A 72,089-nucleotide genomic window follows, 5' to 3' on the forward strand; every position below is an offset into this window, starting at 1 on the left:
CCGCTGGTGGTAACCGTTCAGCTCGCAAACCGGAGGGTCCGAAGGACACTAGTCGACAATGGAAGTTCTATAAATCTACTTTTTAGGACCACCCTTGAAAAAATAGGGTTATCCATAACTGAATTGAAGGCGACCTCGATGACTCTGTACTGGTTTTTGGGAGAAGGGTCAGCAGCCATCGTGATGATCGGATTGGTGGTGACATTGGGAGAAGAGTCGTAAACTGTTTACAAGTTACTCGAGTTCGTGGTAATTGATTGTCCGGCTGCATACAATGTGATTTTGGGCCGACCTACGTCGATGGCATTTGAAGCCATAAATTCTATTCGCCACCTAGTAATGAAATTCCCCTCAACTGCGGCAATATGCACCGTCAGAGGTGATCAGCTCACTGCCAATGAATGCTATAGCATTTATATGAATGGAAAATCACAACCCGGGCAGCAAGCGATGGTCATAAATGATGGAGGTGAGGAGTCCCAAAAAGTAGAAGTTACTTATGGGACGAAAGAACCTCTGCAGGAATAGGATAGTGAGGTCGCCCAACATGACAACATTGACCTGCGAGTAGGCGAAGGTAAGTCAGAGCTCAAATCCATAGAAGAGCTCGAGGAAGTGAATATCGACCCTAAAGAAGCTTCAAAAGTTGTAAAAATTGGATATGGTGAAGTTGTAAAAACTGGACGTATTCGCTTGGTCACATGAGGATATGGTGGAAATCAGTCCAAATATAATAATGCACACCTTAAATTTGGACAAGAGCGTGCCTGCAAAATCTCAGAAATAGAGACGATTGGGAACTACCCGAGCTGAAGCACTTGATGAAGAAGTAGCTCGATTACTAAAATGCAGGTTCATTCGAGAGGCAAAATACCCGATCTGGGTTGTTAATCCCATGCTAGTCCCAAAACCAAACGGGAAGTGGAGAACCTGTATCGACTTCTCCGATCTGAACAAACCTTGTCCCAATGACTGTTTCCCACTACCAAGAATTAATCAGTTGGTAGATGCCACGGCAGGCCACGAGCTCATGTTTTTAATGGACGAGTATTCTGGATATACCCAGATCGCAATTAACCCTGCAGACCAGGAGAATACTAGTTTCATGACCGAACATAACGTATATTGTTACAAAGTTATGCCATTCAGGTTAAAAAAAAGCTGGGGCTACGTACCAACGCTTGGTCAACAAAATGTTCGCTAACCAGATTGGGAGAAATATGGAGGTGTATGTCGATGACATGCTTGTCAAGGCAAAGACTGTCAATAACCATGTACCCAATCTGGAAGAGTATTTTGGAATATTAAGGAAATATGAGATGAAGCTGAATCTTAAGAAATGCACATTTGGGGTGGCATCTGGAAAGTTCCTTGGCTTCATAGTCAACACGAGGGGAATAGAGGCAAATCCTGAAAAAATCAGATCGTTATTAGAAATGCCTTCGCCCAGGTCATTATAAGTAACTGACAAGTATCTCCCATTCTACTACTTGCTCAGAGGAAACAAGAAATTTAAGTGGATCGAGGAGTGCGAACATGCGTTCCATGATCTAAAAACACATCTGGCCAAGCCCTCGGTGCTATCTAAACCAGTGTCTGGAGAGTCTATGTTCTTTATCTGGCCGTAACAAAGAATGCAATCAGTGCCGTGTTGGTTCGAGAAGAAGATCGAGCTCAGAAACTAGTATATTATATGTGCAAGAGGCTTCTCGGATGTAACGCCCTACTTCCTTATAAGGTTATTAATCATAAGACATGGAAGCATATTAATCATAATATTTTTGAAACACATGCATGTAAACTTACCTTGTAAACATGTGGTGCACCATGAATTTGTATGTTGCTAGAAGTTCTCTGACTAGGAAAGAAATACATTTTAAGTATAGAGCCTTTCCCCAAAACCGAACCGTTATGCGTCTTTACAATTTCCTCCATAACTGCATCACCATTTTGGGACTCATATGGTGCTCTCAGTTCCTCCTAAATTAAAAAACAAATGAGGGTTCAGATATCCATGCCAATAAGAGGACAAATTGTATGTTAAGAAAAACTGTAAGTCTCAAGTTTCCTAGTCTAAGAAAGAAGGATATAAAAAAGCCTCCAATCTTACAAGAACTGTAAAAAATCTTCCAGGCCTTAATCTTATGCTCCATTTCATTGCTTGAACCTCTGATCTAGATTAAGAGGCCACCCAAGGCCAAATGAATTAGTTAACTTACTTTCCGTGGGCAGTTTCTCCAGAAAGCATGACCGCATCAGTACCTTCCTATACTGCAATTGCAATGTCAGAGACTTCTACCCTTATTGGCATAGGATGATTAATCATGCTCTCCAGCATGTTTGTTGCTAAATTAACTGGTTTCTGCATTCTCTGACACCTTCTAATTATGTCCTCCTGTACATAACAAGGAAATTTTGATTCATGTAATGACCCACTAATCTAGACTATTTGGACCATTAACGAAACTATACATAAAACTTACATTTTTACGAAAATACCATAATTTTATTGAGTAACTTGTAAAATAAGAGTTACTTACAAATAAATAGAATACTAAGAAGGATATGGGATCCCATTGTCTTTAAAAACAAAACATGATTTAAAATAAAAGACATTACATAGATGGTGCGGAAAATACATGTAAAAAGACATAAAACAGAAACTACATCCTCGAATCGAAATAATGCTCGGCCCCTTGACTCCATTCACCATCAATACACATCCTCTAAGCGTCACGAATCTTACCGCCTCTAAAGCTTATTTTCCTGCACATAAAACAAAAAGGAATGAGCCTAATGCTCAGCAAGGAAAATCTAACACATAGTCATAAACATAACTTCATAAGAAACATAAAGACTTAACATAATACATATAACATACACTTATTATAATGGCCATTATTACTTGGGGTCCCATAGACTAAACAAGCATATGCCCATGGGATTAGTGGGGTCCTACTAGCTAAGTAGGTCATATGCCCATAACCCATTTGGGGTCTTGTTAGTCATATGGGTCATATGCCCAAGCCTACAAACATACATGCATACATATCATAACACATTTAACAACATAAAACATAAGATAACATAAGCATATAACATATTGATTCTAGCCTATTTTCCTTACCAAAGTTACCGGGATATGTGGACTGAGTTGGGACTTTTGGAACACTCCTAATAACCATAATGAACAAGAGTGAGTTGAAAGAAGAAAAGAGATGAAAAGGAAAATGGGAAGACTAACCCATTTGAGAATCATGCTTACCGAAACTTATGTGCTCAAGAACTTAGATTCCCTAACCAAAATGAAGATTAAGGTTAGAGATTGAGTAGAAGACTATGAGAAAGAAAATAACATAATACAGAAATGAACTAGAGTTTTGGTTACCTCAAAGACTTGAAAGACCAATTTACACCTCAACCGAAATACTATAGAACCTCACTTCCCAAAGTGTTTGATAAGCTTATGATGTTTAAGCTTATGTTTTTCCCAAACCAGGTGTTTATACTCTCACACTCACTTAACACTAGCAGCTTCTGAACTTAGAGCAAAAGGTGAATAATGGCTGGGTACTAGGTCCTATTTATAGAGTTTGGGAATGAAAGTATCTTGATTTTACTTGAATAAAAATAATGGCTTTTTAGGTGAAAATCATTTGAATAATCGTTCAGCAGAGGCTGAAGACTCGTTCAAAAGATGCTGGACTGTTGAAGAAGTTTGAATGGCTGAAAGGAAAAGAATTCAAAAACGTTTGAACATATGCTGGAGGAGGCGATATATCGCCTGGGCCAGTATGCCCGAGGCGACCGTGCATCGTCTCGTGTTTTCCGTATCTACGTGCTGCGATATATCGCCCCCTATAGCTGTGATATATCGGCACACGCTGAATATTTAAACACGAAATTACACATTTTTAGCTAAGTTTGAATGGAGTAAACAGCCTTGACTAAGCCTTCAACGTATTCAAAGCTGCTGACTGACCCTATATCATTCAAACTTTACCCTTATTTAATATAATCCTCAAAAATACTTAATCCTTAATTACCATTCATAACATGTGCTTAAAATCCTATTGGTTGATATCTAAACCTTATAATATAACAAATACTATCCTTAATATCAGTCATATAATCAAACCTTAGGTTATACTTAATATTCTTAAACTATAGGTTAAACTTAGAAAATCTATAAGTACTACTATGAGTGTCCAAATAATTCCCGGTCTGAACCAAAAATCCATAGTAACAAAGATAATACTATACATACTATAATACTACTAAACAATTAGCTAAGTAAAGTTCTTGGACTCTACAATTCATGACAGAATCTGAGACAAATTCAAGATTTTAACTTCAGTATTTTAAATAATAATCGTTTGAAAAGATGAACTTATCATATATACATATATATATATGTATGGGCCTAAAGACATGAAAAGGAGATAAATACGCTACATGCATTGAGCAGGGATGGCAATATATTTTCAATGATACGATATGCTACATCATGAATAAAACATTCTACATATGGTTATTCAAACTGTTTCCCAAAGCCACAGTGTACAGCATTCCTTAAATAAGTCAAATGATTAGCAGTTAGTCACGTCTTTATCAGTCTACCTCAAGATGTGCCTTTGTTATAAATAGCTGAGAATTATTTTCTAGCCTCACTTTGTGAATGAGTTTCCCTTTTAGTAAGGAAAAAAAATGTGAATGGATTTGATTTTCTCCAACTTGGTCCAAGAATTGATGCATAAAAGTCAAAGCTTTTCTTATTATGCATTAATCATCAACTAATACTTTATCAAGTAATGTTCACAGCAAGTGAAAAGGAGTCCTCAATATTCCACCAGGAAAAGAGATTCCAAATAGAAATAATATTACTTGAAAAATTATCGAAACCACAATATTTCAAAATCCTTTAATACTCTCCAGTATAAATGTCATCAACTTTCTCTACAATGTGGAGGATATAGAAGTAATAAAAAAGATAACTAAAATCCATGTCTTTCCTGTAACACAGGAACATCCTCAATCGGAAGTTCAGCTCCAAGGTCCCCACAAGCAACCATTGCCTAGTAATAAACTTGTTAATATGATGAATAAAAAGATATGAATTCTTCTGTTCTTTAGCAAAACTGAACATGTGGTTTAGCTCTTTTTCTGTAATTCCTTATCCTTTTCAATGATTTGGATAATGTTTTGAATAAAATAAGGAGAGAGAGAGAGGGGGGTACGGTACCAACAATGATCACTGAAGGGTGGATAGGTGTACTAAAGATATAATCTATGACTAAATAAGTGACCACTGATTAACAAAGAGACACTGGAACTAACCCCATCAGATGCAGGAATAATTGAATGAAGATTTGGGATAGAGTTTGCACTTTCAATTTTTACAATCACGTGAATGTCTGCATTGCAACCTAGAAAAGAGATTTTAAAAAATCAGTTCTAAACAAGTAACTGGAGTCAAAAAACTAGTACTGAACAAACTAATGATAGAAATAATAATTTACTTTTAAGGTAATCTTTCAACTCATGAACCACTCTAGCATCTTTTACAAAAGAGACAACATAGAAATAAAATAAAATAGAGAAGATAACATCTTGAATACATCTTTTCCCCTACATTGTTTCACTTTCAAAAAAGAGAAATCAAGTTAAAGTGTATCCAATTAATATGGACTTTAGTACAAGTGAATCAACATATTTTCCTTAGTCATAGGCGTATATGTAGAGACCAAATAAACAATAATCCTATTAATTCAAGCAAAAAAAAAGTAACATAAAGAGTTTAAAATAAAATAAATCTCATATTAGTTCTAATTAATCCATAAAATCTAACATCTGATGTATTCAAGTCCACATCTTTAATAACGTAGTAGAGCGCATAAGATTACTTTTATTACTATATCACAATGAAAACATATTAGTTCATAGACACTGAAAAAATATATAAGAATCAATAAATACATATATCCAAGATATAATATCCAAAGAGATATTAATGCAACAAATTATTTTGAGATGAAATTTCAAAACATGTACAAGTTAGATTCCAGGTACTTTAGTAAAAGGATAGAAATTAACAACTTGTACTATCTAAATAGTGGTAGTTATAATTAGGACTACAAAAGCATAACCTATCTTTAAAGTTTGTCCCATTGGTTTTCAATGTCCAACTCCTTAACTTGTACTTGTAATGTGTTGCTTACAATACCAAATTTAAGAACAATAATACTTAGCTTTACTCAAGCTCATGTATTCATCTGGATTAATATGTAAATACCTACAGTACCAGAGAGCTTTCAGCTTCGCTTGATCAGTATAACAAATTCAATGATCGATATTAATATGTAAATACCTAGCAGCATCACAAGTGCTTCAAGTTTCTACCCTTGTACTGAAATACAGATGCAAAAAGAAAGCAAGACAAGAAAACAAAACAAAACGAGCCAAGCAAAACCAAAAGGAGAGAGACTAGAAATAGAAAAAAAAAGGAACAAGGCAGTCAAGCACCAGCTTCGCAGAACAATCTTTTCAACATATATTATTAAATTAAACCTATAAATATATATATGTGGTTCTTGGAAACAGACATACCTAAATGGCTACTGGCTAACCACTCAAAAATATTATTTTATATGAACCAAGTAAATATATCAAAGTCAGTCAAAAGTTGGAAATCTACCAAAAACAAAATGCTAATAATTAACCAAATCAAAGAGATGGGAAGTTATATATATGATCACCAGAATTCGAAGAAAGCGAGAGAGCTTTGAATTGACACTCGACCCTTTGAAGAAAAAACATGGCTTCCTTAAAGGGTTTTGAGAGCTCTTGCTCGTACTTGGTCAACATCTTGCAGTATGCCTCCATGAACTGATCCAAAGTTGGATCTTTGCCGAGGCAGCCGGTGCTCATGTGACCCATTGTGGCTGCTGATGATCAAGCTTCTTCCAGTCTAGCAATCACCTCGGGCGGTGCTCCAACCTTTGTATATACACATATTATTGAATCTATCAGTGTATATATATATATATTAAAAAATTATTTGTAAGAACATGTATGTATAACAACATAATAATATCAAAAGAATCAAATCATGTTGCTTTGGTTGCAAAATCTTTGAACAAGTGAAGAATTCTCCCCCAATTTCTCAACAAACAAACAAGGCCTTACACCACAAACAATACCTTTGTTTGTTTCCTAAGCAAATTAATAAAAAAAAACCAAAACAATAATCACTCATTTTGTGGTTCCAAGAAACCAATCAATCCAGGTAAAATGACGTTTTCTCACTTTCTGATTACTCATTACATATATAACCAAAAACACAAGAAAAAGAACATAAAAAATATTGAGCGCATTTTCTCAGTAACCAAACAGAGTTTTCTTTAATTGAAGTTGAAACAAACCTCCACTGAAGCCACTGGTTCGAGTTAGGTCGATATCGTAGGGACTGGACTCAACTTCAAGACCAGAACGGACCTTGTCGGGAAGCCTAGAGACGAATTTGGTCCTGAGCGAGTTAATAGAGCATCCTCGACTGAGTCAGCGATTCTGGCGACCGTTATCACTCGGTCACTGGAATGGTCGGAGAGGCTCTGTCACTAGAATGGTCGGAGCACCTCATCGTCGCACGACCGTTATCACTCGGTCTCCGACTTCGCTCTTCCGACGACTGAGAGGCTCCTTCCATTTGTTAAAAAAAAGTTCTTAAAAGCATAGTAAAATGAGAGTATATTTTATAGATGTAGGGTTACTAGAAGCATAGTGTTAGTATAAAATGGGTATATCAGAGTGTGCAGCAGAAGGTGTATTGCAAAGTGTTGATGACATCTTTCATCAACGAAAAATAAGAGTGATTAAGCAAATATATAATTTAGTAAGAAAAGAAGAACAAAGAAATTTTACGTGGTTCAACAGTTTAAAATCTGCATACATCCACGAGTCACTTTTATTGAGATTTGTGGTCAAGCTTTTTGAGAGCAATCTAGCATAGATCTTCTCATTACAAAATAGCGTGTGTTTTTACAAATGACTATTCCCAGATTATTTATAGGTCTGGTTACAAGAATTCCCCCTTGATCTTAGGAATATTATAAGATACATATCACGTCTAAATCGGGACAACAATTCTCGTAGTATAAACACAATCAATCACATTTATTGTGAATAAATATCCCTAAACAATTGTAATTTCCGCCTTTGCATTTTAAGGGTATTTTGGTAATCTCGCTTGGGTCAGGGTATTATGGTAAATTGTATGATATTATGTGTTTAATTATATGAACTATGATATGCATAAGTTCTGTATGCTTATTTTATGTGTTCTGTCAAGCAATCCACACACATAAGTTTCTTTAAGTATTAGGGGCCAAAGTGTGATATAAGTTGTTTTATGGGGGTCAAAGTAGAATTATGGGTTTTATGATAAAAAGTGTAATTATAGGAAGCTAAAACTAATAGTTTTGGATGGAAATTACAATAAGGATCTTAAGTAATTATTAAGGAAAAGTTAGAGGTTTGGGCCACTAATGTAATTTGATTTTATACGATTAAAATAAGATTAAATAATTAAATAATAAAGGAAATAAGTTTAGATGTCGTAAGAAGTTTTCAGACATTTCAGTTAGCGATATACGAAAGGAAGGCAGACCAATGAACAATTCTCTCGTTCTTGATATGAATCTTAAAGCCTAAGATTTTGGGAGAGATTTTCAATATGAGTTATTGAAGGGCAAGGAGATCTCTTAGACGACAAGGATCTAAGTTTCTGTGGCTAAATTTTGATCTGTAAGTGTTCAAATCTTACTAGTTTAAAGTTTTTGTCAGATCTAGGTTTTGAAGTTTTGAGATTGTTTTAATTATTTATGGGATTTTGAATGTTCAGTATATGTTTAGGATTGGTTATATCAGTTTCAAGGGTTAGAAACATGCTAGGTTGACTGATTTGATGAATTTGGGTCGAAACTTTGCGATTCAGGGTTGAAACCTAGGTTTAAAATCACATATGTGATTTCCTTATTCAGGGACTAGCGCCACCGTGCCACTCAGCTTGTTAGCCCTTGCGCTCTATGGGCGCGACCGCGCTAGCTGCCCAGAAATGCATATTTTTTAGATTTTCATACAACCATTCGATAAAATTGGTACCTTTCTTGATTAAGGTTTTATACAGTAGAGTTTTAAGACATTCTCAAGAATATTTTGAGTATGAGTTATCTTTAAGAGGGACAGGGGTGTATTTTTAATATGGGTTTGGTTGACTTGAGTTTTAAGCTTTCGATGTTATATGATATGATAGGCTCGCTAAGGATACTTGAAGGGACGCGTTAATGTGTGTGGAGCACTATTGGACCTGAGGTAAGAAGAGTGGACACCTGCACGCAGGGTGTACGCTCAACGTACTTAAGTGTGGTAACTTTGTATGATATATTACAAATTATGTTATAAGCAATACTATGAATTATGTTAGAAATTTTGTTATGAATTATATTGTGAACTATGTTATGAATTCTATTAAGACTATGGTATGAATCATGTTATGAATTATGTTAGGAGCTATGTTATAAGTGATGCATGTCGTGTGTGTGACTAAAATATGAAAGAAAATGTGGTATGTTTGTGTGTCATGCTTCCGATATGAAAATGAATGCTCACGTTACGATAAATTGCATGCTTACGTTATGAAGAATGCATGCTTATGTTAATTCGTGCTTGGTTGCATAACTAACCAAATTAGCACTGGTTTATGGCAAGAACGACACCGGTAATACTTGTTATGGATTGAATATGCTATGCTAGGATGGGTTATTTTATGTTATGTTTACGCTACACTATGGTTTGGTTGATAGAATACATTAAACTATGGTTATGTTACTGGCAATATGATTGATTATGGACCTTTGCATGATAAGGTATCGACTAGGAGTTGTTTATGTTTTAGGTTGTGAAGATATGAGTTAGTTTATGTTATTACGTTTTATGTTTTATGTCTTATATTGTTGGGCTTTGGGGATAGTGTCCTATATAGCTCTTCTTGATGGGTGTTAGCTCAGGGGTACTTTGTGTTGCAGGTAAAGGCATAAGCGTAATGATGAGGTGATGAGTTGGAGTAGGCTCGGTCAGATGTGTGCATGTTGTGATCAATTGACATGGGGGTCAAAGGGGTTGTTATGTATGCATTGTTTTAAAAGTCTTCAAGTCATGGTTATATGTTAAGTTTTAATTACTTGTAACGATATGCATGTAAGGAAACATTTTATTTTAAATAACGAGATCTCTAGTTGCATATTTTGTAAAAGATATTTAATTCATGATTGTTTTCAAATGAGTTTCAACAAATGTTTTGTAGTAAATTATTTAGTTTATGTCGGGTCGTTACATTTGGTATCAGAGAAATGGTTTAACATTCTTGTAGACCCTCATGATATGCACATGAAGACTGAGAAGACTCGACTCATCGCACTGTAAGTTTTAGTTCTTAAGTTTGTTGTTTTCTTTAGTTTTTTTTTTTATTATGCTTTGTTGCTGCCAGACAACACAGATTTAGTAAAGATAGACTCAATAAGTTGTATGTTTTTATGATATTTTTGGATTGGTGTGATTGGAAGCCACTTGTGAGGAAGATTAGGAATTGTGATTATGGAATATGGTTTAGTGGCGTTAGATTTAACACGTCACGCTACGTTTATTGCATCCCGCTACATTTATCACGTCACGCTACGTTTATTGCGTCACGCTACATTTATTGCGTTGCGATATGTGTTTTTTTTTTTTTTTGGCATGATCATGATGGCTTGATGTTTTGTTAGAGATATGTTGTAGCAATCAGTGAGATAAAAAGTTATGTTATATGGTTGAGATGATATAGTTAAGCTAAACTTCAAAACAATATGTATGTACAAAAAATATGGTGTCAAAACGACGTGTTGTCATGAGGTGGTTCTGGGTAGCAAGTGTATGTGAGTGGTTAGGCTTTGCAAGATTGTTCTAAGGATAAGGATTTTATTTTTTTATAAGGTTAAGTTTGATTATGTACATGAGAAATGATAACAAAAAGGTATTAGGCTACCAGTTTGGTCGTTATTGAGTGAAGGGCCTAAGGTGATTCAGTATGGTAGACTAAGGATAGACGATAAGAAAAGACTTGTTACAATAATTCGTTGTCTTTGGCTTGGGAGTTAGTAAGAGCCAAGTTGTAAGAATTTAATGGATAAAAATGCATCAGGTGATGTTAAGAGGAGGTTAGGCGTGTGTATTTGTGTGGTGAGGCCACTAAGTCCTCCGTTGACCGAAATGGCTTGAGGATGGGCGTAATCCTATATCACCCTACACTTATGGTGTGCTTTAGTATGTGTGTTATATGTGTTATATATGGTTTTGCATGTATGGTTATTGATGTTGCACCGCTATCTATTGTGCGGTTATTTGCTAGATTCTTTTGTATGTTGGATTGTTGGTTGACAACAATTTATAAAGTCATGTTGTGTTCAATTCAGCATGTCTTGGTTGAGAAGAGTTTGCCAAGGAAGCAGAGTAGCCGACCAGTCAATTCTTATGATCAGAAAAAAAAATGGGATGTTGTTCCAACGTTAAGGAACTATTAACACTTAAGATGAGAGGTAGAGCACGATCGAAATGCCCTTGATATTACCCTGGCCATACGGACTATTGAATGTCACTCGATACAATTTTAGATTCAATGTTCTCCAACGATCGAGAAGGAGTCGAGTTGTTAGGAGATGAGGGATTGGTTGGTTAGATGACAACCATGAACTGGTGACACAGGACTAGTCGATAAGAGGGAGAATCTTAATCGTACTTACGATGGACACAGAGGTTTTATCCATAAAGGAGGCTGGTTCACGCTTTGATGCGACACGTTAAGTGGATGCGAAACCAACAAGTACTTGGTAGAATTATTTTCACAATAGAGTTTAAGACATATAATTACTGTGCTTGGGTCTTTAGTTGAAAGGTGTCTGAGAGTAAGATGGATAAAGCAGGACTGTCATAGTCAGATGATTCAAAGACAGGCAGCAAGCCAAGAATCATAGAGGATTTGGTGACAATGAGGAACAAAGTTATGGATTAAGTTTAGCTCCGTAGAAGAAGATGAAAACTAGGATGTTGGAAGAAGGATGGAGTGGAAAGAGATTTCACTTTTTAAGGAATATGATACAGATTTATGAGAATAGAGATGACCTAAAAGTTCATTGATGATAAAGCAAAGATCAAATATAATGGGAGGCAGTGGAATGAACCCCAAAATGATGGTAAATCTTCGAAGTGAAAAGGTTCACGTGATGGAAAGAGAGACTACCAACCAGCACATAATGACATTAAGTATGAAAGAGGATTGGACACCACTATTTTAAAAAGGATATAAGAACAAGGGAGAAGTTGAAACCTATAAAAAACGACAGATATAGAGTTAGATTGATAAAGAATATACTTGGAGTGTACACTGACAAAATTTTACCTACTATAAGGTCATCAATAAGGACAATACAAATGCTCACTACAAAGAAGACGATGGACAACGAAATTGTGTCAATGTATGGATGAATATTACGTTGTTTTATAAGGAAATTGGGCATATGGTATCTTGAAGAAAAGGGTAACAATGACAGGAAAGGGACAAATGCTCACTACAAAGAAGACGACGGACAACCACAAGTGAATGAAGCAAACTAGAAGAGGACAACAATGGATTGACACATGAGGAAAGATCACCACATAAAGCACATCACAGTAGCCTACTACATGACACGATCGATACAGCCACATGAAGATTGCCCAAGAATTGGAGGCATTTTTTTTCACATGGCATGACGGAGGCTATAAACATATGAAATGCACGAGATCATGAAGATCATACTTCTGACTATAAATATGAGGAGCACATAACCTGAAGGACCAAACAAGAACAGAGGAGCATGCAACATGGACACAAAAGTAATGGACAAAGAGTTCTAGGAAGATGAAATATGGATTAAGACTGCAGTGATTGCACATATTTTGGAAGAATCTGAGGTAGTAGAAATATGCCCAGGTTTCGATAGAGTGAAAGGAACTATGATACAAGAAAGGACACATGTGTAAGTAAACCATGTTATATGAAGTAACATATTTTGGAAACACTTTATACTTGGATGGTAAGGACTTTCAAGATGAACTATTTGGATAATGATGCCTATAGTTTATTGACATGATAGACAAAAATTTTGCATTTCCAAGGCGTAAAGAGATTTTAGAATCATTATAAAGAAGGAAAACCCGATGTGGGGAAAATTTAATTTGAGTAACATGTAGGGATGTTAAGACTTAGGGAAGTATGAAAGTAAGATCAATATAGAAGATGTAACGCCCTACTACCTTAGATCCGTTACCATGTGAATTAAAAATGAGCCATTAGCTCGCTAATCGAAGTTTTAGGTTGAAAAGTGTGATTAAATTGAAATAAAGATTCATTGGATAACATTTATTATAAAGTTTTGGATATTCATTTAAAATAATAAAAGTTACACATTTGGGATTCCAAAATACTGTTTCAAAACGTATTACAATTAAAAAGTTAGTAATACAGTCGATCTAAGCGACAAAATCAGCCATTTACAGCAAATTCCTCAAACAACTCTGGTCATGGCAGCCAGGTAGGCCGAACATGTACGCGCTGCTCCACACTCTCCAACTCATGGTTGGTCGACCATTCCCTTGCCTTTACCTCCACCATATAGCATCTATGAGTCGATGCCCAGCAAGAAAACTCAATGCATAACAACTCACAATTCAATCCAATAATATACATCAAAGACAATTAACAAATTAAACATATAGCAGCCTACGTTGACCCAAGTGCTTTACCGAGCCCTGGGTTCGCGTTCTTCACCAAGTGGGTGGACACAACCCACTTAGAGGGTCTTGCACTAGCGGCCTGCACTCATCATGCTTTCATCGTTCTCGGCCTTTGTCGTCCTCGGCCTTCTTCGTTCTTGGCCTTCGCCGTTCATTCATAATCATGCACAGCATAGCATAGTATTTACAAGTATTCACACAAATTTTAGAGCCATGCCCTGAAATACAAACAATAGGGCCATGCCCTGATCTACAGCCATAAACAGTTTTCTTACCTGTGTCTCGAGCTAACAGATTGACGCGATCCTGTGCATAATCCCCTAAATCCGAGCTTCGATGAAAAATCTAGTCACAAAGCCATAACAAATAGATATCCATCAATCCCTAACCGATTAAAAACTTTAGATTAAAATACTAGCCTTTGGGACCTCGAATTCTACTAAACTAGGTAGTAGAATCCTTCCTGATCCTTATAATTTGGGTTCCAGAGCTTAAAACCCTCAAATGGCCAACATTTCCTATTTGCACCGCGACCCAACCCATAAGGGTCGCGACGCGCTCAAGTCAGAGATCCTTGGGCTCTCATTAAAGGGACACGGGTCGCGGCGCGCCTCAGCCTGCACCGCGATGCCTGGGAAAAATTATGAGGCTTCCAAGCCTCTAAGTTCATGCGGGCCCCAGCTTGAGCCCCAAAACCCAAAAACTCCACCATTTTTCTGCATTTTTCCCCGAGCCTAAACCACCAAATCACACCCCAAACAACATCTTAACCTAGAGTTGAGTCTAGAATTCTCATCCACACAGCCTAAGCATAACAACAACCCCATAAATCATTCCATATTCTCACCAACTGTAATGCCCCAAATTTCCTAATAAGGTTTAGGACCTTGATTAGGAGCCCGGGAAGGCCATAATTGATTTATTGTGTTATTAAATGATAATATGCATGTTTAGGTGTATTAAATATGCATGTGAACTCATTTCTGAGTAATTGGGTGATTTTCATATTTTGCCCATTTCGGGCATATTTGGCATATATGTGATATGTGAGTGGTGCTTTATTATTGTTTGGTTATGCTAGGGTTACTCAGCACAAGACGATCCTAGGAGGTAAGCTAGTGGGAAAGTCACAATAGGATTTATTCTTAACTAGGAGTGAGTCAAGGGGTATTTAGAGCATTACGGGTTATTGTGTAATGGGAATGAATATTTGGTGATAAATTGGGAGTTAGTAAGATCAGGGGGAAATTCTGGAGGTTTTGACTATTTTGTCCCCAGGGGTGTTTTTTGGACCCCGAGTGTTAGGATTTGGTTGAGGCTACTTAAGCTTGAAGTAACCTTTTAAAAGAATAAAAAGAACGTTCTGTACGTTCTCTCTTCCTCAAAGTTCCATTTTCGTTCCATGATCGTATTTTCGAAGGTAACTTGAGTTCTAGGACTCAGATTCAAGCGAGGATCAAGGCATAACGATCCTAGGAAAGATTAGTAGCTTATTATCTGAAGGATTTAGTTGGAAACAACTCAATTGGAGGTAATTCAAGTTTTAAGTTTTTAAAAGTTTTCAAGCTTGAATTGGATTTTGTATTTTGATGAGTTTTTGATTGAATTGAGACTTGGGTTTTATGGGTTTTGGATCATGGGGATGTTTGGGAACTTTGATTTTGGGATTTGGAGATGTTTGGATAGGTTTTTGGAAGGTTTTAAAAGTGGAAAAACGAGGAAAAGTGGCTGGTGCGAGGTTGGGTCGCGACCTTGTTCTAGGGCACCGCAGACCTAGCTTGATGAAGGTGGAGGAGGCTCTGCCAGGGGGGCGGGCCGCGGCCCTTAAGGGAAAAGTTGCCCAAAATTGTGTTTTTGTGATGGGAACTTAACTCTAAGGTCCTGGGATCGATCCTACTACCTAGTTGAGTGGGATTCGATGTCCCGGAGGCTTGGGTTGGGTTTGGAAGTATTTATTTAATCATTTTGATGAGGTTTTATATTATGTTTGTGACTAGGTTATCACTAGAGACTTGGAATCAGGGTCGTGCTTGTGGCTCGTTTATTGGTAACCTGTGCTTGGACCAAAGGTAAGAAAACTGCACCCCGTATGTGACATGCATGGTTATTCTTGATGCATGTTGGATGTTTAAAGGTAAACATTAATTGCATATTGAATGCTTGGCAATCTTGCTCATTTGCATATGGTTATTATTGAGGCATGCTGGATGATTAAGTGTGATGCATGTGGTGCACGAGAAACATGTGATTAGGGCATGCCATGAATATTGAATATGAGATTGTTCAGAGCTTGTGCCTCTGTGTGTATGCATGATCTTAATTGTTCCAGTAATTGTTAAGTAAGCATGTTGAATGCCTTGTATTTGGATATTAGACATATGATATATGTTGGTGGCATCACTTACTTGTGCATGGCCCTGATCACTCAGATTTGGCATTGGTCGTGTGTTACTGACCTGGGAGCCAGTAACGGCATAAGCGTCATGAATGCATGGCCGATAAAAGATTAGATCTAATCGGCATTCTGCATTAGATGGCTCAACAAGAGCATTAATGCCGGACTGACCTCAAGTTCGATGAAAACTAAAATTGCTTGTGTGACTTACCCATCAGTCACTCATCTGTTGAGTTAGAGACTTACCCATTAGTCTCTCATCTGTTTAAGCTAGTTACTTACCCAACAGTCACTCATCTGTTTAAGCTAGTGACTACCCATCAGTCACTCATCTGGTAAGAGCCATTGCAGGAAAGCCCAGGTAACGGTTTCGTTACATGGCTATGGGCACCGAGCCCTAGAGTGACTTGCTTGTCAATCACTCAGTATGGTTAACAGAACTATAAGCTTTGGGCACCGAGCCCCAGAGTGACTTGCTTGTCAGTCACTCATCTATTCAGAGTTATAAGCTATATATGATCATTTTGATCATCATGTGCATGGCTTTGGGTGCTGAGCCCCGTAGTGACTTGCTTGTTGGTCACTCAGTATGGTTTACTAGAACCTCAAGTGTCGAAACACTCATCTGATTAGGATTGACTTGATAGTCATCCAATCAGAAGGGCAGGATTTCTTATCCTGGATACCCCAGCATTGCTTGAACTTATTTGCATGCTTGAATAAAGCTATGTTTGCTAGGCATGCCAGATATGATTTGATATCATAATATGATTGTTCATGAGCATATTGAGTTTTCTTGCTGGCCTTCGGCTCACGGGTGCTATGTGGTGCAGGTAAAGGCAAAAGAAAGTTGGACCATCCTTGAGTTGGAGAGCTTAGGTGACGATGTGTACATATCAAGCTGCTCGACCGCCACGACCGAGGTTTGAAGAAGATGAACTAGGGCTGAACCCTGTTTTGTCACTTAGATCGGCTGGTTGTAAATATTTTGTTGTAATAGACCTTTAAATTATATTTTTGGGATCCCAATGTATATATTAAACGTTCTAGTGAAACGTTAAATCTTAACCGAAATTTTTAATCCCTAAACCGCTAATCATACTTAGTTACACGTTTATGGCCAAATGACTCGATTAGCGAGTTTAGTACTGTTTGCAATGTGCACCGTAACAGTCCCTGGAGTTGGGGCATTACACCAACACTCAAAACCAATCTAAAGTCCAACTCTCATGCAAGTTTTTAGCTCATAGCAGAATTAAACAGAAAAAGATCAAGTTTGAACCCTTACCTCACTAAGAATTCAACCTAAGCTAGCTCTCCAACACTTCTAGCATCATATATTTGACCATAGATCAATTCAATCTCAATTCTGAGTGGTTAGTATTCTAACTAATTGTATTATTTGAGTTCTTTGACTTGTTCATTACCAGCTTTTCCTACGAACTAGCCCATACTTACATCTTGCGAACTCGGTAGTATAATTGAGTGGGAGTGTTAATCATAGATATGAACATCTATAGCTTATGATGAAGAAGTGAAACGATGGTTTCCTTTTAGTTTGGTTCAAGGTGCTAAATTTTAGAGATCTCATTTCAATAATTAATATTAGTTTACTGAAATATCATTTACAAGGAACTAAGTGTTTTCAGGATAAAATACAATGAGGGGTAAAACGGTATTTTAGTCCCATCTCATTGTAGACCGTCTATAGAGGATTGAGTGACAATTATGGTTGTAACAATGGATAATTAATAATGTATCTATATTACTTATAGATCGTTCTATGAATTCAAGATTGCAATTCCGAGTCTTTAGTGGAGTCATGAGGAATTAATAAGTTAGTAAATTTATTTGTTTGATTTATGATAACTTATTGGAGCTTGATTTCATAGGCCCATGGTCCCCACTGTACCTTGAAGAAAATCATCTAGATAGTCTCAATTAATTGATTTATTTATCACTTAGAATTATCAAAGTTGATCTAATATTAAACCATATAAGTATCCAATTTTAATTTGTTTAATATTAGATCTACATGAAAATAAATAAAGATCCTGTATAAGTTTTACCAACAACTGCCCTCAAAGCCTTTGGTAATCTTTATTTTCATGCATGAACATGTTAAAAATTGAATTATTTGACGTGTTTGAATAATTGGATGGTTTTCATGTATTTATGAAGCATATTGATTTTATGTGATTATTAGCAATTTTTAGGTTATTTTCTTGTGTTTTCTATACCATTAATTTTTATATATGTTTTATTTTGGGTAAAACATGTTAAAAATTTAGAAAACGTTTTTGGTTTGAAAAATTTCACAAAAAAAAATTTCGAAATGTTTTGGCCTGGCTGCCCATGCGTGCGTGTGCGCATCATCTGTGCGCGCCTACGAGCACCCTCGGCGTCCATCTACTCCTCTGCACGCACGCCACTCCAACGCACAATACTGTTCATTCGATTTTTTTTTTTTAAATTAAAGAAAATAAAAATTGTGAAAATGGATTATTTATAATCGAAGCCAAAAATATCATATTTGTTTTATCATTTAAATTTTATTTAAAAAAAAGATATTTTTGCTAGTTTATATTTAAATAACTAGACATTTTCTACAAAGATTCAAATTCATATTTAAAAATAGACTAACAACTTAATTTTTAATCTTTTAATATATTAAAATATTAGAATTAAGATATCAGAAATTTAAGATATTTTCTTTTAAAATGCTTATTATTTTTATTAAATATTTATTTGAAAATATAAATATCTGTTTATTCTATAGTTTTTAATATTTAAATTATTTGAAATTTGAAATTTGTAAGTTAGATATTTTAATGGATATTTTAATTTGTTTAACTGTTTTAAGATATTTTAGGGTTGTTATAAATATTAATATTTTTTTAATTGTTAAAATATAGCTTATTGTTGTAGCAACACAAAATATTTTTGAAAAACTGTTAAGATATTGATTTTAAAATTTAAATTGGTTAAATTTGAAAAATATCATTTTTTTCAACCATTTAATAAAATATTTTTTTTTTTAAATGGGATTTAAATTAACTTTGGTTAATTGTTGATAAATCCTATTTAAATTAAATTGATATTTTTTTCAAATTAACCTAAACCAGGTTGATTGTTGATAAATGACATTTAAATTAAATATTGTTAATTGTTGATCAATTTCATTTAAATTGACTTATTTTTTGTATAAATTTAATTAATTTGAAATTTTTAATAAATTCTAGATAATTAATTGTGATATTTTTGCAAATGAAATAAATTGTGGTATTTTTGCATAAATTCATAAACTTGCTCATATAGTAACATAATTAGGCACATCCAATTATAACATGTCTGTTTGCACTATATGTGGTATTTTTACAATTGGGCTTAGATGCATATACTGGCCCATATGTTTGCAAGATATATGGATTTTGCCAAATAAAATATTCATAAAATGATAGGTTTTATTTGGGCCCATTAGAAAATGTAAAGTTCAAATTCTTCTCTTGTGAGTGGTTCCCCTTATGAAGGCCTATTTTCTTTGCATGACTATAGTGGGCCTAATCAATTAATAACAATTAATAAAACGAAGATTTAAATTCTTGTCTTTTGGACCTTGTATGGAAGTTTGGTGGTCTTAGTAGTGGGAACGACATAATGGACCCAGCCCTCCTGTATACAAGCCCAATTGTTAAGGCCCACTTACCTGAGTTGGACTTAATTGTATAGGTTCATTATATTAGTTAAACTAAATATTGATTAGCAACAAATTAATTCTAAATTAATTGAATTTGTTTCAATGTGACACTTTAGAATTAATACAAGATTATAGGACTTTGGTTTTAAGAATTTAATTTTTTTCAATTTTTTGGAGAACCATAGTCATTAATTTTCTAAAAATAAATAATAAAAGTATTATTTTTTAATTTTATAATGAGCTTATTTTAAGAATTATATTTGATCTCCACCGTTGGTTTAACAAGGTCAATAACTTAATGGGGCCTCGAGATGCTTTGATTCCCCCCCCTACGGAAGGTGTTCATTAGTTATTTTGACAAGGTTAGATTTCGAAAGATTGATAATTATAGGTTAAATTCTACTAGACTCACCCCTACGGTGACTACTAAGACTAAATCTATTGATTATCGAAACTGTGGGTCTAGCTCATAAAATAAGAGATTTTTTTTTCTTATTTTGATCGAATAGCAGGTTGTTAATAATGGTGTCCATTATTAAATAAGTTTACAACTTTATTTAACTAGTGGTATTTTTTACTCTCGCCAACCGGGACAAGGATATCATAGATTGGTTAAAAACATATAGAAATAAAGATATGATTATTTTAGTATTTTTTTCTCATATCTTATATGTTTTTGGTATATGTTGTGTTATTTCTTGAAATTTGTGTGAATAGGAGTTTTATTGAGTAAAGTGATTGATTTATATTTTATTGATAATAAGAAGTTTTAAGTATGGCAGTGTCTACTCCCATCCTTTCTCAACTTTCAATGGAGAAACTCACTAGAGAAAACTTCCTTAATTGGAAGAAGAATATCAACATAGAGTTGATTGGTGACAACTCTGAGTTCGTCATGATTGATGACTCCCTAGAATGAGCACCGTGTCCGCACGTTCATGATGGAATTGTCAATGCTCGTGATGGCACCATAAATGCTTGGATAGCATCATCTCCGCACATACGTGATGACACCGTGAATGTTTAAATGACACCGTGTCCGCACGTCCATGATCAACTCAACTGTGGTTTGACGCAACTCATGAACGGGCTTCAGATTTTTGAGTCTATCATGGGTGGACCTAGTGAAGGAGGAGAAAATAAGACTACCGCTGTTGTTGCTGATCCAGCTAAGGTTGAAGCTAACCAAGGTTCGTCTTCGAAAGCTGGAAATAAGAGGAAAGGTGGACAAATCAACAACCCCAAGCCTACAAAGGCTGCAAAGACGAGTGAACAACCATATGCACACACACCTAAGTGGAAGAACAAGAAAAACAAGAAAGGTAAAGGTAAGTGTTTTCACTGCAAAGAGAAGGGGCATTGGAAACAGGATTGCCCGAAGTTTCTAGCAGCTAAAAAAAGGTAATGATTATAGTTCATATATCTTGGAAACATGTGTTTTAGAGAATGATAAATCTGTTTGGATTATTGATTCTAGATCAACTAACCATGTTTGTAACTCTTTACAACTTCTTGAATCGTGGGAGGAAGTGGACGAAGGCGGCTTAAAGCTTAGAGTTAGGAACGTAGCGTTCGTTGCGGTCCAAGCTAGAGGAAGAGCTCGTCTGAAGTTCAGAAATAAATACTTAATTTTAAATGATGTATTTTTTATTCTAGATTTTAGTACAAATTTTATTTCAGTTTCCATGTTACAATAAGAACAATTTGTTACGACTTTCACAAGTTCTAATATATCTATTTATTTCAATGGATCACAATTGTGTATTGCATGTTTGGAAAACAGGGTTTATATTCTGTGACCCAATGAACCCCTCGCTCTTAACAATGATTTATTCAAAGTAGCTAAACCTAGGACCAATAAACGTCAAAAGACCGATAACGATAATATGACGTATTTATGGAACTTTAGACTAGGTCACATTGGCTATGATAGGATTCAAAGAATTACAATGGACGAGCCTTTAAGGGAACTCACCTTAGGTGAATTACCTGTCTGTGAATCTTGTCTAGAAGGCAAACGAACCAAGCATCCATTCTCTGCAAATGGTGATAGGGCCAAAGAACCACTTGGACTTGTGCATTCAGATGTTTGTGGACCTTTGAATGTACAAGCCAGGGGTGGTTTTGAGTATTTCGTCACTTTCATTGACGATTACTCTAGATACTCATGTCTTTAACTAATGCATAGGAAATCATAAACATTTTCAAAGTTTCAGGAATTCCTAGCAATGGCTCAAAACCATTTTGGTAAATCGTTAAAGATCTTGCGATCTGATAAGAGTGGAGAATATTTGGATATGCAGTTCTAAGATCATTTAACTAATCTTGGGATTTTATCACAACTTATTGCCCCAGGTACTCCACAACAAAATGGTGTAGCATAACGCTGGAAAAAAACTTTATTGGAAATTGTTAGATGCATGCTTAGTTACTCAACTCTACCAACTTGGTTCTGGGGACATGCAATTGAAACCGGGAACGACATTCTCAATGTCGTGCTGTCTAAATCAATCCCCAAAACACCTTTAGAACGCTGGAATGGACGTGAACCTAGTTTACGCCATTATAGAATCTTGGGGTGTCCCCTGAGGAAAAAGGAAAGAAAACTAGAACTGCGAACTGAAATTTTCATGCTTGTTGGCTATCCTAAAGGTACTCGGGGTGGAATTTTCTATAGTCATTCATAAAATAAAGTGTTTACTTTTCTAAAAAATGACTTGTCCAAAACTTCAAACAATGCAACAAAGAAGTTTTAGAGGAGATGGTTAAAGAATTGACTACAACCAATTTTCCATCTTCATCAATGCGAGTTGATGATGAAATTCCCACTCTTCATGTCCAACCAACACAAGTCGATTTAAATGAAGATAGTACCACTGTTCCTGAGCAAACGGTCACGGAGCCTCATCGTAGTGGGAGGGTTTCTAGGAACCCAGTTCGCTATAGTTTGGATGGTGAAGCCAATATTGTTTTTGGTGACACTAGTGTTGATGATATGTTGTCTTTAAAATAGGCAATGGCTAGCCCTGAAAAGGAACTATGGCTCGAAGCCATGAAACAAAATGGAGTACATGTACTCAAATTCCGTCTGAGATCTTGTGGAAGCACCTAGTGACTTTAGGGTCATTGGGTGCAAGTGGTTCTATAAGAAGAAATGAGATGTTGATTGAAATATCGAGACTTATAAAGCAATATTAGTGGAAAAGGGTTATACCCAAAGAGAAGGCATGGACTATGAGGAAACTTTTAGTCTTGTAGCCATGCTCAAGTCCATTCGCATCCTCCTATCCATAGCAGGCGCTCTCGACTATGAGATATAGCAAATGGATGTCAAGACAACTTTTCTTAATGGAAAGCTTGATGAAGTCATTTTTATGGATCAGCCAGAAGGTTTTAAAGTAGTTGGAGAAGAAGGAAAAGTTTGCAAGTTGAATAGGTCCATGTATGGACTTAAGCAAGCTTCTCGTTCCTGGAATCTTAGGTTTGATGAAATAATCAAAACCTATGGCTTTGAACAAAATATTGATGAGCCTTGTGTTTACCAACTGAAGGCAAATGAAATAGTGGTATTCCTAGTTCTTTATGTAGATGATATTTTACTCATTGGAAACAATGTTAAGAAATTTCCAGATGTGAAGAATTGGTCGAGCACTCAATTCCAGATGAAGGATTTGGGTGAAGCAAGTTATGTTCTAGGTATCCAGATCATTAGGGATAGAAAGAATAGACTCTTAGCTCTATCTAAAGCAACTTACATAGATAAAGTTCTTGAACGATTCTTAATGACAAATTCCAAGAAAGGACGTTTACCGTCCCACCATGGAATTCATCTTCATTTAAGTAGTCTCCCCAGACTCCTAAAGAGGAAGATGCAATGAGAAAAGTTCCTTACACATCTGCAGTTGAAAGCTTGATGTATGCCATGCTGTGTACTAGACCAAAAGTCTACTATGTAGTGGGAGTAGGGAGCAGATATTAGTCAATCCCGGGACTAGAACATTGGATAGCAGTTAAGCATATCCTGAAGTATTTAAGGCGGACTAGGGATTATATGTTAGTCTAAAAGGGTGGTGTTCTGAAAGGCTACACTTATTCAGATTTTAAGATTTATGTCGATGATAGGAAGTCTACTTCTGGAATGGTGTTTACTCTTGGGGGTGGAGCTGTGATGTGGAGAAGCGTAAAGTAGTCTGCAATCTCATATTCCACCATGAAGGTTGAGTACATAGCTGTATCAGAAGCAGCTAAGGAAATAGGCAGGCTAAATAAGTTCTATTCAGATCTTGGTGTTATTCTAGAAATGGATAAACCGCTTGTGTTGTTTTGTGACAATACATGAGAGATAGCCAACTCGAAAGAACCTCGTAGTCACAAGAGGAGTAAGCATATAGAAATAAAGTATCGCATTATTCGAGAATATGTGGCCAGGGGAGATGTGAAGGTTATGAAGATTGCATCTAACGGCAATCTTTCAGATCCATTTACGAAGACACTACCAAAAGCTACATTTGATAAGCATATCAAGGAAATAGGATTAGTAGAATTTAGGCATTAGTTTCAATTAGTGCAAGTGTGAGTTTGTTGGGCTTTTATGCCCTAATTAAAACCAGTTTCATTTATTATCAATAAAAGAATAGAAATTATTTTTTGACTTGGTCAATCACTTTGCTCACATGTTTTATTTTCATGATTATTTGTTTAATATAAACTTCTATAAAATCTCGAGCATATAGCTAATCGTATTTATAGTGACGTAATCATAGTGGAATATAAATATGAATATATGTTCAAAATAAGTTAGTCATAAGATTAGTCACTACACAAGATTTACACTGACTTTCCAATCTACGATATGATCTACTTACACATTGCAATGTTATGTTTTTTTCTAGAACATTAGCAAAGTAGATATGATCGGATGAATTTATTAAATTGGACATGACCGATATTGACAATAGATAGGATAAGTAAACATAATGTTATTATCTATTCTAGTCATATCATATAGTTGACCATAGGTCAATTCAATCTCAATTCTGAGTTGTTAGTATTCTAACTGATTGTATTATTTATGTTCTTAGACTTGTTTGTTACCAGCTTACCCTACGGACTAGCCCATACTTACATCTTGGGAACTCGGTAGTATAATTAAGTGAGAGTGTTAATCATAGATATGAACATCTATAGCTTCTGATGAAGAAATGAAACGATAGTTTCCCTTTAGTTTGGTTCAAGGTGCTAAATGATAGGGATCTCATTTCAGTAATTAATATTAGTTTACTAAAATATCATTTACAAGGATATAAGTGTTTTAAGGATAAAATACAATGAGGGGTAAAATAGTATTTTAGTCCCATCTTATTGTAGACCGTCTATAGTGGATTGAGTGACAATTAATTTTGCAACAATGGATAATTAATAACATATCTATATTTCTTTATAGAGCATTCTATGAATTCAATAGTGCAATTCCAAGTCTTTAGTGGAATCACGAGGAATTAATAGGTTAGTAAATTTATTTGTTAGATTTATGATAACTTATTGGAGCTTGATTTCATAGGCCCATGGTCCCCACTGTACCTTAGATAAAATCATATAGATTGTCTAAATTAATTGATTTAATTATCTATTAGAATTGTCAAAGTTGACCAGGTCAATTTTGGATAGTTTCACAGAGTTATGTAATTTAGAGAAGAAAAGAGAAATTATGGCAGATTTATTAATTAAGATAAATTAGTATCTAAATTAATAATTAAGTTTAAACCAAGGTTCAAACTATAAATAATTAATTTGATAAAGGATTTAAATAATTATTAAATTAATAGAAAACAATACAGGCATTGATTTTAAGGTCAACGGACTTATAATTAAATGAGAAATTTCTCTGGCCTAAAGCTCATGATAATTTCGACCTAGGGCTGTTAATTGACTATTATTTTATAGATTTTTTAATTAAATAAATGACCTAAATAAGTCTATAATAGTATTGTTAAGTGAGAGTTGATGTCAGATGTCAGACAAGTTGAAATACAAGTTTCTGATAGGTTTTAGATTCTCTCTAAACATAAGTCATTTTCTAAGCCTCATTATTCTTTCTATTCTTCTCTTTGTATCTATCTCATGTGTTGAGAATTGCCCACTCTAGTCTAGGTGATTCTAAGGATACTTTGGAAGGATGTGAAGATAATTGAAGATCGGTTCAATTTCTTGATAATACTCTGTGACAGAAAGGATACAAGGGTTAGGAAAACTGAAGGAATGACTCATTCATTCCACTGCGTATAATGTAAGTATTCTTATCATTATTTATCTTTGAATTAAATTTTAGAAACATGTTCTAGGTTATCTCATATTAATTTATTTAATTTTAGATCTACATGAAAATAAATAAAGATCCTTTATAAGTTTTCCTAACAAAAAGATCAATGAGTAAAAAAGATAGGTCCAAGACCTATAGAAAGTCAACCAGGCCTAAACCCCCTAGGTGTGGTTGGCCTGGCATTGGTTGTTAAGGGTGGTCGGCCCAAGCATGTCCAAGAACCCCTCGGGGTGGTCGGCCTACACTCCTAAAGACAGTTCACTGGGTAAAACTCACACTCGTTCAAACTTAGATCAACAGGCCTAGCACCCGAAGGACCAACGGGTCTAGCACCCAAGCTCTAAAGGGTCATCAAGCCTAGACCTAAGTCTCATAGACCAATAAAGATTTAGTATTTTTTTAAAGGTCTCAATCGTCCATTGTCAACCACGATCTAGAGAAGACAACAGGAAGACCCACGATCTCATAATCGTGGGAAGGTGGACACGTATCTCAACTCTCAATGATCGTGTACCGAACCATCACTTCAACAAAATACCCTTTACGGGACACTTTTTTAGGACTCGCACATAAATGCAAGTCCTTAAAAATATTTCTGGAGTTTTTAGGACACTCATTGGGAGTCCTGAAAAAACACAATTTAGGACTCGCAATGAGTGTCCTAAAAAAATATGCGAGTCCTAAAAAAATCTGGGCTAAAAAATGAGTATTTTACTTAACAATTTTAAGGACTTGCTTTGGGAGTCCTTAATACTCTTTAAGGACTCGCTTTGCGAGTCCTAAAAACATGGTGACTTTTAAAGACTCGTTTTGTGAGTCCTAAAAGAGTATTAAGGACTCTCAAAGCAAGTCCTTAAAATTGTTAAGTATAAAGTATAAAAACACTCATTTTTTTCGAAAATATATAATGGGTCAAAATACACATTTTGGAAATCTATTTCAGTCACACACACAAGATGTTTTTAATTTAAATAAAAAATAAATTGTGTTAACTAAAAAAGAATTTATATATTAGATATTAGTTTTATTCAATTAAATAAATAAGAAAATTTTAAAATAAAAAAAATATATGAAACATCATTTCTCTCTCCCTCTTTTCCTTTAACTTCCCCGAAGCCTCATTCTCTCTCTCACTGTGTTGCCTCTGCCAGGCCTGAACGGCCATCGTCCCATCGCCGGAGCCGTACACGCGCCAGCCCAATCGAACCGCCGGCCCTCGAAACGTCGACCCCCGCGAGCTCACCACCATACGCGCTGCCCAGGGCTGTCAACCAATGGTCCGAAGCTGTTCGCCTCTTGCATTTTCCGGTGAGATTCCAACTACCCCGAGCCTCTTGTTTAACGATCTGTGATTAGTTAGGTAGTAATACATGTTTTCTAATGTTATTTTGGCATATGGGTTTGTAATGTTTTATCTTAAATGGTTCTCTTTCTCACTTTGTTTTATCTTAGTCCGATCAATTTACGGCAAGGCTACGGCGGTGACGGGGGAGAGGTGTGGGTCTGGGCTTGTGGTCTTCCTCGTCTCAGATGCGGGCTCAATGGTGGGGATGGGGATCGACGTGATGAGAAGAATCATCTTCCTCTCCTATATTTTACTGAATTTGATTATTTATCTAATTGAAAGATGCATCTGATTTCTTATGGGGATGGATTTTTTTGTTGTTATTATACTTGCTAACTTTACTGCAGTTTGTATATCATTCATTTGGTTTTTCTTTTCCCTTTCTTTTGATTGCATTGTTTGGTGAAATGTTATACTTTTCTATTGGGTGTCTTTGTGATTTACTGATTTTGATAAATGTTATGCATATTTGTTTGGTGGGTTGTAGGAATATCTGCTTGTCCAAATGGAAGATTCTATTGTCAAAATGCAGGGCATGCTCCTAAAGTGTTATTCTCTTCTAGAGTGAATGATGGTATATGCGGTAAGTAGCTTTAAATTTACTGCTTTAATAACTTGTATAGACGCAAGAACTAGTTTTTCCTTCCATGTTCTATTTCCCTAGTTTGTTTTGCTTATATTTTGAGTTCTTTCTTTGGAGAGGATTGTGATTTTAGAAGAAACTATGTCATTGATCAGGGATAAAAAAAAATCTTATTGAATTAGTAATGGGAATTCAATCGTAATGAGCCTTTTTTTTTCTCTGATTATCATGTTTTATTAAATGTGGCGTGCATGTAGGATGTAATATAGAATTATTAGATCTTTTTACTGAATTGTTGTTTTGAGATGGATACTTGTCTTCTCTAATCTGCTTTAACTAGTCCTTAATCTCAGACTGCTATGATGGGAGTGATGAGTATGATGATAAAGGGAAATGCCGTAATACATTTCAGACTGCTGGATACTTAAAGGACTTGTCCAGCAGCTTAGAGGTATGCTCTTCTCATTGCCTATTCATATTTATTTTAGCTAAGTTGGGTAGTGAACTTATGATAGATGTCATTATTCATAGGGTTTATGCAAATTATTTCAACTTGCATATGGGTCAGTATCTTTTAATGAACTTCCAATGCTCAATGAAGTGATATTTTGTATTAATGAAAAATAAGTATGGGTCTTGGGAGGTGTACATTCCAAAGTTTATTTTTTTCCATGTGTAAGTAATATAGGCTTCTCATGTTTTTATTTTTCTCCAAACCAATACAAAGCTCACCTTATTGTGAGCAGCATGAGAACTGGAAGTTGTACAGTGTTAGAATTTTTTCTTTCAACATATACATATGCGAAACAGCTACATCTACTTGTTGTAGTATCATAAGGAAGAATAAATTGTCAGTTTCTTTTTCTAGTGTGATGGTTTTGATTGCTGGAGTCTTTTTTAGTAGTTCTTGCTATTGTGGATTTTATTCCTGCACTGCAGCAATAACATTTAGAATATTTTTTTGCTTGAAATTGGTCTGTTATTATAAGCACTATGAATTACTTTTGTAAATATTCTCACTGCCTTTACTTCTCATGTTTGCCACTGTTAATAGGATGCTGTGGACGTCCATGACAGTTTAGCTGCTGAAGCTGAACATGGTGATGCTTCCAGAAAGGAAAGGTCCTCAGTTCAAGGTGTAGAACAGGTAATTAATACCAAACATGTTTCATGTAATTAGAAATTGATTGCAGTTTTATTTTCATATATTTTAAAGATTTTTATTAGAGCTTATCTGAGTTTGAATTATAAAAAAATAGTTTCCTAGTTGAGTTAAGACTTCTTATTTATGGCTATCTGTAAAATATTTTTGTACTTAGTGGAGTTTAAATATCTTAGATATTCATCCGTAGTGAAGTAGGTTCTGGGAATTCTGTGTGCTGCGGTGATAACGGAAGGTTGAAAACTTGCATGTCTTAGTGAAGTAGGTTCTGAGAATTTTGTGTGCTGCGGTGATATATGGATGAAAACCTGTGTGTTGTTTGATTTGTTTGACATGGTGTTGATTGTGACATATGGCTAGGCTAGTAAATTAGGGGATATATTGTCCGATTTTCTATAGATTTTTTTGTACTTAGTTTTGTGTGGAAATATGAAAAAGATGGCTGCCACAATGATAAATTTGTGATCCGGATATTTAACATTTGACCACCTAATTAATAATTAAGTTGAATTTAAATTTTGCTACTAATCACAAAATTTGCTTAATCCAAGCCTCAAAAGAGCCGATTTAGAGTAACTATGTGATCTATGTGATCACAGATTTGTGCTTTCGAGATTATAAGTGCATGATAGGTCTTTCTAGAATTTGAATCAAATCCTCATATTTTCTCTCCCAAAAGAGTAAAATAGGTTGCTGAATAAACCCCGTCTGTGAGATTTTAGAATCATACATATAATATAACATTCTGAAAATTAATCTTAGTTAGATCCTTCAACGGTGTTTGTTCTGCCACCTATTGTGAACCTTTAACTAAGCTTACGTTGGTGATTGTGGCCTATTTTCTTACCTTTTTAACCTAATTTCTAGGGTTTATATGATTTGAAATAGATTTAGGATATATGATATTTGGTTTTTAGGAATATATATTTATATAGCATGAAGAAATTTATTATCTAGAATCAACGCTTGGGGTTACTTCACAGGCAGCTGAAGTGAGTATTTTTTTTTAAAATATTAGATGGTTTTAGTTGCGTAGAAGGGGTTTCATTAAAGGCTTGAGTTGTCTAACTCTTGATGATACTTTTCAATCTCTTTCAATTGTGCTTGTATTTGGTGTTTCTGGGTTTAGATTCTGAATTTTTTTTCTTCATGTTTTCCTTTTTATCTTATTTTTCTATTTGTAATAAGAATATAGTTGTTAATGTCTTTCTGTTCTCTTATACGTACTTATCTCTTATACAACCATTTTGTGGCTATCTGAAATTGGGCAAAATCAATATACTCTGCTTGATGCAACCTCTACTCTTCCTCTCGCGTACCAATTGCCTTTTTGTTATTTTTTTCACTCTTATATTTCTTGTTTCAACTTTCAAATTGGCATGGTTTTGGTTTTCTGTTTAATTAATCTTCCTCTCTTTGCATGTAAATGTGTTTTTGGTGTATTGAGTTTGTTTCTTCTTATTAGTAATTATAGGTTCCGTTTCGTGAAATAGGTGTAATTGTGGGGAGGATTTTGATTAAGTTATATGTTAAAATTGATCGTATTTACAATGCGAAAAATTGTTTCATAAAATGTCCCTAGCTAAAAGATAAAAAGATAAAAAAAACCAACATCATTTATTGCAAATAAACAAAGAATTTGATGTGCAATATAATAGTTTTAATATCTTTTTCCATCAGAAGTTCCAATTACTATACATCCAAGATAGGATTCAAATTAGTGATGTTTCTTTCTTAATTAATCAAGTAATTAAGTAGTGCTAATGTCTTATCACTTAAGCTCCTTCCCACTTGAACCATAACATCATAATAAATAATAAGTCTGCATTAAAGTTTTAACGAAATTAGAGATTAAGAGGTGGATTATGATTAAAAGGGTCTCTTAAAAGATGCTTAATTAGATGCTTAATTTAGTCAAAACTATTTGATTTGAATGCAATTTGCGTAGCTTAATTATGCATTTTCACTTTGATTTGATTGTTAAAAGCCAAATGATGATGATGATGTGTGTGTGTCTACTTATTTATAAGTTTGAATTATAATATATTTATAATTAAATAACTTTTTTATAATGTGCAGGTCTATATTGAGATGCATTTCTTTGGCGTAATACTAGACAACATTGACAGTTGAAGTTTTTAGAATGAAAATTATATTTCACTAACATTGTATACATTTCTTGTTTAATATTTGGTGATGATATAATTTGATTGTAGTATAAACTGTCATGTAATATGATTTTGTAACCCGAGTAGACTAAATACTGAAATGATATTTTTGAGTAATTAATAATCTATTTTGTTGTATTTTCTTTTGAAATTTTAGAAATCTAACATATATAATACATTTTGGACACTCAAAGGGATATATTTTTTTAAATCAAAATGAAAATTGTAGCTGCATTATTTTTTTTTTAAGGGCATGCAAAGCGAGTCCTAAAAAATTACTTAAAGCACTCAATTAGATTTTTTAGGACTCGCAATGTGAGTCCTAAAAACTTAATTAAAGGCACTCAACCAGATTTTTTAGGACTCGCACCAGATTTTTTAGGACTCGCATTGCGAGTCCTAAAAAACCTTAGATTTTAAGGCTCTCAAATAGAGGACTCGCGCCCCGCGAGTCCTAAAAAAATTTTTAGGACTCGCAATGCTAGTCCTAAAAATCCTTTTTTGTAGTAGTGCATGATCCCACTCTTACTGATCATGTAACAGCCCCTGGTTACTATAAATAAAGGACCTAGGGATTCGTTTCAAGTATCTCTTTTTTCTGGAGTTTTTGAGATCGATCTTTTTGACGAGAGAACTCTTTAGTTCGTATTTATAATTATCAGTCGAGTGATTCATTACTAAAGACTAAGTGTATTAGGTTATTGCTGTTCATCAGAACAGGGCTGAACCACTATAAATTCATGTGTGTTTGTTTAAGATATTTGTACTCTCTCGTATTTTATATTTACTCCATTCAAAAGGTGTAGTATATTATACATACTACCATTGGCCAATTTCACAGGTCAACATTTTGGTGCTTTCATTGAGAGTGCGAAATCAAGAAACACACTTTCATCAGTTTTATGATGCCTCCAAAATCCAGTAAGACAAAGAAGACGACTACCAGGGATTCCACCACTTAGGCTCCCATTGATCCTGTTAACGAACCTCATGTGGAGGTTGGAGATAGCGCAATTTCTGGCGAGGTAGGAGGCCTTTGCTGCAGAAATTACCCTCCAGAGGGAGACTATGGAACAACAATGATGAGAGATAGATGAGCATGTCCAGAGGATGATCTAGAGTGAGAAGGAAGCTGATCGGAGGCACTATGAGGCTATTGTGGCCCTAGAGGCGACTACTCAGTTAGCCCGAACTAATGCTGAAGCTACTACTCAAGTGGTGAAGGAGGCTCAGGCCAAAGCAGCAGGAATGCAAGACAATAGTAACAGGGAGTCCCAGGGGAGGATTCAAACCCCAAAGACGCTCTCAAAGCAAGATGAAGAGGCACAGTCCAAGATTGCCTCCTCCATGACTAAGAAGAATAACACTTCATCTCAGAGTAAAAGTGTTAGCAACCCAAAGGCCCCCTCCCAGGGGGACAGATGAAACAACACAAGAGATGAGGGCCAAACATCCGAGAGGCATGATAGGAATGGAAATTGATACTCAAAGTCTTAAATTGAAGTAGGAGGAGAGGCTCAGGGGCAAGGTCACACCAACAAGGGCAAGGCAGACCTACCACCCCTACACCCTCAGTCTTGCAAGGGAAAGGAACCGATGAACAACACCAATACTGTGTTTGATAGGCTCGGGAAAGATGCAAACCCTCAGGATCTAAAGGAGGTCATTGACAGGAGGACCAACACTCAGGAGGGGGTACCAGGGATGTCTACCCCACCTGGAGCAGCGATCCCACCGGAAGTGTAGACTCAAATAGATGCACTTGTCATGGCTGTCCAGGATCTGACAAAGAAACCTTCCGATATCGAGCTGGCTCATAGAATTCGGAGTCCCTTCAATGCTAATATCCAAGCTGTTCAACCACCACCAAAATACAAGACCCCAAAACGCCCAAAATACACTAGGAAGGAAGACCCAGTACAACACATTGGAAAGTTCAAGGATCAGATGGAGTTACTCGGTGTGGAACATGATTATAGGTGCAGAGTATTCCCTACCACTCTCTCTGACTCAACTTAGGAATGGTATTGGAAATTCAAGCTTGGATCCATCAATTCTTGGGAGAAGTTCAGGAAGGAATTTTGCAAGGCCTTTAGTGTCAGACGGATTCAGCCAGTTTATGCTAATTAGCTAGCTGATATCAAGCAAGCGAAGGATGAATCCCTAAAGGAATACATCCAAAGATTCATGAGGGGAGGCAAACCAAGCATCCACAATAGGAAATAAAGGGAACTTCAATGCCATCTTGGTAGGAATAATTTATGGTAGTCCCTTGTGGGATAGCATACACGGGAACCCCATCAACACGTTGTAGGAGTTCCAGGAATGAGCAGACAAATACATGATGCTAGATGACGCTATCATGAAGGAAGAAAAAGACATAAACCATCCGACCACCATCAAGGCAGACAAGATTGGCACAAACCCTCAGGGAGGCAATGGGGCCAACGGTAAGAAGAGGAGTACCTCAGTGGCCGAGCAGGGTGGAGAAAAGAAAGCTAAGTCAACACTAGTTGACAAACAACCTAAGCATCAGCCTTACTAGCCCAATTTTACCAATTATACCATCTTGAGTACATCAAGGGCTGAGATTTACTTGGCAACATATCAGGAGGTACCATACCAAAAGCCACCACCCTTTCGCTTAGAAGGAAAGAAGGACAAGAATAAGTTTTGTCATTTTCATAATGATTATGGTCACGACACAAACGAGTGCAAGCAATTGAAGGATGAGATAGAGTTTCTCCTCTGATCAAGAAAACTCTCGAGGTACCGAGTCAAGACCGAGACCCCAAGCAGGAATCCAAAGCTCTGAAGGCAAAAGAGTCCTCCACTGGAGCCAGCGGTCGTAGACTTCACATTGGATACCATATGTGGGGGACCCCACATAGCAGGCAATAATAAAAATGATCGTGAGTGATATGAAAGGAACCTAAGACATGAGGTAGGGGTCTTCCCAATGCATGGCAGTCGAGGAGCGGTCTCCAAAAAATACGAAGTATGAAAGGGAAACTCTCACTTTTACAGAGGATGACGCTAGGCACGTGAGGTACCGCCACAATGACCCTCTGGTCCTTACCATTCAAATCGCCAATGCCCAAGTGAAGAGATGCTTGGTGGTTACGGGAAGCTCAGTAGATATCATCTACAAATAATCCCATGAGAAGATGAAGCTCACGGTCAAGGACCTGATGCCGTGTTCCCATGTGATATATGGGTTTATGGGAGAATGCCTAGCACCAGCAGGAACTATCAAACTAACGATCTTGGTGGGGGATGCCCCCAGGCACGAGACTGTGAAGATAGAGTTCCTGGTGGTAGATTGCTTATTAGCTTACAATGTAGTGCTCGTGAGACCCTTCCTGACGGCATTACACGCAGTAGTGTCTATCTGGCATCTGTCTTTGAAGTTCCCCACAAGCACGGGAAAAGGATGCGTACAGGGTAACCAAAAGGAGGCACGAGAATGCTATAATGCGTCAGTGGTCAAGGAAAAGAAAGGACCATGCGTAAACAACATGGTAGTAACCTGTTGCGAAGAGAAGGAAGGAACCGATGAGGTTGTCGACATGGAAGTTGATGTTAAAAGAAACACTCTACTGGAGTCGAGGGCTCCTTTCGACGAGGATTTATTATTATAGTAAGTTTCCTGAAGCGAGGGAAATGACATCGATCCTCACTTTGGGGATGACATCATGGGGGGGACCAGTCAAAGATCTTGACGAAGTCCTACTAGATGAGGAGGACCTGACTAGAGTAATTAAAGTCTGGAAGGAGCTAAAGGTGAAAATTAAGGCACGGTTATAAGAATTTTTGAAGAAGAACCCGGACATCTTCGCCTGGTCACATAAGGACATGGTGGGAATTTCTCCATCCATGATAAGCCATGTCCTCAATGTGGACAAAAACTACTCACCGGTGCAACAAAAGAGGAGACTGCTTGACAAAGACCGATCTCAAGCCCTGAAGGAGAAGGTCGAGCGGCTCAACGAAAATGATTTTATAAGGGTGGCCTACTACCCAAATTGGGTATCAAACCTTGTGCTGGTCCAAAGCCAAACGGGAAGTGGAGAACATGCGTGGACTTCACAAATCTGAACAGACCTGCCCCAAAGACTGCTTCCCACTACCTAGAATAGACCAACTGGTCGATGCAACCGCAGGACATGAAATACTCTCATTCATGGATGCCTATTCTGGGTATAATCCAATAAGTATGCACCCTCTCGACGAGGAACATACCAGCTTCTGGACAGACAATGGATTGTACTGTTATAAGGTAATGCCATTCGGCTTGAAGAACACAGAAGCCACCTACCAGCATTTAGTGAATGGCATGTTTCGAGACTAGATCGACAAAAATATGGAAGTATACGTCGATGACATGTTGGTCAAGTCTAAAGAACCTGGAGGCCAAGACAGCTTTTCTTAATGGAAAGCTTGATGAAGTCATATATATGGATCAACCAGAAGGATTTAAAGTAGCTTGACAAGAAGGAAAAGTTTGCAAGTTGAATAGGTCCATCTATGGACTTAAGCAAGCTTCTCGTTCCTGGAATATTAGGTTTGAATAAATAATCAAAACCTATGGCCTTGAACAAAATATTGATGAGCCTTGTGTTTACCAACTGAAGTGTAGAGTCCAAGAACTTTACTTAGCCAGTTAGATAGTAGTAGCAATAGTAATAGTTGTAGTAATTTTATGGCTGTGGATTTTGGTTCAAACCGGGATTTAGTTGGACACTCGTAGTAACACTTGTAGATTTTATAAGTTTAATCTATAGTTTAAGAATATTAATTATAACCTAAGGTTTAATTAATATGACTGATTATGAAGGTGATATTTATTATAATATAAGGTTTAGATAAACCCAATAAGGAAATGACACTTGTCATATGTATGTTTAATGAATAATTAAGTATTTTGAGGAATAAACTTATTAAGAGTAATTTTGAATATCCTAGGGTTTGCCAGTAACTTTGAAATCGTTAGAGGACTTAGTCAAGGTTGTTTACTCAATTCAAATTAGGCTAAAAATGTGCAATTACGTGTATAATATTTCAGCGTATGTCCATATATCGCAGCACTAGGGGGCGATTTATCACCATATGGGGATGCGAAAAACACGTAACTTCGCACGGTCACCTCGATGAGCCTTGGACATATTAGCCCAGGCAATATATCGCCTACTAGGGGCGATATATCGGCTCATGTGCATGATTTTTGAATGTTTTTGAAACCGAGCTTAATTTATTCTTTAACCTCTTGATAAGTCCAGAATCTTTCTGGCCGAGTCTTCAGCCTCTGCTGAACGATTATTCAAAGATTTTTCAATTAAAAAGCCATTATTTTATTCAAATTAAATGAAGATCTTTTCATTCTTGAACTCTATAAATAGAACCTAGTACCCAGCCATTTATTCATTCATCAAGCTAAGTTCAGAGTCTACAAGCTGCTAGGTTATTTTAGAGTGATAAACACTTGGGTTGGGGTTATAAACTTTATCCTTATAAGCTTAATAAACACTCGGGAAGTACGGTTCATAGCATATTTCGGTTCGAGGTGTAGTTCGGTTATAGAAGCATTTGAGGTATTCCTTCTTCTAGTTCCGTTCTATGTTATTCTTATAGTTTTTCTACTCAAAATCCTAACTCATATTCTCTATTTTGGTTAGGCAATCTAAAATCTTGAACGTAAGATTTGTTCTTGGTAAGTATCTTTTCGATGGTATAGTTAGTTCATTTCATTCCTTTTTCTTTAGTATACTCACCTTTCTTTGATGGTTTTTAGGAGTGTTCCAAAGTCCCAATCCTATTCTCATATCCCGGTATATTTGGTAAGAAAAATAGGATAGGATTTTACATGTTATATGATATGTTATATGTTATTTTATGAAGTGTTATATCATGTATGTTTGTAGACTTGGGCATATGACTTGTATAGCTAACAAGCCCCAATAAATTTATGGGCATATGACTTGCTTAGCTAGCAAGCCCCACAAATCTAATGGGCATATGACTTGTTTAGTTTACAAGCCCCAAGTAGTAATGGCCATTATAGTATATATGACATATGTTTATGATACGCTTATGGTATATGTTTATGACATGATTTTAGCATATGATATGAATTTTATGTATATGATTTATGTTGTTAGATTTTCCTTGCTGGGCATTAGGCTCATTCCTTTATGTTTATATGTGCAGGAAAATAGTTTTGGCGGCAGGAAAGGTTCTTGGCAGCTTGGGGATGTGTATTGAGGCAGGATAGAATCGGTGGATTGAGCGTTCGATTAGAGGATGAAGTCTTTAAGTCTTTAAATTGTATTTTCTATGTATTTTTTCTGCACTTAGTTTTGTAATTGATTTATTTAGATCATGTTATGTACTTATTTTTAAAACAATGGGATCCCATATCCTAAACACATTTGTATGTATTCAAACCTCTTTTTTTCTTTATCTAATAAAGTTATGATGTTTTCATATGTACGTTTTCTTATGATTAAGTATAGTAGTTATTAATGGTCCAAGGTCTAGGATAGTTGGGTCGTTATAGTTGGTATCAGAGACAGGTTCATCCGCATGAAGTTCTCCTCGATACACACATTCAAAGCTCTGAATCTGACCGCCAAGTAAGTGTTTAAGTTATAGTTATCATGCTTATATGTATAGCTAACGATTTTAGCATTTATGTTTTCAGTTAAGTATGAACGGGGCATTAACCTATGAGGATATCCGAGCCATTACGGCTTTAAAGAGAATAAGAGAACCGAGAAACATTGTAGGAGCACTAGAGAGAATCACTCGGAGATTGCTTTTGTTCCACAGAGAAATAGGTCACCTTCAAGAATCTAAGCAGATCATGATGAGAGCAACGGAACAATACGTTTTAGTAATTAGACTATTTAGAGATTTTCATCCCGTAATTGCAGCCTTAGAGGAAATATGGGAAACAATGGATGATGAAGATGAACTTCCAGTAGCGATGCGATATTATTTTCTCTTAATTAGGTTCACTTCAAAATCAGAATTTCAGTTTACAAATGAGCAAAAACATAGGATTTTTACGAACCTTCATCGAGGACATTTTGAGGCACATGATAATGAAGACTATGAAGAGTTAGATGATGATATGTTAGATGAAGGATCGGATATAGAAGATCCCGATTTTTAGAATGGTTAGTTTCATTGTTTGTTTTAATTATTGTTTGTTTTATGGTTGTAATTAGTGAAAACTCTTTTCCAAATTAATATCATGTTATTTTGTTATCATGTATGAGTTTGATTTTTATTTCGCAATCATAATAAATAATAAATAAAATAAATAATGACTAAGTTCGGTGAGGGTGGATACAAATCAATGAACCAAGTTTCTATATTGAGAGTTAGGGGGCCATAGTAGTGGGAACGATTTTACTGATCCCAGCCCTCCGTCAATATGGTTAACTTTGGAACAAAGATGAGTTTTGAGCCTGAGAATTAAGTCATATAGGATGAATAGAAGTAGACGTAGAAAATAAAGATGGCTTGTTTTTCTAAGGATAGAAACCCACTCTAATAATAAAGAAGACTTATATAATTTTCATAAGAAATCATAATCAATAGGTCCGAGATATGTTTTTTTTAGAATAAGATTTGCCTTAGAGCTTATTAGGTAAAGTTCTAACATGTTTCTTTCAACTGTTAGAACTCTGCTGCAATTTCGCTCCGAAGATCTGCACACACCAACGGAAACACCTCCAACGCTGCTCTAGTAAACAATGAAGCCCTTCCAGTTCGCAGAAGGGGAGTGTGTGCTACTGCCAACCGCAACGCACCGGCACCGCCAACTGACAACATTGCGGAGATCGCCAGACTGCAACAACAAGTCGAGGAGCTATTGCAGCAACAGCGAAAACAGGGTCAGCCCCAGACTCAGCCTCAGCCTCCACCACAGCTGCAGCCACAGCAAATGGCCTCAGAACCCCAACAAGTTGGTCCATATGGGGGATGGCCAGTGGCGAATTATGCGCCGTATCCAGTACAGCACATGGAGCCAATTTATGAGAGGTTCCGCAAGCAGCACGCTCCAAACTTTGAAGGGACTACAGAACCTTTTGAGGCAGAAGAATGGCTAAGGCATGTGGAGCCAATTCTGACGCACATGAATCTCAGTAATGCGGACCATAGATCCTGCGTCTCGTCTTTGCTCAAGAAGGATGCCAGTATATGGTGGGACTTGGTTCAGCAATCGTATGATGTTGCCACCATGACATGGACTCGATTTGTGGATCTATTCCACAAAAAGTATTACAATTCAGTTGTACTCGCTTCAAGAGTTGAGGAGTTCGCCAACTTGAAGCAAGGTAGTTTATCAGTGGCAGAGTATGCTTGTCAGTTCGACCGCCTAGCTAAGTTCGCGCCAGAAATGGTTCCAACTGACTATCTGAAGGTGTCTAAGATTGTTAGAGGACATCGACCAAAGATCGAGCTGGGGGTTAAGCTAGCAAACCCGGGGAATACTACGTATGCTGACGTTGTAGAGATGGCAATAGAAGTAGAGAGGATGCAGGCTAATGTAAGTAAAGAAGAAGCCAGTAAGCCTAAGCCTAGACATTAGGGTCAATCTCAGACCAGTCAGAACAACAACCATAATAGCAACAATCAGTCCAGCAACAACAGTAATGGTCAGAAAAGAAGGCATCCGGATAATAAGCAATCTGATAGCGATAAGAGGGCACGGACAAATAATGAAGGAAATAGGCCAGGTTATGTGGAATACCCGCCATGTGCTCAGTGTAAGAAGAAACATCCTAGTGAATGTCGTGCGAACACCAAGGAATGTTATAACTGTGGTCAGGAAGGACACCGGAAAAGAGATTGTCCTCAGCGCAAGCCAGAAGGGAAGAAAGATGACAAGATGGTTCCTGCTAGGGTTTTTGCCTTAACCCAAGGAGAGGCTGATGCTAGCAATAAGGTGGTCACAGGTCAGGTTTCTATCCTCAATAATATATGCTCTGTATTATTTGATTAGGGAGCCACTCATTCGTATATCTCGTTAGGAATGATAGAAAAGCTAGACAAACCTTGTGAAAGATTTAGAACTAGGTTTGTAACCGAGTTGCCTTTGGGCATACCGATCAAGATTGAGGACGTAGAACTAGAAGGAGACCTGATAGAACTATTGACCAAGGACTTTGACGTGATACTAGGCATGGACTGTGTAATGCCCTGAATTCTCCGATGTGGTTTAATGGCGAGATTAGTAGGCCGGGAGGGCCATACTTGTTTAATTATTCCATTAAATGATAATATGCATGTATATATGAATTATATTATGATCTGATGTTATATGCATGCATGTGGGTTCACATTTTAATTACAGGGGTGTGAAGGTAATTTGGCCCGTTGAGGGTATAATTGTATATTTGTATGCATGTCGGTGATATATGTTGAGACCACATTATAATGTGGGTTTGTTCGAGCTATTCGGCATGAGACGATCTTGGATTATTGATTAGCGGTCTAGTCAACAGGTTTAAGTGCGGGGCTCAGGTTGAGTCTTAGGGTGAATTTAATGATTAAAGTGTTACTGTGTATTATTGGTGTTTGAGATTATTGAGAATAGTGGGAATTGGAGAGCGTTAATTATGATTAACGAGATAGGAGGAAAATACCAATTTTTCCCTTGGGAGCCTTTAGAAACTTTAAATTGACCTAGGGGTAAAATGGAGAGCCTTCCTGTACCATCTTCTCCTTCAGTTTTCTTTGTAATTTTTGAACCATTCTTGAGGAATCAAGCTTGGGAAGCAAACCTTGGGAGTTTGGGAGTGTGTTCCTCCATTGAAGAGCATCATAAGCTGAGCTTTGGGTAAGTTTCTAACCATAGAATTCTCTGGTTTGCCCTGTTTTGGTTCTGTTTTGTAGTTGAGATTTCTAGGGTAAATACTTGGTTTTGTTGGGAGTTTTGGCTAGGGTTCCTACGGTTGTCATGTTTTGGGTGTGTTAGGATGGTTTTTGGGTTCATTTGGCATCAAGAATGGGATTTGGAAGCTTGGAAATTAGTTTGGAATCGAAGGAGATGAAGAAGGTCGGTTCAGGGGAGTTTTGGTCTGGAGGTAGCGCTACAGCGCCCACCCTAGGGCGCTACATCGCTCCTCAGGAGGATTTTGGGCATGTTGGGGGTTCTGAGAATAGCGTTGGGGCACTAGGGGTTCAGCGCTATAGCGCTACCCTGTTCCTTCAAAGTCCCGTTTTGAGTGTTTTTAAGGGTTTTTTACTTGGGGTGTCATTCCTTAAGGCCCGGGATCGAATCTACTCGCCGTGTGGGCATGTTTTGAGGTCCCGAGAGTGGTGCTTAGGTTAAGACCCTATTCATGTTGATTCTCATTAATGGAGGTTATAATTGGTTGTGATTAGGTAACTGCTAAGGAACCAAAAGATCGATCATTCTCAGGGGTCGTCCTTATTATATTTCTCGCTCGAACCTGAGGTAAGAAAACTGCACCCTGCAACCTGAGGTAAGAGTGGACTGAGCGTTCGATTAGAGGATAAAATCTTTAAGTCTTTAAATTATATTTTCTATGTATTTTTTCCGCACTTAGTTTTGTAATTGATTTATTTAGATCATGTTATGTACTTATTTTTAAAAGAATGGGATCCCATATCCCAAACACATTTTTACGTATTCAAACCTTTAATTTTCTTTATCTAATAAAGTTATGATGTTTTCATATGTACGTTTTCTTATGATAAAGTATAGTAGTTATTAATGGTCTAAGGTCTAGGATAGTTGGGTCCTTACATGAAGGCAAATAAAATAGTGGTATTCCTGGTTCTTTATGTATATGATATCTTACTCATTGGAAACAATTTTAAGATATTTTCAGATGTGAAGAATTGGCTGAGCACTCAATTCCAGATGAAGTATTTGGGTGAAGCAAGTTATGTTCTAGGTATCCAGATTACTAGGGATAGAAAGAACAGACTCTTAGCTCTATCTCAAGCAACATACATTGATAAAGTTCTTGAACATTTCTCAATGAAAAAATCTAAGAAAGGAATTTTACCGTCTCGCCATGGAATTCATCTTCAAAGAAGCAGTCTCCCCAGACTCCTGAAGAAGAAGATGTAATGAGAAAAGTTTCTAACGCATCTGCTGTTGGAATTCTTTTGTGTACTAGACCAGATATCTGCTATGCAGTTGGAGCAGTGAGCAAGTATCAATCAAACCCAAGACCGAAACATTAGATAGCAGCTAAGCATATCCAGAAGTATTTAAGGCAGACTAGGGATTATATGTTAGTCTACAAGGGTGGTGTTCTGAACCCTGTAGGCTACACTGATTCAGATTTTCAGACTGATGTCAATGACAAGAAGTCTACTTCTGGAATTGTGTTTAATCTTGGGGGTGGAGCTGTGATATGGAGAAGCATAAAGCAATCTACAATATCAGATTCCACCATGGAGGCTGAATACATTGTTGTGTCAGAAGTAGCTAAGGAAACCGTCTGGCTAAAAAAGTTCTATTAAGATCTTGGTGTTATTTCAGAAATAGATAAACCAATTGTGATGTTTTGTGATGACACAGGAGCGATAGCTAACTTGAAAGAACCTCGAAGTCACAAGAGGAGTAAGCATATAGAAAGGAAGTATCACATTATTTGAGAATATGTGGCCAGGGAGATGTGAAAGTTATGAAGATTGCATCAGAAGACAATCTTATGGGTCCGTTATGAAGACACTACCAGAAGCTACATTTGATAAGCATATCAATGAAATGGGATAAGTAGAATTAATGCTTTAGTTTCAATTTGTGCAAATGGGACTTTGTTTGGGTTTTATGCCCTAAGTAAAACCCAATTTCTTTGTAATCTCATTTATTATCAATAAAAGAATAGAAATCATTTTTTGACCTGGTCAATCACTTTGCTCACATGTTTTATTTTCATGATTATTTGTTTAATATAAACTTCTATTAAATCCTAAGCATATAGTTAATTGTATTTATAGTGACGTAATCACGGTGGAATATGAATATGATTATATGTTCAAAATAAGTTAGTCATAAGATTAGTTAATGCACAGGATTTACACTAACTTGCCAATCTACGGTATGATCTACTTACATATCACAGTGTTATGTTCTTTCCAGAACATTAGCATAGTAGATAAGATTGGATGTATTTGTTACATCAGATTGGACCGATATTGACATTTGATAGGATAAGTAAACATACCGTTAATATCTATTCTATTCCTATCATATAGTTAACCATAGGTCAATTCAATCTCAATTCTGAGTGGTTACTATTCTAACTGATTGTATTATTTATGTTCTTTGACTTGTTTGTTACCAGCTTACCCTACGGACTAGCCCATACTTACATCTTGGGAACTCGGTAGTATAATTGAGTGGGAGTGTTAATCATAGACATGAACATCCATAGCTTCTGATGAAGAAGTGAAATGATGGTTTCCTTTTAGTTTGGTTCAAGGTGCTAAATGATAGAGATCTCATTTCAGTAATTAATATTAGTTCACTGAAATATCATTTACAAGGATAAAATACAATGAGGAGTAAAACGATATTTTAGTCATATCTCATTGTAGACCGTCTATAGAGGATTAAGTGACAATTATGTTTGTAACAATGGATAATTAATAACGTATCTATATTTATTATAGAGTGTTCTATGAATTCAAGAGTGCAAATCTGAGGCTTTAGTAGAGTCATGAGGAATTAATAAGTTAGTAAATTTATTTGTTAGATTTATGCTAACTTATTGGAGCTTGATTTCATAGGCCCATGGTCCCCACTGTACCTTGGATAAAATCATCTAGATAGTATCAATTAATTGATTTAATTATCAATTAGAATTATCAAAGTTGATCAGGTAAATTTTGGATAGTTTCACAGAGTTATGTTATTTAGAGAAGAAAAGAGAAATTAGGGAAGATTTATTAGTTGAGATAAATTGATATCTAAATTACTACGTAAGTTTAAATCAAGGTTCAAATTATAAATAATTAATTTTATAAAGGATTTAAATCATTATTTAATTAATTAAATCAATATAAAATAATACAAGCCTTAATTTTAAGTCCAATGTGCTTATAATTAAATAGGAATTTTCACGAGCCTAAAGCCCATAGTAATTTCGACCTAGGGCTGATTATTGGATATTATTTTATTAATTTTTTAATTAAATAAATGACCTAATTGAGTCTATAAAAGGAATGCTAAGTGAGATTTGAAAATAGATTACATAAAGACTATCTGACTAAAAATCAAAAGATCTAGTAGGTTTTAGATTCTTTCTACAAATATAAGTCCTTTTCTAAACCTTAACATTCTTTTCTCTTCTTCTCTCTGAATCTATCTCATGTGTTGAGAATTTCCCACCCTAGTCTAGGTGATACTAAGGATACTTTGGAAGGCTGTGAAGAAAAGTGAAGAACGGTTCAGTTTCTTGGTAATACTATTTGACAGAAAGGATACAAGGGGTTAGAGAAATTGAAGGATAGACTCTATCATTCTGCTACGTATAATGTAAGTGTTCTTATCATTATATCTGTATGAATTCAATTTTGTAAACATGTTCTAGGTCATCTTATATTAATATGTTTAATATATGATTACATGAAAATAAACAAGATCCTATATAAGTATTCCCAACAGAGGGTCTTGACCCTGGTTGTCATCTTCGGTCCTATTGCCGAGGACTCTGATCGATTGCCAAGGCATAACTTCAATATACCTACAATCAATGATGACGCACATCAGGCATGATAACAACATCCAAAAACCACCTCCCAGTCCTATCAGTCAATCACAAACAACAAAGCAACACATCACACACATTGCATAAGCATGTAGCAATCAAGGGGCCATGCTCTGGCATTATACATATATAATCACATTCATCATGCTCTATCTATAATATTCATGCAAACAGGGCAACTTAGACAAGAAATTAACAGATAATTCATTTAATACTGACCAACCCTTAGTCGAGCATGTCTCTGGCAGCGAGCGTACTTGTTCGGTCGATCTCCAGGAACCATAAACCTTGGCACTCTCTGATATAAAGTTGTAACGCCCTACTACCTTAGAGCCATTACCATGTGATTTAAAAATGTGGCATTAGCTCGCTAATCAAGGTTTTAGGTTGAAAACTGTGATTAAATTGAAATAAAGACTCATTGGATAACATTAATTATAAAGTCTGGGACATTCATTTAAAATCATAAAAGTTACACATTTGGGTTCCCAAAATACTGTTTCAAAATGTATTACAATTCAAAAGTTAGTAATACAATCGACCTAAGCAACAAAATCAGCCATTTATAGTAAATTCCTCAAAAACCCCTGGCCGTGGCGGCCAAGTAGGCCAAACATGTATGCGCCGCTTCACGCTTTCCAACTCGTGGTTGGTCGACCTTCCCCTTGCCCTTACCTGCACCATACAACACCCATGAGCCGATGTCCAATAAGAAAACTCAACGCATAACAAATTAAATGTATCGCGAATTATGCCGACCCAGGTGCTTTACCAAGCCCTGGGTTCGCGTTCTTCACCAAGTGGATGGATATAACACCCTTAGAGGGTCTCGCCTTAGCAGCCTGAACTCAGCATGCTTTCGCCGTTTCTAACCTTTTTCATCCTTGGACTTCGTCGTTCTCGACCCTTTGTCATTCTCGGCCTTCGTCGTTCAGTCATAATCATTCACAACATAGCACAGTATTTACAAGTATTCACACATATATTAAACACATATATTATGGCCACGCTCTGAAACACAAACAATAGGGCCATGCCCTGCTCTACGGGCACAAACAATTTTCTTACCTGTGTCCCGAGCTGACAGATTGATGCCATCCTGAGCACGATCCCCTAAACCCGAGCTTTGATGAAAAACCTAGTCACAGTGCCATATTAAATAGATATTCATCAATCCCTAACCAATTAAAATCTTTGGATTAAAATACTAGCCTTCGGGACCTTGAATTCTACTAAACCGGGTAGATGAATCCTTCCTGAGCCTTAACATTTGGGTTCTCGAGCATAAAACCCTCAAATGTCAACCATTTGTTATTTGAGCTGCGGTGTGCTCAAGTTAGAGAGCCTTGGGCTCTCATCAAAGGGACACGAGCCGCATCGCGCCTCAGCCTGTGCTGCGACACCTGGACAAAATTCTGAGGCTTCCAAGCCTTTGAGTTCACACGGGCAGCGGCTCAAGCCCTAAAACCCAGAAACTCCACAATTTTTCTGTGTTTTTCCCCAAGCCTAAACCCCCAAATCACACCTCAAACAACATCTAAACCTATTATTGAGTCTAGAATTCTCATCCACATAGCCTAAGCATCACAACAACCCCAGAAATCATTCCATATCCTCACCAACACTCAAAAACAATCAAAAGTCCAAATATCATGCAAGATTTTAGTTCACAACAGAATTAAATAGAAAAGGATCATGTTTGAAACCTTATGTCACTAAGAATTCGACCTAACCTAGCTGTCCAACACTTCTAGCTTCACCACCACAATTCTTTGCCCCAAATTATGAGCTTCACCACCAAAATTTCCCAAAATCCTCTAAGTCACCAAGAGAGGGAGAGAGAGAGCCGAGAGAGAGAAAGAGAGATAGGTTGAAATTTTTCTATTTGTTGTTATCCTTAGTTATATTGATCAACTTAAGCCTATCCTCAACTACCTAATGACAAAAATTCCCCAAGATATAACCTTAGTCCTTTAATGCCACCAAGAGCAATCCTGTCATTTTCCACATCCTGTTAATTCATCGAGTGTTCCTATAATTCCCCATTTAATCCCCTGACATAATCAAATGATCGCTAAGTCTCTACCCGTTACTCAGTAAACCCAAACACACACTATGTTCCCATAATACCCCTAGGCTCACCACAAGTCGGGTATTAGACCCCATTGTGACTATTTCACTTTTCCTCTCCCTAGGAACGTCTTGGATCACATATCACAAATACATCACCACAATCTTGTGTTGGTTTTTATTAATCAAATCAGAGATTATGCGCAGCGGAACAACAATCAAATTGTCAGATTAATCCCATAAGATTTCGAGATCTACTTCTTCACACTCATATATATATTGAATCAAGGACAAGAATAGAAACATTACCTCAGGTCCTTCCTTGTAGCTATCTTTTCGTATGGTTGAATCCTTGAGATCTCACACCAAGATCTTCCAAAATGTTCTCAGTCACACAAAGAACGAGTGTGGGCTCGCTATACAAATAATAGGCAATAACTATTTATCAGATATTCTCAACACATGAGATCTGATAAAGTTTGGACCTAGGTTTTGTGAAGAACAATGACCTTTGTTTTTGTCACTGTTCTCTTTTCTCTGAGAGAATCCTAGATATTTTTCTATCCCTGAAAGACTTACATTCTGTGAAAACTGATGTCCCATATTTAATAATATCCAATATATTAAAATATTTGTTATTTTAAACAAATTCAAAATAACTTATCAGTTATCATATTTTTGTTTAAATAATAATATTTTAAATCAAATCAAAATATCTCATTATTTATTTAATATTTAAATAACTAAAATTGTGGAATCAAGAGACCAAGTCTATCTCTTATGCGTGTAGCACAGTGCCTGTGCACTGTGCCACACGTGTACCACATGCATGTGCAGGCATGTGATTTTTCCCAATTTTATTATTATTTAAATACCAAAAATCCCAAAAATAAATTAATTCAAAATTAATTATATTTTTGTTAAATCAAATAATTAATTAATTATTAATTAATTAATTACACATAATTAAACAATAATTATGTTTGATACATAGAAAAATATTTTACTTATCACATAAGTCCTTTTTGCCCAATTTTTGTATTTGCCTTTGACTGTGATTGTTTGAGCCATTTTGGGGACCATGGACCTATAACATTAAGCTCCAATAAATTGAAACTAAATAATTAAACTCTTTAATTATAATAGTTAATTTATTAATTCTGATATTACTCCACTATAAATTTAGAACTGCACTCTTTATGTTATAGATATACTTTTACAGAAATCTTTTTCTTAAGTCGTCCATTGATATAACCATCTTACAATAGTTCAACCCTCTAATTAATTAGTTCATAAATTAGAATGGAAGAATTACCATTTTACCTTTCTAATTTACTTCTTATTCCTTAAGTACCATTAATTCACTAGTGAATAATTAATCTATAATCTAATTATAGATTTGAGCTCAAAATCATTCAGTTCCAGAATTAACCCTTAAGGGAACTAATATACGATCCGTTAGGAAATATTAGATTCCGTATTGTTGATACATGTTCCCAGCCATCCATGATATTAAATCTCCAAAAACAAAAGTCATTAGCCTCATTCTTTGAAGAGACCTTAACGAATGAATCAAAAGATTTAATAAACATGAACAGGAGTTCATGAACACTCAGGATTTAGGTTGATCTATAAATGATCATCAGTTATGATATGAATTACAAGTCTTTATTGTTAAATGGATTTTGGAAAAAGACTTTAATTCACATCGGTCCATGTCATATATAATCATATTATATAAAGCACATTTACCAAGATGTCTTTCCACATCAACAATCTGAATTTAGATTATTTGTATCATTATGATACTCAGTAAACCGTACTTACAACTCCAATTAAAGAATTCTATAACTTTAATTTTTTGTTGTTGACTATTTTTATTCATTCATGTGATCTTAATTCTCTCGTACTAATACAAGATCACACCCTCAATAATGAATATGGAATTTTTATGATATTTACAAAATTATTCAAACAATAATTTAATAATCTAAATATGACAATAATAATAAACCATTGTATTTATTTATTCACAGAAAAAACAAATGTCTTTACATGCTTTTAGGACACACTCCTAACATCTTGTGGTATCAGGAACAACATACATATAATTCACATTTATGCCCTCAACGAGCCAAACTTATAATTATGCCCTATTAACCAAAATGGCCCCACATGAACATTTAATTAACCTAAAGATGCAGTTCAAATCACATAATCATTTAATCCACATAATAACATAATTAAATCAATTATTTCCCTCTCAACACGCTAATCAATGCACTAAGCCGTAGTAGCAAATTTTGAACGTTATAGAAGAGGTGTAAGAAATTTATGAAGGATTCGGATAACAAGATTCGTTAGTGATAAGAATGGATTGATTTACAGAATAATGTGAGTTATTTTGTAAAAGAAGCTCGTTATGGATTGATCTCAGAATTGGAAGCATAATAAGATTTGATAGCTTTATAAACATACTTGGATAAGTGATAAACTTCAGACACACATCTTAAGTGGTAGGGTAAAGGAGGAAGAGACCCACTTACTCAATAGGACACATCAAAAGCAAGGAATTCATAAGGCTAAGAAGTGAAGGACTAATTCTTAGGGTTAGTAGGAGAAACCCAAATATATGGACTGAGTACTTGGAAGAGTATAGTTGATTGATAGATTGAGAGATTGAGAACATGCAACGATTACTTCTACAAGTGCCTCTAAAGAAAGCTATTATAAGGACAAGTTGACAGACAAAATGAGATGGGAATTATGAGCCTTGAGTGTTGCTTAAAGGATTTAGTGAACATCTAATGTTAAAAGGCGCTCACAAATAAATTTATTGAATTATCTGTCAAATAAGTTACATGGTTGCATGGTCTAATTAATTATTAAGGGAAGAGAAATTATGTAACGACCCGAATTTGCTAATAGGGCTGAGGGCCTTGATTTGTGTGCCTGGAGGGCAATAAATGAATTAATATGTTGATACGTGAATTTATGTGGATATATGATAATTATGAATGTTTAGTTGAGTTAAATATGCATGTGGGCCCCGTCTGGATATTAGGGGTATAAATGTGATAAATGCGATATATATGTGCAGCACGATCTGAGACAGTCTTGGGGAGCGGTTAGCCAGAAAGTCACAGCAGGGTTGAGAATCCGACTCGGAGCGAGTCGAGGGGTAATTTGGGCATTAGTTATTATATGGGGTTATCGGGTTGTGAAAATAAATATTTGGAGATATATTTGAGGATAAAATGTCTAGGAGGGAATATTGGGGAAATTTACCATTTTGCCCTCGGGGACGTTTTGGTACCCCGAGCCTTGAGGTAACCTTGAAGCTTTAGTTAAATAAGACAAAACTTGGAATAGTTTAGAACACATAGAAACCGACCCATATCTTTCCCTCATCACTTGGTTTTCTTCTCTTCATCTTCCTCTAAGGCTTAGCAAGGAAAACTTGGGGAAATCAACTTGAAGCTAAGGAATTGCAGCTGGGGATTTAGGGGAGCTTGAAGCTTGGAGCATAGGGAGATGGTTATGAGGTTCAATCCAACAAGGGTAATCTTTAATTATAAAGATTATGTTTAGAATTGTTGCTGGTTATTAGAGATTGCATGTTAGCTAAGTTTGGGATGTTCTTGATTGCTTGGTTGAGTTTTGAAGCTGGTTCTTGATAGGTTTTGATGTTGAGACTGTGTTAGAACTTTTGTGGTGATAATCTGGGAGTGTTAGTTAAGTTTTGGGTGAATTGGTTTGAGGAAAAACGCAGAAAAATGATGAAGATTTCTGGGTTGGAGGCTAGGGACGCGGCTCTACGAGGGGCATGTCGCGGGCCATGTGCACGCGTGGCCATGGGAGGCTGAGATGTTCGATGCACGCCGTGACACTTGGCCAAGCGCGCCGCGGCCCGTGTGTGCTTCAGGGAGATGCTAGCCTCTATTTCGAGGCTAGCCGTGGCGCTTGTGGGAAGGGTCGCGGCTTTTAGTGCCAGTCTGAGTTTTTAAGTGTGTTTAGGCTTGGGAACTCAATGGTTAAGGCTCAGGATGGATTTTATCACCCGGATTGATAGAATTCAAGGTCCCGGAGGTTAGAGATATGTCTCAAAGTTATTTAATGGATTAGAACTTGATGGATGGATATTGTTAATGTGTTGTGACTAGGGTTTCAGCGAGGCTCAAGTTAGAGGACTGTTCTCGGGATATCGGTGCTCGGAGAGCTCGGGACTCAGGTAAGAAAACCCTTGTTCCCATAGAGCTTGTATGCAGGGCTGAGCCCAATGTGTTTGAATTGCAGGGCGTAGCCCTTTGATTGAATTTGCTAGTATTATGTACTTGTTTATTATGCTATGAATGCAATAATGTGAACGATCGGCAAGAGTCGGAAACGGTGTAGGCCGAGGTCGGCAGGGGCCGGTAACGGCATAGGGCCGGAAACGGCGTTAGGCACGTTGAGTGCAAGGCCGAGTACGACAAGGGGCGGGAGCAGCGTTGAGCTCATGGAGTGCGAGTTGCCAGGGTGATTCCCTAAAGGATACCTGGGATATCCTCACAGTGTGGACCACGAACCCAGGGCCTGGTAAAGCGCTTGGGACGGCTAGGCCGTATGTGTTTAGCCCATTGATGGACAGTTTATATACTTGGTGTATGTTTTGCATATGTTATCTGTTTGTGGGTTTTCTTGCTGGGCTTCGGCTCACAGATGCTCTATGGTGCTAGTAAGGGCAAGGAAAAAGACAACCAACCATGAGTGTAGCAAGCGTGAAGTGGCGTGTACATGTTAGGCCTGTCTGACTGCCACAGCCAGTGGATTTTTGGGAGATGATTGTAAATAAACTTAGATTTTGTCGTTTAGTCAACTTGGTTCAGTTTATATGTTGTAAATATTTCTAAACTGTATTTTGGGATCCCAAGTGTTAAACTTTTATGAACTTCAATGTAATGGAGTTATTTCTAAAGTTTTTCCTCTGTTTATGGCTTAATTACACTATTTGACTTAAAACCTCGATTAGCGAGTTGAATGCACGTTTTTTTAAACTCACTTAGTAACAGCTCTAAGGAAGTAAGGCGTTACAACTTGGTATCAGAGCGAGCCAAGGTTATTGGTTCTGGAGATTGACCGAACATGTACGCTCGCTGTCAGTGACAAGCTCGACTCAGGGTTTGTTGGTATGATTGACTAATATGTTTGAAAATGTGTTTGAATGCCCTGTTTGCCTGCTTATCTTATTTAGAGCATGTTGGATGAGTTAACATATGCATGATGCCAAGGCATGGCCCGTTGTGTGTTATATGTTATATGAGTTACTGGTTGTGGATGGCTGATGTGTTTGGGAGGTGGTTTTGGATATTGTTATCATGCCTAATGAGCGGCATCGTTGGTTGCAGGCATATTTGTTGAGATGCCTCGATAATCAGCTAGACTCCGTGACAGTAGGGCCAAGGATGACAACCAGGGTCAGGACCCTCCACCTACCCCACAGAATTGGCAAGAGATGTTTGCCGAGATGGAAGCAAGACTGTAGTGAACGGAGGAAGAGTTCTGACAGTTAAGGCAGCAGGCCCCACCTCAGGTCACTGGGCTGCCAGTTCAGTAGGTTGCAGCGCCAGTGCCGGTTCAACCTGTTATGGAGAACAGGTGGGAACCTTTGTATGAGAGGTTCAGGAAACAACATCCTCCCACCTTTGAGGGTGGATCATACCCACTGCGGGCAGAGTAGTGGATGAATATGACTTCCTCAATTCTGGATTTTATGAGAGTTCAGGGGAATGAGAGGGTAGCTTGTGCTAGCTACATGTTTAGAGAGGATGCCCACATCTGGTGGGACATGGTGGTTCAGAGAAGGGATGTAGCAGTTATGACTTGGGAAGAGTTCAGAAACCTATTTAATGAGAAGTATTATAGTGTGGCAGTTCGAGCTGCGAAGGTTGATGAGTTTATCTACATGACTCAGAACCGGTTGACAGTGACAAAGTATGCTTTAAGGTTTGATAGACTGGAGAAGTTTGCGCCAGATTTAGTGCCGACTGATGCGGCAAGAAGGGACAGGTTTGTGTGGGGGTTGAACGTTATAATCGCTCGCGATGTGAATATTACCTTGGATCCAAAGACTACCACTTATGGCCTGGTAGTGGACAAGGCCCTTACTTCTGAGAGGGCCGAAGATCAGATCTGGAAGGAAAGCGTTGTTAGGCGCGATGCCAAGAGGACAGTGCCTCCTTTTTTTGGATTCAGTCAAGGTGGTGGTTCTAGTGACCAAAAGAAAGAGGCCCCAGACTCTTTTGTTCCTCCCAGTTTAGATAGGAGGGCACGGGGTGCTTCTACTGGCCGTCAGGGTGGCAGTGACAACTGGAGGAGTTTTCCAGTGTGTCCGCGGTGCAAGTGATGACATCAGGGTGAGTGCAGGATCAGGGCCTGCTTTGTTTGTGGGAGTGCCAGTCATCTGAAGAGGGATTTCCCTCAAGTCAAAAAAGAGGAGCAGAAGCAGGGTGACAGTCTTGCTCTTGCCAGGGTATTCACTTTCACACAGACCGAAGTGGAGGCTAGCCCCTCAGTTGTGACAGGTCAGATCTCTAGTGTTGATTCTCTGTATACTACATTGTTTGGTTCAGGGGCTACCCATTCATTTGTATCTGCTAGAGTGATAGATCAGCTTTGTAGACCTAGTGGTGTGTTTGCTAGGGGATTTCAGACTTTGTTGCCAACAGGAGAACTGGTAGTCTCTAGGAAATGGATTAGAGCATTTCCAGTAGAGGTAGATGGTAGGGAACTGTCTATTGGTTTAATTGAGTTAGAGATGGATGACTTTGATATGATTTTAGGAATGGATTGGTTATCAAAGTATGGGGCAACGATTGACTGCAAGCACAAGATGGTGACTTTTGAACCAGAAAGGGAGGTACCCTTTGTGTTTGTGGGGGCGGTTAGTGGACCGCGAGTACCAATGATTTTAGCATTGAGGGCTAGAGACCTGATGCAGGAAGGTTTCATACGATTCCTAGCGAGCGTTGTGGATACCTCTAGGGTGGTGTCGGTTGGACCGGGTGAGACTAGATTGGTGTGTGAGTTTCCGGATTTGTTTCCAGCAGATTTGCCAGGGTTGCTGCCGCAGCGGGAGATTGACTTTGTTATAGAGTTGGTACCAGAAGCGGAGCCAGTATCTAGGACACCTTATAGGATGGCTCCAGCGGAGTTAAAGGAGTTGAAGATTCAGTTGCAGGGGTTACTTGATTTGGGGTTCATCAAACCGAGTTTCTCGCCATGGGGTGCTCCAGTGTTCTTCGTTAAGAAGAAGGATGGATCCCTTAGGATGTGTATTGATTACAGGGAGCTAAACAAGTTAACCATTAAGAACAAGTATCCACTGCCTAGGATCGATGATTTACTTGACCAGTTACAGGGAAGAACAGTGTTTTCCAAGATAGATCTCCGATCAGGTTACCATCAGTTAAGGATTAAAGAGGAGGAGATACCAAAGACTGCTTGCCGAACGAGGTATGGACTTTATGAATTCCTGGTTATGTCCTTTGGATTAACCAATGCCCCAGCAGCCTTCATGGACATGATGAATAGGGTTTTCAAGGATTATCTTGACAAGTTTGTGATTGTATTCATCGACGACATCCTGGTGTATTCTCAGTCAGAGGCAGAGCATGAGCAACATCTATGGTTGGTTCTACAGCGGTTGAGGGAGCATAAGTTATATGGAAAGTTCAGTAAGTGTGAGTTCTGGTTACCACAAGTTACATTTTTGGGCCACATTGTAAGTAAGGAGGGGATTCTGGTTGACCCAGGTAAGATTGAGGCAGTCAAAGATTGGCCTAGACCGAGCAATGTTCCTGAAGTGTGAAGCTTTTTGGGTTTAGCAGGGTATTATCGCCGGTTTATTGAAGGGTTCTCTAGAATAGCTATGCCATTGACAGAACTGACAAAGAAGAAGACAAGGTGTGTCTAGACGGACAGATGTGAGAACAGTTTTAAGCAGTTGAAGCGGCGACTGATCACTGCACCAGTGTTAAGCGTGCCGATAGAGAATGAAAAGTTTGTGGTTTACTGTGATGCATCCAAACAGGGTTTAGGGTGCGTGTTGATGCAAGCTGGTAAGGTGATAGCATATGCATCAAGACAGTTAAAGGAATATGAACAGAGATATCCTACGCATGATTTGGAGTTGGCAGCGGTGGTGTTCGCACTTAAGATTTGGAGACATTATCTTTATGGTGAGAAGTGCGAGATATACACCGACCATAAGAGTCTAAAGTATTTCTTTAATCAGAAGGACCTGAATATGCGCTAGAGGCGGTGGCTGGAGTTGGTTAAGGATTATGATTGCGATATCCTATACCATCCTGGGAAGGCTAATGTAGTGGCTGATGCATTGAGTCGGAAAGGCCCAGGACAGTTGTTTAGTTCGAGGCAGATATCTGATAAGTTAGCTGAGGAGATGACCAGAGCAGGTATAGAGTTGGTGGTTGGTCCGTTGGCCAACATCACTCTTCCATCTACACTCCTTGAGAGGATCAAGGAAGCGCAGGGGAAAGATTCCCAGTTGAGAGGTCATAGGGAAAGTGCCTTAGTCGGAGTGACTAAGGACTTTTCCATTTCAGAGATGGGGTTACTGAAGTACAAGGGCCGGATTTGCGTTATGATGGATTTCGATATCCGGCGAGAGATCTTAGATGAATCGCATACCACTCCCTATTCTTTGCACCCGGGTACGACGAAGATGTACCAGGACTTGAGAGCTCTGTATTGGTGGTCGGGCATGAAGAGGGATGTGGTGGATTATGTGGCCAAGTGCTTAACTTGCCAGCAGGTTAAGGCTGAGCATCAGAGGCCAGCAGGGTTGCTGCAGCCTCTGGGGATCCCAGAATGGAAGTGGGAAGATATCACTATGGACTTTGTGGTTGGTTTGCTGAGGACTGTGGGACAGCATGACTCGGTGTGGGTGATTGTGGATAGGTATACCAAGTCCGCCCACTTTTTGCCTGTTAGGACAACTTATACTGTGGAGCAGTACGCTGAGTTGTATGTGAAGGAGATTGTTCGACTTCATGGGGCTCCGAGGTTGATAGTATCCAACAGAGACCCCACCTTTACTTCCAAGTTTTGGGAGAGTCTGCAGAAGGCTATGGGCACGCAGTTACAGTTTAGTACCGCTTATCATCCTCAGACGGATGGCCAGTCCGAGAGGAGGATTCAGATATTGGAGGATATGTTGCGAGCCTGTGTGCTAGATTTTGGGGGATCGTGGAGTAAGTATCTCCCTTTGATTGAGTTCCCGTACAACAACAGTTATGAGGCGACCATCGGAGTGGCTCCGTAAGAGATACTTTATGGAAGAAAGTGTAGATCACCTATTTATTGGGACGAGACAGGTGAGAGAAGATATTTGGGTCCTGAAATGGTTCAGAGGATTAATGAGGCGATTGAGAAGATTAGAGTGCGTATGCCCGCCTCCCAGAGTCGACCGAAAAGTTATTTAGACCTGAAATGCAGGAGCGTGGAATTTCAGGTTGGTGACCATGTGTTCCTTAAGGTTTCACCCATGAGGGGTGTGAAACGATTTGGTGTTTGGGGCAAGTTTAACCCTAGGTTTGTTGGCCCCTTCGAGATTCTGGAACGGGTTGGAGAGGTAGCTTACAGATTAGCAATGCCTCCAGCTTTATCAGGGGTTCATGATGTTTTCCATGTATCCATGCTCCGGAAGTATATGTCAGATTCGACGCATGTTCTAAGTTTTGAGAATCTGGAGCTTGATCAGGATTTGTCCTATGAGGAGAAGCCGGTTCAGGTTCTTGACCAGAAAGATAAAGTCTTGCGGAGCAAGACCATTGCCTTGGTGAAAGTGCTGTGGACAAACAGAAAGGTTGAGGAGGCGACATGGTAATTTGAGTCAGAGATGAGGGAGCGGTATCCCGAGTCGTTCAGGTAATTTCGAGGAGGGGATAGTTGTAACGACCCGAATTTGCTAATAGGGCTTAGGGCCTTGATTAATGTCCCTGGAGGGCAATAAATGAATTAATATGTTGATACATGAATTTATGTGGATATATGATAATGATGCATGTTTAGTTGAGTTAAATATGCATGTGGACCCCGTCTGGATATTACGGGTATAAATGTGATAAATGCGATATATCTGTGCAACACGATCCGAGCAGTCCTGGGGAGCGGTTAGCCAGAAAGTCACTGCAGGGTTCAGAATCCGACTCGGGGCGAGTCGAGGGGTAATTTGGGCATTAGTTATTATATGGGGTTATCGGGTTGTGAAAATAAATATTTGGAGATATATTTGAGGATAGAATGTCTAGGAGGGAATATTGGGAAAATTTACCATTTTGCCCTCGAGGACGTTTTGGTACCCCGAGCCTTGAGGTAACCTTGAAGCTTTAGTTAAATAAGACAAAACTTGGAATAGTTTAGAACACATAGAAACTGACCCATATCTTTCCCTCATCACTTGGTTTTCTTCTCTTCATCTTCCTCTAAGGCTTACCAAGGAAAACTTGGGGAAATCAACTTGAAGCTAAGGAATTGCAGCTGGGGATTTAGGGGAGCTTGAAGCTTGGAGCATAGGGAGCTGGTTCTGAGGTTCAATCCAACAAGGGTAAGCTTTAATTATAAAGATTATGTTTAGAATTGCTACTGGTTATTAGAGATTGCATGTTAGCTAAGTTTGGGATGTTCTTGATTGCTTGGTTGAGTTTTGAAGCTGGTTCTTGATAGGTTTTGATGTTGAGACTGTGTTAGAACTTTTGTGGTGATAATCTGGGACTGTTAGTTAAGTTTTGGGTGAATTGGTTTGAGGAAAAACGCAGAAAAATGATGAAGATTTCTGTGTTGGACGCTAGGGCTGCAGCCCTAGGAGGGGCATGCCGCGGCCCGTGTGCACACGCGCCCATGGGAGGCCAAGATGTTTGATGCGCGCCGCGGCCCGTGTGTGCTTCAGGGAGATGCTAGCCTCTGTTTCAAGGCTAGCCGCGGCGCTTGTGGGAAGGGCCGCGACTCTTATTGCCAGTCTGATTTTTTAAGTGTGTTTAGGCTTGGGAACTCAATGGTTAAGGCTCAGGATGGATTTTATCACCCGGATTGATAGAATTCAAGGTCCCGGAGGTTAGAGATATGGCTCAAAGTTATTTAATGGATTAGAACTTGATGGATGGATATTTTTAATGTGTTGTGACTAGGGTTTCGGCGAGGCTCAAGTTAGAGGACTGTTCTTGGGATATCGGTGCTCGGAGAGCTCGGGACTCAGGTAAGAAAACCCTTGTTCCCATAGAGCTTGTATGCAGGGCTAAGCCCAATGTGTTTGAATTGTAGGGCGTAGCCCTTTGATTGAATTTTTTAGTATTATGTACTTGTTTATTATGCTATGAATGCGATTATGTGAACAATCGGCAAGAGCCGGGAATGGTGTAGGCTGGGTCGGCAGGGGTCGGGAACGGCAAAGGGCCGGAAACGACATTAGGCACGTTGAGTGCAAAGCCGAGTACGGGAAGGGGCTGAGAGTAGCGTTGAACACGTGGAGTGCGGGTTGCCAAGGCAAGTCCCTAAAGGATACCTGGGATATCCTCACGGTGTGGACCGCGAACCCAGGGCCTAGTAAAGCGCTTGGGACGGCTAGGCCGTATGTGTTTAGCCCATTGATGGACAGTTTATATACTTGGTGTATGTTTTGCATATGTTATCTGTTTGTGGGTTTTCTTGCTGGGCTTCGGCTCACAGATGCTCTGTGGTGCAGGTAAGGGCAAGGAAAAAGCCAACCAACCATGAGTGTAGCAGGCGTGAAGCGGCGTGTACATGTTAGGCCTGTCTGGCTGCCACAGCCAGTGGATTTTTGGGAGATGATTGTAAATAAACTTAGATTTTGTCGTTTAGTCGACTTGGTTCAGTTTATATGTTGTAAATATTTCTAAACTGTATTTTAGGATCCCAAGTGTTAAACTTTTATGAACTTCAATGTAATGGAGTTATTTCTAAAGTTTTTCCTCTGTTTATAGCTTAATTACACTATTTGACTTAAAACCTCGATTAGCGAGTTGAATGCACGTTTTTTTAAACTCACTTACTAACGACTCTAAGGAAGTAGGGCGTTACAAATTATTTTGATATACATTTCTAGTTAATAAGGATTCTAGACAAAGAGGAATGTAAGAAGTATATATGTAAATTTTATGAATACTATGGCGCTGTAATAAAAATTTCATGGATTATAATATTGAAAATATCATGTAGAACCAGTATGGATGGGTTACTACTAAAACATACATAAACGTGGCAGGAATATCATGTGGAAAATAAGTTTAAAATTTTGTAAAGAATAATTGATACAGTGAACAGAACCAGATTGTGGGTGATGTAAACCCAAAAATGTATATGTGTATATGTTAGTTATAATTGAACGTCGCAATAGTACTTAGCCAAGTGCATCGTTATGATCCTCAGTAGTGGAGATCAGTTAGGATAGAAAGATTCTTTAGAATTTTGAGGTGACAATGAAAGGCTGAGATGTTAAATACTCTAAAGGATGATAGAATCTTTAGATGTTATGGTATAGGAATTTCGAGGACGAGATCCTTTTTAAGGAGGGGATAATTGTAATAACCGCCTTTGCATTTTAAGGGTATTTTGGTAATCTAGCTTAAGGTTAGGGTATTATGGTAAATTTTTTGATATTATGTGTTTAATTATATGAACTATGATATGCATGAGTTATGATGTATGCTTATTTTATGTGTTCCGTCAAGCAATCCACACACATTAATTTCTTCAAGTATTAGGGGCCAAAGTGTGATAGCAGTTGTTTTATGGGGGGTCAAAGTAGAATATGGGTTTTATCATAGAAAGTGTAATTGTGAGAAGTTAAAACTAATAGTTTTGGATGGAAATTACAATAAGGGTCTTAAGTAATTATTAAGGAAAATTTAGAGATTTGGGGCAGTAATGTAATTTGGTTATATACGAATAAATAATTTAATAATAAAGGGAATAGGTTTAGATGTCGTAAAAAGTTTTCAAACATTTAAGTTAGCGATATACGAAAGGAAGACAGACAAAAGAAGAATTCTCTCATTCTTGATCTAAATCTTGAAGCCTAATATTTTGGGAGAGATTTTCAATCTAAGTTATTGAAGGGGTAGGAGATCTTTTAAACGACAAGGATCTAAGTTTATGTGACTGGAGATTGATTTGTAAGTGTTCAAACCTTATTGTTTAAAGTTTTTGTCAGATCTAGGTTTTGAAGTTTTGAGTCTGTTTTAATTGTTTATGGGATTTTGAATGTTTAGTATATGTTTAGGATTGGTTATATATGAGTTTCAAGGGTTAAAAACATGCTAGGTTGACTGAGTTGGTGAATTGGGGTCCGAACTTTGCAATTTGGGGTTGAAACCTAGGTTTAAAATCGCATCTGTGATTTCTTTATTCGGGGACTAGCGTGACCGTACCAAGCCCTGGCACGACCACGTTACTCGACTGGTTAGCCCTAGCGATTTGTGTGCGCGATCGTGCCAAAGCACTGCCGCGATCGCGCTAGTTGCCAAGAAATGCATATTTTTTAGATTTTGATACACCCATTCGATACAATTGGTACCATTTTTTATAGGGGTTTTATGCAGTAGAGTTTTAAGACCTTCTTAAGAATATTTTGAGTATGAGTTATTTTTAAGAGGGATAGGGGTGTATTTTTATTATGGTTTTGGTTGGCTTGAGTTTTAAGCTTTTGATGTTATATGATATGATAGGCTCAATAAGGATACTTAAAGGGACACATTAATGTGTGTGGAGCGCTACTGGACCTGAGGTAAGAAGAGTGGACACCTGCGCGCAGGGTGTATGCTCGACGTACTTTAGTGTGGTAACTTTGTATGATATATTACAAATTATGTTATAAGCTTCACTATGAAATATGTTAGAAATTTTGTTATGAATTATATTGTGAACTATGTTATGAATTATGTTAAGAACTATGGTATGAGTCATGTTATGAATTATGTTAGGACCTATGTTATAAGTGATGCATGTGGTGTGTGTGACTGAAATATGAAATAATATGTGGTATGTTTGCGTGTCATGCTTACGATATGAAAATGCATGCTCACGTTATGATAAAGTGCATGCTTACGTTACGAAAAATGCATGCTATATGTTAAATCGTGCTTAGTTGCCCAACTAACCAGATCAGCACTGGTTTACGATCGGATAGACATTGGTAATACTTGTTATGGATTGAATATGCTATGCTAGGATAGGTTATTTTATGCTATGTTTACGTTATGCTATGATTTGGTTGATAGATTACATTATACTATGGTTATGTTACTAGCAATATGATTGATTATGGAACGTTGTGTGATAAGGTATCGACTAGGAGTTGTTTATGTTTAATTGTGAATAAATGAGTTATTTTATGTTTATGTTTTATTTCTTATACAACTAGGCTTTGGGGATAGTGTCCATTATAGCTCTTCTTGTTTGGCGTTAACTCACGAGTACTCTATGTTGCAAGTAAAGTCATAAGCATAGTGATGAGGCGATGAGTTAGAGCAGGCTCGATCAGATGTGTGCATGTTATGATCAATTGACCTGGGGGTTAAAGGGGTTGCTATGTATGCATTGTTTTAAAAGCCTTCAAGTCATGGTTATATGTTAAGTTTTAATAACTTGTATTTTTCCTACGATCTGCATGTAAGGAAATGATTTATTTTCAATAACGAGATCTCGAGTTGTATATTTTGTAAAAGATATTTAATTCTTGTTTATTTTCAAATGAGTTTCAATAAATATTTTGTAGTGAATTACTTAGTTTATGTCTTGTCATTACAACAATAGAGTTGATTATGCGTGCAGTTTGAAATAAATCCCCTGATTATAGGGATTTCCTAATAGCATCTCTGTCTATTAATTAAGCATGTCTTTGAGATCACATGTAGCTTTGAGCTCATCATTCTAGTTGTTTCTACCTCCTTGCTTAATTGGTCTTTCAAACTCGTCCTTTGGAGGAGACTCTACTTGCCTTCGAGCCTGCAGATCATCCTCGAGCGCTAATGATGTTGCTCTGTAACTTCGTGACAATTTTTACATGTATAATGCTAACACTTTTTAATCCTGAGCTTACACTTCCTGAGCCTACATTTCGAGGCTGTTTATTTATTCTCAAAATTTGAGTGTAAAATTTTTCCCCCTCAAATGTGTTGGTTCGAATCCTATGAGAAGGAAAATTTTGAACTTCACTTTCGAAATACGTGCACACCTACCACACTCGAGTGTAGGCATGTGTCAACATAGGGATGGATGCTAAAAGTACTCGAGTAGTTTCTTTCTGCATACGTCCTTTCCTATTCCTCTTTTTGCTGCTAATTTTAGAGATTAAACGTGGGCCATTGGATCATGTTTTAATCCGAATCAAGGGCTCAAGTTTCCCTATGAATGCTACCTTTTCGCCTATTTATATCCCTTATTCACCTTCTTCATTTTCACTTTGCCTTTCAGTTTTTAGAAGAGAAAAATACGAACTAGAGTTTCTCAAGCCTTTGCATGATGTCCAATCCAAAAAAGCAAAGCACCCCTGATTTAATTGTTTCCATCGTCTCATTCATGCTTCCAATCTTCCAATCTACGGTTTCTTCATTACCAAGATTGACTTTGTGTAAGTTCTTCAAACCTTGCCTTTTTCCCTTTTTTCGGTTCTTTTCGTTTTCATGCATAGAAAATCTTTCCTGATTGAAATATTGTGTTGTATATGGAAGTTTTTTTCTTCATAGGTGCATAATTTTGATAAGTAGAGATCTATTTGGACAAAAAATTGGTAAACAGGTAAAAATGACTTCTTTTTTTAAGTCAATGGGTAATAGGATATATACTTTGTGTAGTGTAAGGAATAGGGTTTTGAATTAGGGTTTTATTGCACATAATCTAACGAAATCCTTTTTTTTTTGGATAACTTCCCATTTCTTCCTAGAAATTCAGGCTATCCTAAATTGGACGTAATTGTCCTACTCTCGTGCGGACCCACTCTCGGTGTCCTCATCTTACAATAGCTCGGTCATGGCATTAGAGCAATCTCACTATTTCGACTCTTCAGGCTCGATTTACACTATCTCATTATATCGAGCTTGCGAGCTCGAGTTATCAAGATTTTCCCCTTCCATTTATTCTAAGTGATGGGCCCTCACCTTTTTCTTTCTTATTAGATGATGCAGTCTTCAGAGAATCGGTGGGAGCCTGAGCTTGCAATCCCTTACCACCCACCGTCACCTTGAGTTGAATCTCCATTTACTCGAAATAAATGGCTGATTCGGGAGCACGAAGAGCGTCTCGAACGAGAAGACATCTGATCCCACTTCCGACGTTAGATTGATGAGGTCGAAGAGGGAAAAAGAACGAGACTACAGTTTTCCGTGTATCCTGACCTAGAACCTAAGGTTCATCTGATCCCCTTAGATCCCAAGTGTAGGGTTACTGTGGAATTTCCCCCAGGAAAGCTCTCCTTCAAATTTATGGAGGGTACGTCAAGCCAATCAACTGGTCAAATTGTCCCTGAAATCTCTTCTACCCCGTTCTCAGATAGTTCTTACTTCTAGGTCAATCATGACCGGAGTTACGTTAACTCCACAAGACAGATTTCAAACATTCTACCTCATCATGGACTAAAGCTATCCGAAAAATTGGTGTGTCAGCCCACCAGTTCCAATGAAAGGAGCTACTTTGGTCTGGGTAAAGACAACTCGGAGAGAAAAGTTATGCTCGCAGCCTAGAGTCGCGAGCACATGTGAGCTGGGGGACTACTGCCCTTGCTAGAGTACTTTAGGAACTTCACCACATACATCGGTATCGCCCCCTTCCAGCTCCAGTCCAATTCTTACAGGGTCCTTACCGCATTGAAGTCGCTTTACCATGAAAAGAAATGGGATGGACCCTTGGCACACGAGACTTTATATCTCTTTTTCCTTAAAAGCAACCCCTCTTGAGTTGATGGTGGGGATGGCTTCTATTACATGTCGAGCTATCCAAGGGAGAGAAGGTTGTTCGAGGACTTACCTAATCATCCTCCGAAATTCAAAGAAATCTTCTTCTGGACAAACGGGCTCGATCCGTCCAGATTTTACTCTTTCCAATGAATCCATAAGTTCCTTCTCACACTCTTCTTCTTGAATTCTTTCATTTCGAGCTCAAAATACTCATTCAAGTTACTTGTCCAGCTAATTACCACCATCTGACACCCACCAAGGTCACGAAGGACCATAAGGAAGAAATCTTGGGACTCCCATATGGCCAGCACTCCCTTCTCTATCTCCTTCACGAGGATAAGCTTCGCCTATGCGGTCTCCTCAGTTTAGGCGCGTCTACAGATGATGCTGGGACTCATAAGTACGTAAGGTGGGAAGATGTCCCTGTCCCAACCACCAAGATTTCATCCAAGAGGAAGCATTAGAGCTTGCGTTCTTGAGCCTCTATCCCTTGCCTAGTTGAATTTCAGGCTCGAGGATCGAAGCATGAGACGAGGCCTCTCACATCTCGTATGACAAAGGAAAAGTTGTGTTAGACCTGTCTTTGTAGTCTCCAACCCTTCTAAAATAAGAGCCCAACATTGTAGTCCTTTTGAATGATCCCCAAAGATATTTTATGACCTGGTCGGGGTGGATCTTAAGGTGCATAGGGACGATAGTTGGTTAGGAAAATACCAAACCATGTATAGTTTTAAATGAGGTTTAGGAAGGGATAGTCGTACAGTATGAGACTAATGGCTATAGGGATCTATCAAGGATGTCCAATACTTATCGAGAGGTAACTCCTCTAGAATCATCTGAAGATAGAGGGATTTCCTGATCCCCAAGTTTGAGCCAAAGGGGATCTTCCAATTAGGTTTCTTTTACTTTAAATTTCCCATATTTATTATCAAACATGATCAAATACTAATGTTTTCTTTCCTTTTCTTCAAGTGAGATGGATTCAAACATTTGCAACATCCTTAGCTAGCCCACCATGTCTAAGGGATCGAAGCACAACTGGGTGTCCTCGAAGGGAGCTCCTTTTTCAAAGGTCCCCAAAATGACTGAGGCTACCCAAGGGACCTCAAGGCAGACTGTGTCGGGCCCTTTCACTATTCCTCTAGTACTTCTAGAGGTTTTTGTTCTTCCTCCCTCGAGCCAAGCAAATAAAACTTGTCCTTCCCACCCTCCTATCGAGAATCGCAAACTCACAGTCGCAATCTACATTCCAGAGTTCGTGGTCGACAATGTTGTCGGCACCTCAGGAGTTTAACTAGGTTCGAACGCCTTGACCCACATGGGCCAATGCTTCAACAACCTTGGGGCTCCCCAGTGGGAGTTCTTAACAAGTTGTGAGAATGCCAATGCCTTTTTTGATAAGATTCGAGAGTTGTTCTCTTTGGTAAGTTTTTTCTCAAAGATTGATAGACTCTGTGTTTAACGCCAAACTCTTTGCTTCTTTAATTTTAATATTTGTTCTTAATTGCAGGCCTTCATTGCCTTCTTTCAGCACAACTACATCTTGGACCGCGAGGTCGCAATGAGCAAGTTGCATGCTTAAAGTGTCAAGGAGGCACAGATCAAGGCCAAAGATGACCTTAAGAAGGCACGAAAAGAGATGGAAGAAAAAGACATGGAGCTCAAGAGGGCACAACAAGAGCTGGAGGCAAAAGACCTAGAGATTAAGAAGGCCTAAAAGCTAAATTCCAAGCTTAAGGAGGATAAGAAAACAACTTACGAGTTCATTGAGAGCAAGAAAACTCATCTTCTTAAGGAATTTAGGGCCAAGAAGGATAACTTCGTTGACATGGCAATGTATCGTATTTGGGCCACGAATCCCAACCACAATACCTGTAACATCTTGAATTCGCTATTAGGGCTGAATACCTTCATTATTGTGCCAGGAGGGCATAATCGGATTTAGCTCCTCCATGTATCACCGCCTCCCTGACGGCCACCCTGAGTACCCCGACCTCTCCTATCAGGACCAGCAGCGGTCGAAGCACCAGGGGTCTCCCTCTTCAGATCACTGGGGCCTCCGCCCCTACCAGACCCAGAGTATGGAGGCACCGCTCTAAGACAACCCTCCCATCTTGCTGCCCTCTCCCTCCAGATCTTGTTCTCTGCTTCCTCAATGGTAAGAGCCTTATCAATAGCCTGGGCATAAGTTGTCCCCTCAGGTATTGTTGTAATTCTCACATCCCGAGCTATCATGGCATTAAGCCCTCTAATAAATTTTTCCTGCCTAGCTGCATTAGTAGGCACAAGAACTGGTGCGAACTTCGCAAGTCTATCGAACTTCAAGGCATATTTTGTCACCGTCATGTTTCCTTGAACCAATCCCACAAATTCATTAACTTTTGCTGCCCTGATGGCAACATTGTAATACTTCTGGCTGAACAAATCCTTGAATCCATACCAACTCAAAGTAGTAACATCCCTGGTCTGTGATGCCACTTCCCACCAAATGCGGGCATCCTCTCTCAACATATATGCGGCACAGGCCACTCTGTCATGACCCTCTACCCTCATAAAATCTAAAATTGCAGTAATCATACTCATCCACTATTCAACCTTTAGTGGATCTGGCCCTCCCTCAAAAGTTAGAGGATGCTATCTTCTGAACTGCTCATACAACGGTTCCCACTTATTCCCAACCTCCATTGGTTGTATGACTGGTACCACTGCAGGTGGCCTAATGGATGCAGAACTCCCTAACGGAGCCTGCTGTCTCAGAAGTCGGATATGCTCATCATAGCTCTGAAGCCACGCTTGCATTTCTGCCATAATCTACTGCTAGTTCTCAGGGACTGGCGAAGGGTTCTGGCCCTGGTCATCATCTCTAGCCTCAGACTCAGTGCTAGCTAGTCATACAGATCATCTTGGACGCATAGCTATCCAAGTTAATCTGCAATCAATGACTCGGCGGTCGGACTATGATAACAGGGTAATAATCCTTCCATAATCCATCATCGGAACACAAGCAATCAAGGTATAACAGTTTAACCAAATATTCATCCACATGCACAACAATGCTAATAAGCATGCCTCAAATATCATCACACAGCAGTCAAGGGCCAGGCCCTATCAGTATCTCATGCTCCCTAATAACAAAACAAATATCAGCATTCATATTTCTTTCCAATCATTTAAGCATATATTCATGTATAAACAATTACCAAACCCTGAGTCGAGCTTGTCTTTAACGGAGAATGTACATGTCCAGCCAGTCTTCATGAACCCTTAAACCTAGGAGGCTCTGATACGAAGTTGTAACACCCTGGATAACCAAGGCCATTACACATTGTGATTATAAAAGTACAAAACTTGCTAATCAAGTCGTATAGTTGAAAATGTGACCTTAAAGTCGTAATTAAGTTAAGGTTAAAATATTTTGGTCATAAATAGGAAATTTCTCATTAAGATATATGTTTAATACATGGGATCCCAAAATAGATTTTAAAGGAAAGTTTACAAAATTTCAAAGTTTATGTACAACCACAAGCCACTCTAATGGCAAAATAGACACTTTAGGTTTTCCTGTCCCTATACCATTCATTGGTCGTGGCGGCCGATCAGCTGACTATGTACATTCAGCCCCAGAGCTCTCCAACATAGGACTAGACCACCTTCCCCTTGCCTTTACCTGTACCACGTAGTACCCATGAGCCAAGGCCAGAAAGAAAGCCATAAAGCATAGCATAAGCGACAATCAACAGTCAGATAATTCACAGTTCATCAAACAGATACTTAGCAAGCCACATTGCTCAAATAATAAATGATATCAATCTACAAACCAATAACCAAACATCCAGATAATAAACATGCCATAATCATCATATTCATAACAATACACATACAATACAATATTCAGGGTCAACACCCTTAGGCCGCACCCTCTGATTATCTCACTGACTCTGGCTCGCTTAGGCCGAGCTTAGTGATTATATACTAAACCTCAGCTACCAATGGCCGAGCCACGTCCTGTGCGCAAATAATGACTCCAGCACTCCTAGGCCATTTATCGCATGTCCCCATGGCATAATACCATCTTATGACATCACAAACAAGTATAGGGAACTCTTAGTCCTAACATAACCACATAACCGGGTGCAGTTTCTTACCTTTGATTCTGATTGCTTTGATTAATGAAAACGACCCTCGAGCACAATCCCGTCCCAGCCCTAGCGTACAACTAGTAACAACCGCAAAGTAGAACCATCATTAAATCTCAATTCCTTAACCCAACTTCGGGACCAATGCCAAGCCCTCGGGAAGCCCAATTCCACCAAACGGGGTGGTGGAATTGACCCTCGAGCCTCCGAGCAAAAACCTTAAGAAAAATACCCAAAACCCATTTCTGGAGGCAGGGTAGTGCTACAGCACTACAAACAGAGACAAACGCCCCCCCAGAAAACCAGGCATAGCGCTGTAGTGCTCCAAAGCTAGCGCTACAGCGCTACAAACAGCACATGCAACCCTCTGAGTTTTTCCTTCGAATTTCCCCAAGCCAAAGCTCCATAAACCCACTCCAAACCTCAACTAAACTTTAAATTGAGTCTACCATCCACTACATCTCATCCAACATGACCCAACAACATCAAAACTTTGCCACATGCATCATCAAACACAGAAAACCATAATTGAGCTTAAAGCTCAAGAACTTCACCAGAAAACCCAGAAACTCAACTGATCAAGATCTGAAATTGTTGCCATTAATGGAGAATCCGACCCTAGGTTGCCCTCAGTGCCCTTCCAGACTTTGGTTCCTCAAATCCCCAAGCTTAGGTTATTTAATTTCCATCCAAAATTCAAATTCAGAAACAACTTCATCAAAGTCAGAAAATTCAGACCAAACTCTTTAAACTTTACCTTAATTGGACACTAACTCTAGTTGAACCTCCTAGCTTCACCAAGAACCAAAGTCTCAAGCTCTAGCCTAAACCTCCTCTGAGTTATAGCTTCAAAATCCAGAAGAAAGGGTGAAAGGAGAGGAAATCGTGTGGGAGAGAGAGAGGTCTCTGTTTTTTTTTCTTCTTTCTTTCTTTCCTTCAGCTTCTAACTCTTTCTACCACTTCCACTAAGTCTAAAAAGCATAATAACCCTTATCCCCTTTTAACCATCAAAAGACCATTTTTCCCTCCCAAATAAACCTAAGTCTTTAATCAATCTAAGGGCATTTTGGTCATTTGCTCCCAATTCCCGCTGGTTCCTCAAGTGTCCCTTATATTTACCACTTAATTCTCATCATCTAACTAATCACCAAATATTTTCCCCAAGGTCTATAAATCTCCAATATATTTCCCAAATTCCCAAAAATACCCCCAGGCTCCCCCGAGCCAGGTATAAACCCCCGCTATGACTATTTTGCTAAACCGCTCACTAGGATCGCCTTGAGCCACAAGTTGCAAATATATCCACATAATAATTTGGTCTAAACAATTTATCACAAATAATCATGTTTATGCCCTCAACAGGCCAAAATTACGATTATGCCCCTATAATCTTAGGAGGGCCTACATGCATACTAATACTCATAATTATGCATCTCATATATCCATATAAGCATGCTTATCACATAATCATGCATTTAATCATTTAAATCACACATAAACCAATTATGCTCTCCTGGCACACTAATCAAGGCCCTTAATAGTAATTTTGGGTCGTTACATATTTTTATCATTTTCTAAATGCTTTACTTTGATGATTGTTTTTACGCTTTTAATTTTATAGCTTGGAAACCTTTTTGCACACCATCTACCTTTAGCTTTTTGCCTTAGTATTACGCATCATATTTTTGTATCAAAATCTTTCGAGCTTATTAGTAAGAGATTGGTTTTATACTTTTTTACTCACACAAGTACATGTTCGACTTTAAGTTTGAACTTCCATGTAATCATACATAGTTAATTCGATTGCTCATTTTCGACCTCATTATGTTCAAGGTCGAATGCTACTTATACCATGTGTTTAAAAAAAACTATTGGCATGTAGTCTCGTTAGTCTAATTATTTCTTGCTTAGTAATAGTAACTTTTCTTATCGCCGAGTATGGTCTCAAGGTTGCGAGATCGAAACTTTTTTGCAAAAAAATTTAGTATTGTCTCGATTTATGAATATGATTGGTTAATCTAGAATTCCAACTTTATCCTCGTATTGATTCATTTTTACTGGTTAATCTAGACTTGTAATGAACTTAAACTCATGCTTGGTTATTGGTCCATGCACTTATATTTATTTATATTTTTTGCTATATTTTTTCATGCTTATGGTATGACTGTATACCACTTATGCCCCCCTAAATTCTTATGATTGAGAAATCTTAGGTTATTGAATATTGAGAGCTTGCAAAAAATAATAAATTGAAATAATGAAATGAATTAACATTTTATTGATAAGAGGCCTCATTAAAACCCTCAAGAGCAGACCTTATGGGAAAATCTCAAGAAGGGAAAAAAGTACTTTGTACATCAATTTTCAGGCATCGTTTTGGTCTACAGGCATGTTCCCAGTTTTAAGCTGGGCATCTACACTCAAGTTCTGTTCTCGCAGAACCTGTTCGATCAAGTAGAACTCGAATTGTTCGACGACCTCTTTAAATTTTTCAAGATATGTTGCCATCTTAATCCCTTGAGCCTGGTATTCTCCTAACACTTGGTTGACTACCAACTGAGAATCACTATAGCTGTGTATGGCCTTAGCATTTAGCTTAGAATTTACCTAGAGTCCTGCTAACAATGCCTCATATTCAACCTTGTTATGTGTAGCCTTGAAACCAAATGATAAGGTTGACTGAAACCTATTTCCTGGCAGAGTTATTAGGATAATATCGGCCCCCGATTTGGTCTCATTGGAGGATCCATTGACATAACATTTCCACAGCTCGTTGGCTGGGGTTATGAATTCTTCGTTGGTGATTCCTGCACATTCGACTATAGAGTCAGCCAAGGCCTAACCTTTTATCATCATTCTTGGGTGGTATGTGATCTCAAACTACACGAGTTCAACCACCTACTTTAACAGTCTTCCGGATGCTTCAAGTTTCGCCAATATCTGTCTTAGTGGTTGATCGGTCAACACATGAATAGGATGTGCTTGAAAGTAAGGTCGAAGCTTTCGAGATGCATGAACCAGGCATACCGCTAGTTTTTCCGTCTGTGGATATCTCGATTCAGCTCCCAACAGTCTTTTCCTGATGAAGTAGACTGGTCTTTGTACTTTTTTACGTCCCGAACAAGTGATGCACTGATTGCATGCTTGGTTGTAGCGAGGTATAAGTACAATATTCTCCCCGTGACTGGTTTGGATAAGATTGGTGGCTCAACGAGGTGCTTTTTGAGAGCCTGGAAGGCAAGCTCGCACTCGTATGACCACTCAAACTTTTTTCCCCCTCTCAAAAGATTGAAGAATGGCAAGAACATATTTGTAAATTTTGAGGTGAACCTACTTAATGCATCACACGTCCAATTAGACTATGAACATCTTTATGCTTTTGAGGTGACAACATATCAATTAAGGTTTTTATTTTATCCGGGTTTGCCTCGATGGCTCCAAAATTCACTATAGATCTAAGAAACTTACCCGAAGATACTTCGAATGAGCATTTTTGTGGGTTGGGCCTCATATTTTATTTTTGAAGTATAGTTAAACATGTCGTCCACATACACTTCATTGTTGTTTCCGCTCCAACATTTTTGAGCCCCAAAGGCATTACATTGTAACAGTATG

General features: G+C 37.8%; 1 long non-coding RNA gene across 1 annotated transcript; it reads left to right on the forward strand.

Annotated features, from left to right (window-relative positions):
• The first annotated feature begins 28,566 nt into the window (after positions 1-28,566).
• LOC133782145 (uncharacterized) lies at positions 28,567-31,646 on the forward strand. Its single transcript, XR_009870343.1, has 3 exons — positions 28,567-28,656; positions 29,260-29,352; positions 31,447-31,646. It is a non-coding gene; the product is annotated as an uncharacterized LOC133782145 (long non-coding RNA).
• The last annotated feature ends 40,443 nt before the right edge of the window (positions 31,647-72,089 follow it).

This window comes from Humulus lupulus, chromosome 6 (genome assembly GCF_963169125.1).
Source record: "Humulus lupulus chromosome 6, drHumLupu1.1, whole genome shotgun sequence".
NCBI classification, from domain to species: domain Eukaryota; kingdom Viridiplantae; phylum Streptophyta; class Magnoliopsida; order Rosales; family Cannabaceae; genus Humulus; species Humulus lupulus.